The following is a 72,089-nucleotide window of genomic DNA, read 5'->3' as shown; positions in this document are numbered from 1 at the left end:
ATACTACACCACACAGGAGAGTTGAAACATCCTCTATATACTACACCACACAGGAGAGCTGACACATCCTCTATATACTACACCACACAGGAGAGCTGAAAGATCCTCTATATACTACACCACACGGGAGAGCTGACAGATCCACTATATACTACACCATACAGGAGAGCTGACACATCCTCTATATACTACACCACACAGGAGAGCTAACAGATCCTCTATATACTACACCACACAGGAGAGCTGACAGATCCTCTATATACTACACCACACAGGAGAGCTGACAGATCCTCTATATACTACACCACACAGGACAGCTGACAGATCCTCTATATACTACACCACACAGGAGAGCTGACAGATCCTCTATATACTACACCACACAGGAGAGCTGACAGACCCTCTATATACTACACCACACAGGACAGCTGACAGATCCTCTATATACTACACCACACAGGAGAGCTGACAGATCCTCTATATACTACACCACACAGGAGAGCTGACAGATCCTCTATATACTACACCACACAGGAGAGCTGACAGATCCTCTATATACTACACCACACAGGAGAGCTAACAGATCCTCTATATACTACACCACACAGGAGAGCTGACAGATCCTCTATATACTACACCACACAGGAGAGCTGACACATCCTCTATATACTACACCACACAGGAGAGCTGACAGATCCTCTATATACTACACCACACAGGAGAGCTGACAGATCCTCTATATACTACACCACACAGGACAGCTGACAGATCCTCTATATACTACACCACACAGGAGAGCTGACAGATCCTCTATATACTACACCACACAGGAGAGCTGACAGATCCTCTATATACTACACCACACAGGACAGCTGACAGATCCTCTATATACTACACCACACAGGAGAGCTGACAGATCCTCTATATACTACACCACACAGGAGAGCTGACAGATCCTCTATATACTACACCACACAGGAGAGCTGACAGATCCTCTATATACTACACCACACAGGAGAGCTAACAGATCCTCTATATACTACACCACACAGGAGAGCTGACAGATCCTCTATATACTACACCACACAGGAGAGCTGACACATCCTCTATATACTACACAATACAGGAGAGCTGACAGATCCACTATATACTACACCACACAGGAGAGCTGACACATCCTCTATATACTACACCACACAGGAGAGCCGACAGATCCTCTATATACTACACCACACAGGAGAGCTGACACATCCTCTATATACTACACAATACAGGAGAGCTGACAGATCCACTATATACTACACCACACAGGAGAGCTGACAGATCCACTATATACTACACCACACAGGAGAGCTGACACATCCTCTATATACTACACAATACAGGAGAGCTGACAGATCCTCTATATACTACACCACACAGGAGAGCTGACAGATCCTCTATATACTACACCACACAGGAGAGCTGACAGATCCTCTATATACTACACCACACAGGAGAGCTGACAGATCCTCTATATACTACACCACACAGGAGAGCCGACAGATCCTCTATATACTACACCACACAGGAGAGCTGACATATCCTCTATATAATACACCACACAGGAGAGCTGACAGATCCTCTATATACTACACCACACAGGAGAGCTGACAGATCCTCTATATACTACACCACACAAGAAAGCTGACAGATCCTCTATATGCTACATCACATAGGAGAGCTGACAGATCCTCAATATACTACATCACACAGGAGAGCTGACAGATCCTCTATATACTACACAATACAGGAGAGCTGACAGATCCACTATATACTACACCACACAGGAGAGCCGACAGATCCTCTATATACTACACCACACAGGAGAGCTGACACATCCTCTATATACTACACCACACAGGAGAGCTGACAGATCCTCTATATACTACACCACACAGGAGAGCTGACAGATCCTCTATATACTACACCACACAGGAGAGCTGACAGATCCTCTATATACTACACCACACAGGAGAGCTGACAGATCCTCTATATACTACACCACACAGGAGAGCTGACACATCCTCTATATACTACACAATACAGGAGAGCTGACAGATCCACTATATACTACACCACACAGGAGAGTCGACAGATCCTCTATATACTACACCACCCAGGAGAGCTGACAGATCCTCTATATACTACACAATACAGGAGAGCTGACACATCCTCTATATACTACACAATACAGGAGAGCTGACAGATCCTCTATATACTACACAATACAGGAGAGCTGACACATCCTCTATATACTACACCACACAGGAGAGCTGACAGATCCTCTATATACTACACCACACAGGAGAGCTGACAGATCCTCTATATACTACACCACACAGGAGAGCTGACAGATCCTCTATATACTACACCACACAGGAGAGCTGACAGATCCTCTATATACTACACCACACAGGAGAGCTGACAGATCCTCTATATACTACACCACACAGGAGAGCTGACAGATCCTCTATATACTACACCACACAGGAGAGCTGACACATCCTCTATATACTACACAATACAGGAGAGCTGACAGATCCACTATATACTACACCACACAGGAGAGCTGACACATCCTCTATATACTACACCACACAGGAGAGCCGACAGATCCTCTATATACTACACCACACAGGAGAGCTGACACATCCTCTATATACTACACAATACAGGAGAGCTGACAGATCCACTATATACTACACCACACAGGAGAGCTGACAGATCCACTATATACTACACCACACAGGAGAGCTGACACATCCTCTATATACTACACAATACAGGAGAGCTGACAGATCCTCTATATACTACACCACACAGGAGAGCTGACAGATCCTCTATATACCACACCACACAGGAGAGCTGACAGATCCTCTATATACTACACCACACAGGAGAGCTGACAGATCCTCTATATACTACACCACACAGGAGAGCCGACAGATCCTCTATATACTACACCACACAGGAGAGCTGACATATCCTCTATATACTACACCACACAGGAGAGCTGACAGATCCTCTATATACTACACCACACAGGAGAGCTAACAGATCCTCTATATACTACACCACACAGGAGAGCTGACAGATCCTCTATATACTACACCACACAGGAGAGCTGACACATCCTCTATATACTACACAATACAGGAGAGCTGACAGATCCACTATATACTACACCACACAGGAGAGCTGACACATCCTCTATATACTACACCACACAGGAGAGCCGACAGATCCTCTATATACTACACCACACAGGAGAGCTGACACATCCTCTATATACTACACAATACAGGAGAGCTGACAGATCCACTATATACTACACCACACAGGAGAGCTGACAGATCCACTATATACTACACCACACAGGAGAGCTGACACATCCTCTATATACTACACAATACAGGAGAGCTGACAGATCCTCTATATACTACACCACACAGGAGAGCTGACAGATCCTCTATATACTACACCACACAGGAGAGCTGACAGATCCTCTATATACTACACCACACAGGAGAGCTGACAGATCCTCTATATACTACACCACACAGGAGAGCTGACAGATCCTCTATATACTACACCACACAGGAGAGCTGACAGATCCTCTATATACTACACCACACAGGAGAGCTGACACATCCTCTATATACTACACAATACAGGAGAGCTGACAGATCCACTATATACTACACCACACAGGAGAGCTGACACATCCTCTATATACTACACCACACAGGAGAGCCGACAGATCCTCTATATACTACACCACACAGGAGAGCTGACACATCCTCTATATACTACACAATACAGGAGAGCTGACAGATCCACTATATACTACACCACACAGGAGAGCTGACAGATCCACTATATACTACACCACACAGGAGAGCTGACACATCCTCTATATACTACACAATACAGGAGAGCTGACAGATCCTCTATATACTACACCACACAGGAGAGCTGACAGATCCTCTATATACTACACCACACAGGAGAGCTGACAGATCCTCTATATACTACACCACACAGGAGAGCCGACAGATCCTCTATATACTACACCACACAGGAGAGCTGACATATCCTCTATATACTACACCACACAGGAGAGCTGACACATCCTCTATATACTACACAATACAGGAGAGCTGACACATCCTCTATATACTACACCACACAGGAGAGCTGACAGATCCTCTATATACTACAATACACAGGAGAGTTGACACATCCTCTATATACTACACCACACAGGAGAGCTGACAGATCCTCTATATACTACACCACACAGGAGAACTGACAGATCCTCTATATACTACACCACACAGGAGAGCTGACAAATCCACTATATACTACACCACACAGGAGAGCTGACAGATCCTCTATATACTACACCACACAGGAGAGCTGACAGATCCTCTATATACTACACCACCCAGGAGAGCTGACAGATCCTCTATACACTACACCACACAGGAGAGCTGACACATCCTCTATATACTACACAATACAGGAGAGCTGACACATCCTCTATATACTACACAATACAGGAGAGCTGACACATCCTCTATATACTACACCACACAGGAGAGCTGACAGATCCTCTATATACTACACCACACAGGAGAGCTGACAGATCCTCTATATACTACACCACACAGGAGAGCTGACACATCCTCTATATACTACACCACCCAGGAGAGCTGACAGATCCTCTATACACTACACCACACAGGAGAGCTGACACATCCTCTATATACTACACAATACAGGAGAGCTGACACATCCTCTATATACTACACCACACAGGAGAGCTGACAGATCCTCTATATACTACACCACACAGGAGAGCTGACAGATCCTCTATATACTACACCACACAGGAGAGCTGACACATCCTCTATATACTACACCACACAGGAGAGCTGACAGATCCTCTATATACTACACCACACAGGAGAGCTGACAGATCCTCTATATACTACACCACACTGGAGAGCTGACAGATCGTCTATATACTACACCACACAGGAGAGCTGACACATCTGTAGCACCCTGAGGACTCGGCTGCTACAGGGGTATTGCACCTCAAGCCAGAGGTGTGGTATTCCACTCCCGGGTAAGGATGGAGTGTGGGACTGAGCTCAGATAGCTGCATACACTACACACATCCCATTTCCGGGGGACAGACCGACGGTACTCCCACCAGTATATGTGCAGGTACGACAGTGTCTGTCCCTGGCTGGAGTGGGAGGGGGTGGAACATCCCAGTAGTGTAGGGGCAGATAGGGGGAGCAGTCTGGGTAAGGCTAGGAGCTCATTGGGTGCTGGTCACCTGAGCTCACACATAGAGGGAGTATATAAGGTGGGCACCATCTTAGATCAGGGTCAGTCTTCTGTAGAGGGTCAGTCAGTCCTGAGAGAGGTCCAGGAGCGCCTGCAGAGAGAAGAGAGAGAGGAGAATAGAAGGACCCAGAGGGGGAGAAGAAGGAACCCCAAGAACCCAGTATACAACCAGAAGGGTGAAGGGTTGGCACGCAAGGGAACCGGATCCCAAATTAGTGGAGGAGAGAAACAACCCTCAACTAAGAACCGGAGGCTGCGACATTACATGTGGAGCAGCCCCTCACCAAGTCCACTAAGAAGGCACACCGAGCATAGGGTCAGGGAAGCCAAAGAAGGTTCACCCAATAGGAGACCCGAGGGAGCCGGACATAAGTGGACCCCTGGTGGGAACGGCCAGTAGAGAGGACAGTCAGAAAGGGAGCTCAGGACCACGCTCCAGAATTGCTTGGGGGTTGGCCGAGTCCAGGACCTGGTGGACGCAGCACGGCTCGGGCGGTCACTCAAGGCCAGAGTGACCAACAGAACAGCAGTAAGTAAAAACCCTGAACTGCACAGCCCGACTCTGAGTCTTCTTACCATCCACACTGCACCACCACTACCACCATCCTCTACACCTGACCCCCTGAGGCTATACCCCTCCCGTTGGGGGTTATACTACCACAGCTGCACGTATACCACCAGCCTCAGCGGACCCTGCTGCAGCGGCGGCCTTTTGACCGCAAATCAACGGGTGGCGTAGTCGACACTAAGAACAACTAATAACATCTGTAAAGACTGCCACACACTGAGTTTGACACCCTGGGCACGGACCGGGTCGCCGCCACTCGGAGACTACAACCCCCATCAGATCCGGCTCCGGGTAATCCCCAAACAGCACTGGCCCAGGGGGCGCGTCACATCCTCTATATACTACACCACACAGGAGAGCTGACACATCCTCTATATACTACACCACACAGGAGAGCTAACAGATCCTCTATATACTACACCACACAGGAGAGCTGACAGATCCTCTATATACTACACCACACAGGAGAGCTGACAGATCCTCTATATACTACACCACACAGGAGAGCTGACAGATCCACTATATACTACACCACACAGGAGAGCTGACAGATCATCCATATACTACACCACACAGGAGAGCCGACAGATCCTCTATATACTACACCACACAGGAGAGCTGACAGATCCTCTATATACTACACCACACAGGAGAGCTGACACATCCTCTATATACTACACCACACAGGAGAGCCGAGAGATCCTCTATATACTACACCACACAGGAGAGCTGACAGATCCTCTATATACTACACCACACAGGAGAGCCGACAGATCCTCTATATACTACACCACACAGGAGAGCCGACAGATCCTCTATATACTACACCACACAGGAGAGCCGAGAGATCCTCTATATACTACACCACACAGGAGAGCTGACAGATCCTCTATATACTACACCACACAGGAGAGCTGACAGATCCTCTATATACTACACCACACAGGAGAGCTGACAGATCCTCTATATACTACACCACACAGGAGAGCTGACACATCCTCTATATACTACACCACACAGGAGAGCCGAGAGATCCTCTATATACTACACCACACAGGAGAGCCGAGAGATCCTCTATATACTACACCACACAGGAGAGCTGACACATCCTCTATATACTACACCACACAGGAGAGCTGACAGATCCTCTATATACTACACCACACAGGAGAGCTGACACATCCTCTATATACTACACCACACAGGAGAGCTGACACATCCTCTATATACTACACCACACAGGAGAGCTGACAGATCCACTATATACTACACCACACAGGAGAGCTGACAGATCCACTATATACTACACCACACAGGAGAGCTGACAGATCCTCTATATACTACACCACACAGGAGAGCTGACAGATCCTCTATATACTACACCACACAGGAGAGCTGACAGATCCACTATATACTACACCACACAGGAGAACCGACAGATCCTCTATATACTACACCACACAGGAGAGCTGACAGATCCTCTATATACTACACCACACAGGAGAGCTGACAGATCCTCTATATACTACACCACACAGGAGAGCTGACAGATCCTCTATATACTACACCACACAGGAGAGCTGACAGATCCACTATATACTACACCACACAGGAGAACCGACAGATCCTCTATATACTACACCACACAGGAGAGCTGACACATCCTCTATATACTACACCACACAGGAGAGCTGACAACTCTCTGGTATCTTCCAGTCACCTCCAGAGCTGCAGTCACTATTCTGGTGTTACATCAGGTCTTATCCTCCAGAGCTGCAGTCACTATTCTGCTGTTACATCGTGTCTTATCCTCCAGTCACCTCCAGAGCTGCAGTCACTATTCTGATGTTACATCAGCTCTTATCCTCCACTCACCTCCAGAGCTACACTCACTATTCTACTGTTACATCGTGTCTTATCCTCCAGTCACCTACAGAGCTGCACTCACCATTCTGCTGTGATATTATGTCTTATCCTCCAGTCACCTCCAGAGCTGCAGTTACTATTCTGATGTTACATCAGCTCTTATCCTCCAGTCACCTCCAGAGCTGCACTCACCATTCTGCTGTTACATCGTGTCTTATCCTCCAGTCACCCACAGAGCTGCAGTCACTATTCTGCTGTTACATCATGTCTTGTCCTCCATTCACCTCCAGAACTGCAGTCACTATTCTGCTGTTACATCATGTCTTATCCTCCAGTCATCTCCAGAGCTGCGATAACTATTCCGCTGTTATATCAGGTCTTATCCTCCAGTCACCTGCAGATCTGCACTCTCTATTCTGCTGTTACATCATGTCTTACCCTCCAGTCACCTCCAGAGCTGCAGTCTCTATTCTGCTGTTACATCATATCTTATCCTCCAGTCACCTCCAGAGCTGCAGTCACTATTCTGCTATTACATCGTGTCTTATCCTCCAGTCACCTCAAGAGCTGCAGTCAATATTCTGCTGTTACATCATGTCTTGTCCTCCAGTTACCTCCAGAGCTGCACTCACTATTATGCTGTTACTTCATGTCTTATCCTCCAGTCACCTCCAGAGCTGCACTCACTATTCTGCTGTTACATCGTGTCTTATCCTCCAGTCACCTCCAGAGCTGCAGTCACTATTCTGCTGTTACATCGTGTCTTCTCCTCCAGTCACCTCCAGAGCTGCAGTCACTATTCTGCTGTTAGTTCGTGTCTTATCCTCCAGTCACCTCAAGAGCTGTAGTCACTGTTCTGCTGTTACATAGTGTCTTAACCTCCAGACACCTCCAGAGCTGCACTCACTATTCTGCTGTTACACCATGTATTATCCTCCAGTCACCTCCACAGCTGCACTCACTATTCTGCTGTTATATCATGTTTTATCCGCCAGTCACCTCCAGAGCTGCACTCAATATTCTGCTGTTTCATCGTGTCTTATCCTCCTGTCACCTCCAGAGCTGCAATCACTATTCTGCTGTTACATCAGGTCTTATCCTCCAGTCACCTCCAGAGCTGTAGTTTCTATTCTGCTATTACATCAAGTCTTATTCTCCAGTCACCTCCAGAGCTGCACTCATTGTTCTGCTGTTACATCATGTCTTATCCTCCAGTCACCTCCAGAGCTGCAGTCGCTTTTCAGCTGTTATATCGTGTCTTATCCTCCAGTCACCTCAAGAGCTGCAGTCACTTTTCAGCTGTTACATCGTGTCTTATCCTCCAGTTACCTCCAGAGCTGCAGTCACTATTCTGCTGTTACATCGTGTCTTATCCTCCAGTCACCTCCAGAGCTACACTCACTATTCTGCTGTTACATCATGTCTTATCCTCCAGTCACCTCAAGTGCTGCACTCACTATTCTGCTGTTACATCGTGTCTTATCCTCCAGTCACCTCCAGAGCTGCTGTTACACCATGTCTTATCCTCCAGTCATCTCCAGAGCTGCAGTCACTATTCTGCTGTTACATCGTGTGTTATCCTCCAGTCACCTCCAAAGCTGCACTCAATATTCTTCTTTTACATCATGTCTTATCCTCCAGTCACCTCCAGAGCTGCAGTCACTCTTCTGCTGTTGCAACCTGTCTTATCCTCCAGCCACCTCCAGAGCTGCAGTCACTATTCTGCTGTTACATCAAGTCTTATCCTCCAGTCACCTCCAGAGCTGCAGTCACTATTCTGCTGTTACATCGTGTCTTATCCTCCAGTCACATCCAGAGCTGCACTCACTATTCTGCTATTATTTCATGTCTTATCCTCCAGTCACCTCCAGAGCTGCAGTCACTATTCTGCTGTTACAACACGTCTTATCCTCCAGTCACATCCAGAGCTGCACTCACTATTCTGCTATTATTTCATGTCTTATCCTCCAGTCACCTCCAGAGCTGCAGTCACTATTCTGCTGTTACAACACGTCTTATCCTCCAGTTTCCTCCAGAGCTGCACTCACTATTCTGCTGTTACATCGTGTCTTATCCTCCAGTCACCTCCAGAGCTGCAGTCACTATTCTGCTGTTTCATGACATCTTATCCTCCAGTCACCTCCAGACCTGAACGCACTATTCTGCTTTTACATCGTGTCTTATCCTCCAGTCACCTCCAGAGCTGCACTCACTATTCTGCTGTTACATCGTGTCTTATCCTCCAGTCACCTCCCGAGCTGCAGTCACTATTCTGCTGTTACATCGTGTCTTATCTTCCAGTCACCTCCAGAGCTGCACTCACTATTCTGCTGTAACATCGTGTCTTAACCTCCAGTCACCTCCAGAGCTGCACTTACCATACTGCTGTTACATCATGTGTTATCCCCCAGTCATCTCCAGAGCTGTAGTTACTATTCTGCTGTTACGTCATGTCTTATCCTCCAGTCACCTCAATAGCTTCGGTCAATATTCTGCTGTTACATTATGTCTTATCTTCCAGTCACCTCCAGAGCTGCACTCACTATTCTGCTGTTACATCAGGTCTTATCCGCCAGCCACCTCCAGAGCTGCACTCCCTATTCTGCTGTTACAATGTGTCTTATCCGCCAGCCACCTCCAGAGCTGCACTCCCTATTCTTCTGTTACATCGTGTCTTATCCGCCAGCCACCTCTAGAGCTGCACTCAATATTCTGCTGTTACATCATGTCTTATCCTCCAGACACCTCCAGAGCTGCACTCACTATTCTGCCGTTACATCGTGTCTTATCTTCCAGTCACCTCCAGAGCTGCAGTCACTATTCTGCTGTTACATCGTTTCTTCTCCTCCAACCACCTCCAGAGCTGCAGTCTCTACTCTGCAGTTACATCGTGTCTTATCCTCCAGTCACCTCCTGAGCTGCAGTCACTATTCTGCTGTTACATCGTGTCTTATCCTCCAGTCATCTCCAGAGCTGTAGTCACTATTCTGCTGTTACATCGTGTCTTATCCTCCAGTCACCTCCAGAGCTGCAGTCACTATTCTGATGTTACATCATGTTTTATCCTCCAGTCACCTCCAGAGCTGCACTCACTATTCTGCTGTTACATCGTGTCTTATCCTCCAGTCACCTCCAGAGTTGCAGTCACTATTCTGCTGTTACATTGTGTCTTATCCTCCAGTCACCTCCAGAGCTGCAGTGACTATTCTGCTGTTAGTTCGTGTCTTATCCTCCAGTCACCTCAAGAGCTGCAGTCACTATTCTACTATTATTTCATGTCTTATCCTCCAGTTACCTTCAGAGCTGTAGTCACTATTCTACTGTTACATCGTATCTTATCCTCCAGTCACCTCCAGAGCTGCAGTCACTATTCTGTTGTTACAACACGTCTTATGCTCCAGTCACCTCCAGAGCTGCACTCACTATTCTGCTGTTACATCATATCTTATCCTCCAGTCACCTCCAGAGCTGTAGTCACTATTCTGCTGTTACACCATGTATTATCCTCCAGTCACCTCCACAGCTGCACTCACTATTCTGCTGTTATATCATGTTTTATCCGCCAGTCACCTCCAGAGCTGCACTCAATATTCTGCTGTTTCATCGTGTCTTATCCTCCTGTCACCTCCAGAGCTGCAATCACTATTCTGCTGTTACATCAGGTCTTATCCTCCAGTCACCTCCAGAGCTGTAGTTTCTATTCTGCTATTACATCAAGTCTTATTCTCCAGTCACCTCCAGAGCTGCACTCATTGTTCTGCTGTTACATCATGTCTTATCCTCCTGTCACCTCCAGAGCTGCAGTCGCTTTTCAGCTGTTATATCGTGTCTTATCCTCCAGTCACCTCAAGAGCTGCAGTCACTTTTCAGCTGTTACATCGTGTCTTATCCTCCAGTTACCTCCAGAGCTGCAGTCACTATTCTGCTGTTACATCGTGTCTTATCCTCCAGTCACCTCCAGAGCTACACTCACTATTCTGCTGTTACATCATGTCTTATCCTCCAGTCACCTCAAGTGCTGCACTCACTATTCTGCTGTTACATCGTGTCTTATCCTCCTGTCACCTCCAGAGCTGCTGTTACACCATGTCTTATCCTCCAGTCATCTCCAGAGCTGCAGTCACTATTCTGCTGTTACATCGTGTGTTATCCTCCAGTCACCTCCAAAGCTGCACTCAATATTCTTCTTTTACATCATGTCTTATCCTCCAGTCACCTCCAGAGCTGCAGTCACTCTTCTGATGTTGCAACCTGACTTATCCTCCAGCCACCTCCAGAGCTGCAGTCACTATTCTGCTGTTACATCAAGTCTTATCCTCCAGTCACCTCCAGAGCTGCAGTCACTATTCTGCTGTTACATCGTGTCTTATCCTCCAGTCACATCCAGAGCTGCACTCACTATTCTGCTATTATTTCATGTCTTATCCTCCAGTCACCTCCAGAGCTGCAGTCACTATTCTGCTGTTACAACACGTCTTATCCTCCAGTTTCCTCCAGAGCTGCACTCACTATTCTGCTGTTACATCGTGTCTTATCCTCCAGTCACCTCCAGAGCTGCAGTCACTATTCTGCTGTTACATCGTGCCTTATCCTCCAGTCACCTCCAGATCTGCAGTCACTATTCTGCTGTTGCATCATGTCTTATCCTCCAGTCACCTCCAGAGCTGTAGTCTCTATTCTGCTGTTACATCAGGTCTTATCCTCCAGAGCTGCAGTCTCTATTCTGCTCTTACATCGTGTATTATTCTCCAGTCACCTCCAGAGCTGCACTCACCTTTCTGCTGTTACATCGTGTCTTATCCTCCTGTCACCTCCAGAGCTGCTGTTACACCATGTCTTATCCTGCAGTCATCTCCAGAGCTGCAGTCACTATTCTGCTGTTAAATCGTGTCTTTTCCTCCAGCCACCTCCAAAGCTGCACTCAGTATTCTGCTGTTACATCATGTCTTATCCTCCAGCCACCTCCACAGCTGCAGTCACTATTCTGCTGTTACATCAAGTCTTATCCTGCAGTCACCTCCAGAGCTGCAGTCACTAATCTGCTGTTAGTTCGTGTCTTATCCTCCAGTCACCTCAAGAGCTGCAGTCACTATTCTGCTGTTACATCGTGTCTTATCCTCTAGTCTCATCCAGAGCTGCACTCACTATTCTGCTATTATTTCATGTCTTATCCTCCAGTCACCTCAAGAGCTGCACTCACTATTCTGCTGTTACATCGTGTCTTATCCTCCAGTCACCTCAAGGGCTGCACTCACTATTCTGCTGTTACATCGTGTCTTATCCTCCTGTCACCTCCAGAGCTGCTGTTACACCATGTCTTATCCTCCAGTCATCTCCAGAGCTGCAGTCACTATTCTGCTGTTAAATCGTGTCTTTTCCTCCAGCCACCTCCAAAGCTGCACTCAGTATTCTGCTGTTACATCATGTCTTATCCTCCAGCCACCTCCACAGCTGCAGTCACTATTCTGCTGTTACATCAAGTCTTATCCTGCAGTCACCTCCAGAGCTGCAGTCACTAATCTGCTGTTAGTTCGTGTCTTATCCTCCAGTCACCTCAAGAGCTGCAGTCACTATTCTGCTGTTACATCGTGTCTTATCCTCTAGTCTCATCCAGAGCTGCACTCACTATTCTGCTATTATTTCATGTCTTATCCTCCAGTCACCTCAAGAGCTGCACTCACTATTCTGCTGTTACATCGTGTCTTATCCTCCAGTCACCTCCAGATCTGTAGTCACTGTTCTGCTGTTACATCTTATCTTTTCCTCCAGTCACGTCCAGAGCTGCACTCACTATTCTGCTGTTACATCATGTTTTATCCGCCTGTCTCCTCCAGAGCTGCACTCACTATTCTGCTGTTACATCGTGTCTTATACTCCACTCACCTCTAGAGTTGCAGTCACTATTCTGCTGTTACATCGTGTCTTATCCTCCTGTCACCTCCAGAGCTGCCCTCACTGTTCTGCTGTTACATCAGGTCTTATCCTCCAGTCACCTCCAGAGCTGCAGTCACTATTCTGCTGTTACATCGTGTTTTATCCTCCAGCCACCTCCAGAGCTGCAGTCACTATTCTGCTGTTACATCAGGTCTTATCCTCCAGTCACCTCCGGAGCTTCAGTCACTATTCTGATGTTACATCAGCTGTTATCCTCCACTCACCTCCAGAGCTGCACTCACTATTCTGTTACATCGTGTGTTATCCTCCAGTCACCTCCAGAGCTGCACTCAACATTCTGCTGTTACAACGTGTCTTATCCTCCAGTCACCTACAGAGCTGCTCTCACCATTCTGCTGTGATATTATGTCTTATCATCCATTCACCTCCAGAGCTGCACTCACTATTCTGCTGTTACATCGTGTCTTATCCTCCTGTCACCTCCAGAGCTGCACTCACTATTCTGCTTTTACATCCTGTCTTATCCTCCTGTCACTTCCAGAGCTGCAGTCACTATTCTGCTGTTACATCCTGTCTTAACCTCCAGTCACCTCCAGAGCTGCACTTACCATAATGCTGTTACATCGTGTCTTATCCTCCAGTCACCTCCAGAGCTGTAGTCACTATTCTGCTGTTACATCATGTCTTAGCCTCCAGACACCTCCAGAGATGCAGTCACTATTCTGCTGTTACATCGTGTCTTATCCTCCAGTCACCTCCAGAGCTGCACTCACTATTCTGCTGTAACATCGTGTCTTATCCTCCAGTCACCTCCAGAGCTGCAGTCACTACTCTGCTGTTATGTCATATCTTATCCTCCAGTCAACTCAATAGCTGCTGTCACTATTCTGCTGTTACATTATGTCTTATCCTCCAGTCACCTCCAGAGCTGCACTCACTATTCTGCTGTTACAATGTGTCTTATCCGCCAGCCACCTCCAGAGCCGCACTCCCTAATCTTCTGTTACATCGTGTCTTATCCGCCAGTCACCTCCAAAGCTGCAGTCACTATTCTGCTGTTACATCGTGTCTTATCCTCCAGTCACCTCCAGAGCTGCAGTCACTATTCTGCTGTTTCATGACATCTTATCCTCCAGTCACCTCCAGACCTGAACGCACTATTCTGCTTTTACATCGTGTCTTATCCTCCAGTCACCTCCAGAGCTGCACTCACTATTCTGCTGTTACATCGTTTCTTATCGTCCAGTCACCTCCATTGCTGCAGTCACTATTCTGCTGTTACATCGTGTCTTATCCTCCAGTCACCTCCAGAGCTGCAGTCACTATTCTGCTGTTACATCGTGTCTTATCCTCCAGTCACCTCCCGAGCTGCAGTCACTATTCTGCTGTTACATCGTGTCTTATCTTCCAGTCACCTCCAGAGCTGCACTCACTATTCTGCTGTAACATCGTGTCTTAACCTCCAGTCACCTCCAGAGCTGCACTTACCATACTGCTGTTACATCGTGTCTTATCCTCCAGCCACCTCCAGAGCTGCAGTCACTACTCTGCTGGTACATCATGTCTTATCCACCAGTCATCTCCAGAGCTGTAGTCACTATTCTGCTGTTACGTCATGTCTTATCCTCCAGTCACCTCAATAGCTGCGGTCAATATTCTGCTGTTACATTATGTCTTATCTTCCAGTCACCTCCAGAGCTGCACTCACTATTCTGCTGTTACAATGTGTCTTATCCGCCAGCCACCTCCAGAGCTGCACTCCCTATTCTGCTGTTACAATGTGTCTTATCCGCCAGCCACCTCCAGAGCTGCACTCCCTATTCTTCTGTTACATCGTGTCTTATCCGCCAGCCACCTCTAGAGCTGCACTCAATATTCTGCTGTTACATCATGTCTTATCCTCCAGACACCTCCAGAGCTGCACTCACTATTCTGCTGTTACATCGTTTCTTCTCCTCCAACCACCTCCAGAGCTGCAGTCTCTACTCTGCAGTTACATCATGTCTTATCCTCCAGTCATCTCCAGAGCTGTAGTCACTATTCTGCTGTTACATCGTGTCTTATCCTCCAGTCACCTCCAGAGCTGCAGTCACTATTCTGATGTTACATCCTGTCTTATCCTCCAGTCACCTCCAGAGCTGCAGTCCCTATTCTGATGCTACATCCTGTCTTATCCTCCAGTCACCTCCAGAGCTGCAGTCACTATTCTGCTGTTACATCATGTCTTATCCTCCAGACACCTACAGACCTGCGGTCACTATTCTGCTTTTACGTCATGTCTTATCCTTCAGTCACTATTCTGCTGTTACATCGTGTGTTATCCTCCAGTCACCTCCAGAGCTGCAGTCACTCTTCTGCTGTTACATCGTGTCTTATCCTCCAGTCACCTCCAGAGCTGCAGTCACTCTTCTGCTGTTACATCGTGTCTTATCCTCCAGTCACCTCCAGAGCTGCTGTCACTATTCTGCTGTTACATCGAGTCTTATCCTCCAGTCACCTCCAGAGCTGCAGTCACCATTCTGCTGTTACTTCCTGTCTTATCCTCCAGTCACCTCCAGAGCTGCCGTCACTATTCTGCTGTTACATCCTGTCTTATCCTCCAGTCATCTCCAGAGCTGTAGTCACTATTCTGCTGTTACGTCATGTCTTATCCTCCAGTCACCTCCAGAGCTACACTCACTATTCTGCTGTTAAAATGTGTCTTAAACGTCAGTCACCTCCAGAGCTGCACTCACTATTCTGCTGTTACATCGTGTCTTATCCGCCAGTCACCTCCAGAGCTGCAGTCACTACTCTGCTGTTACATCATGTCTTATCCTCCAGTCATCTCCAGAGCTGTAGTCACTATTCTGCTGTTACGTCATGTCTTATCCTCCAGTCACCTCCAGAGCTACACTCACTATTCTGCTGTTAAAATGTGTCTTAAACGTCAGTCACCTCCAGAGCTGCACTCACTATTCTGCTGTTACATCGTGTCTTATCCTCCAGCCACCTCCGGAGCTGCACTCACTATTCTGATCTTACATCATGTCTTATCCTCCAGTCATCTCAATAGCTGCGCTCACTATTCTGCTGTTACATTCTGTATTATCCGCCAGCCACCTCCAGAGCTGCACTCACTATTCTGCTGTTACATCTTGTCTTATCCCCCAGTCACCTCTAGAGCTGCACTCACTATTCTGCTGTTACATCATGTCTTATCTTCCAGTCACCTCCAGAGCTGCAGTCACTATTCTGCAGTTACATCGTGTCTTATTCTCCAGCCACCTCCAGAGCTGCAGTCACTATTCTGCTGTTACATCAGGTTTATCCTCCAGTCACCTCCAGAGCTGCAGTCACTATTATGCTATTACATCAGGTCTTATCCTCCAGTTACCTCCAGAGCTGCAGTCACTATTCTGCTGTTACATTCTGTATTATCCTCCAGTCACTTCCAGAGCTGCACTCACTATTCTGCTGTTACATTGTGTCTTATCCTCCAGTCACCTCCAGAGCTGTAATCACTATTCTCCTGTTAAATCGTGTTTTATCCTCCAGTCACCTCCAGAGCTGCAGACACTATACTGCTGTTACATCGTGTCTTATCCTCCAGTCACCTTCAGAACTGCACTCACTATTCTGCTGTTACATCGTGTCTTAACCTCCAGTCACCTCCAGAGCTGCACTCACCATTCTGCTGTTACATTGTGTCTTATCCTCCAGTCACCTCCAGAGCTGCAGTCACTATTCTGGTGTAACATCATGTCTTATCCTCGAGCCACCTTCCAGAGCTGCAGTCACTATTCTGCTGTTACATTATGTCTTATCCTCCAGTTACCTCCAGAGCTGTAGTCACTATTCTGCTTTTACATCATGTCTTATCCTCCAGTCACCTCCAGAGCTTCAGTCTCTATTCTGCTGTTACATCATGTCTTATCCTCCAGTCACCTCCAGAGCTGCAGTCACTTTTCTGCTGTTACATCGTATCTTATCCTCCAGTCACCTCCAGAGCTGCAGTTACTATTCTGCTGTTACATCATGTCTTATCCTCCAGTCACCTCCAGAGCTGCACTCACTATTCTGCTGCTACATCAGGTCTTATCCTCCAGTCACCTCCAGAGCTGCGGTCACTATTCTGCTGTTACATCTTGTCTTATCCTCCAGTCACCTCCAGAGCTGCAATCACTATTCTGCTTTTACATCATGTCTAATCCTCCAGTCACCTCCAGAGCTGCATTCACTCTTCTGCTGTTACATCGTGTCTTATCCTCCAGTCACCTCCAGAGCTGCAGTCACTATTCTGCTGTTACATCGAGTCTTATCCTCCAGTCACCACAAGAGCTGCACTCACTATTCTGCTGTAACATCGTGTCTTAACCTCCAATCACCTCCAGATCTGCACTTCCCATACTGCTGTTACCTTGTGTCTTATCCTCCAGAGCTGTAGTCACTATTCTGCTGTTACAATGTATCTTATCCGCCAGCCAACTCCAGAGCTGCACACACTATTCTGCTGTTACATCGTGTCTTATCCGCCAGCCACCTCTAGAGCTGCACTCACTATTCTGCTGTTACAAACGTGTCTTATCCTCCAGTCACCTCCAGAGCTGCAGTCACTATTCTGCTGTTATTTCATGTCTTATCCTCCAGTCACCTCCTGAGCTGCACCCACTATTCTGCTGTTACATCGTGTCTTATCCTCCAGTCACCTCCAGAGCTGCAGTCACTACTCTGCTGTTACATCATGTCTTATCCTCCAGTCATCTCCAGAGCTGTAGTCACTATCCTGCTGTTACATCATATCTTATCCTCCAGTCACCTCCAGAGCTGCACTCACTATTCTGCTGTTAAAATGTGTCTTAAACGTCAGTCACCTCCAGAGCTGCACTCACTATTCTGCTGTTACATTGTGTCTTATCCTCTTGCCACCTCCGGAGCTGCAGTCACTATTCTGCTGTTACATCAGGCCTTATCCTCCAGTCACCTCCAGAGCTGCACTCACTATTCTGCTCTTACATCATGTCTTATCCTCCAGTTTCCTCCAGAGCTGCAGTCACTACTCTGCTGTTACGTCATGTCTTATCCTCCAGTCACCTCAATAGCTGCTCTCACTATTCTGCTGTTACATTATGTCTTATCCTCCAGTCACCTCCAGAGCTGCATTCACTATTCTGCTGTTACATCGTGTCTTATCCGCCAGTCACCTCCAGAGCTGCAGTCACTACTCTGCTGTTACATCATGTCTTATCCTCCAGTCATCTCCAGAGCTGTAGTCACTATTCTGCTGTTACGTCATGTCTTATCCTCCAGTCACCTCCAGAGCTACACTCACTATTCTGCTGTTAAAATGTGTCTTAAACGTCAGTCACCTCCAGAGCTGCACTCACTATTCTGCTGTTACATTGTGTCTTATCCTCTTGCCACCTCCGGAGCTGCAGTCACTATTCTGCTGTTACATCAGGCCTTATCCTCCAGTCACCTCCAGAGCTGCAGTCACTATTCTGCTATTACATCAGGTCTTATCCTCCAGCCACCTCCAGAGCTGCACTCACTATTCTGCTCTTACATCATGTCTTATCCTCCAGTTACCTCCAGAGCTGCAGTCACTATTCTGCGATTACATCAGGTCTTATCCTCCAGCCACCTCCAGAGCTGCACTCACTATTCTGCTCTTACATCATGTCTTATCCTCCAGTTACCTCCAGAGCTGCAGTCACTATTCTGCTGTTACGTCATGTCTTATCCTCCAGTCACCTCAATAGCTGCTCTCACTATTCTGCTGTTACATTATGTCTTATCCTCCAGTCACCTCCAGAGCTGCATTCACTATTCTGCTGTTACATCGTGTCTTATCCGCCAGTCACCTCTAGAGCTGCACTCACTATTCTGCTGTTACATCATGTCTTATCTTCCAGTCACCTCCAGAGCTGCAGTCACTATTCTGCTGTTACATCAGGTCTTATACTCCAGTCACCTCCAGAGCTGCAGTCACTAATATGCTATTACATCAGGTCTTATCCTCCAGCCACCTCTAGAGCTGCACTCAATATTCTGATCTTACATCATGTCTTATCCTCCAGTTACCTCCAGAGCTGCAGTCACTATTCTGATCTTACATCATGTCTTATCCTCCAGTTACCTCCAGAGCTGCAGTCACTATTCTGCTGTTACATCCTGTCTTATCCTCCAGTCACTTCCGGAGCTGCACTCACTATTCTGCTGTTACATTGTGTCTTATCCTCCAGTCACCTCCAGAGCTGTAATCACTATTCTGCTGTTACATCGTGTTTTATCCTCCAGTCACCTACAGAGCTGCGGTCACTATTCTGCTGTTACATTATGTCTTATCCTCCAGTTACCTCCAGAGCTGCAGTCTCTATTCTGCTTTTATATCATGTCTAATCCTCCAGTCACCTCCAGAGCTGCATCACTGTTCTGCTGTTACATGACATCTTATCCTCCAGCCAGCTCCAGAGCTGCAGTCACTGTTCTGCTGTTACATGACATCTTATCCTCCAGCCACATCCAGAGCTGCTGTCACTATTCTGCTGTTACATTATGTCTTATCCTCCAATTACCTCCAGAGCTGCAGTTACTATTCTGCTGTTACATCATGTCTTATCCTCCAGTCACCTCCAGAGCTGCAGTCACTATTCTGCTTTTACATCGTGTCTTATCCTCCAGTCACCTCCAGAGCTGCATTCACTATTCTACTGTTACATGACATCTTATCCTCCAGTCACCTCCAGAGCTGCACTAAGTATTCTGCTGTTACTTCGTGTCTTATCCTCCTGTCACCTCCAGATCTGCACTCACTATTCTGCTGTTACATCTTGTCCTATCCTCCAGTCACCTCCATAGCTGCACTCACTATTCTGCTGTTACATCGTGTCTTATCCTCCAGTCACCTCCAGAGCTGCACTCACTGTTCTGCTGTTACATCGTGTCTTATCCTCCATTCACCTCCAGAGCTGCACTTACCATTCTGCTGTTATATTGTGTCTTATCCTCCAGTCACCTCCAGAGCTGTAGTCACTATTTTGCTGTTACATCATGTCTTATCCTCCAGACACCTCCAGAGCTGCAGTCACATTTCTGCTGTTACATCGTGTCTTATCCTCCAGTCACCTCCAGAGCTGCAGTCACTATTCTGCTGTTACATCATGTCTTATCCTCCAGTTACTTCCAGAGCTGCACTCGCTATTCTGCTGTTACATCGTGTCTTATCCTCCAGTCACCTCCAGAGCTGCAGTTACTATTCTGTTGTTAAATCATGTCTTATCCTCCAGTCAACTCCAGAGCTGTAGTCACTATTCTGCTGTTACATCGTGTCTTATCCTCCAGTCACCCCAAGAGCTGCACTCACTATTCTGCTGTTACATCTTGTCTTCTCCTCCAGTCACCTACAGAGCTGAAGTCTCTATTCTGCTGTTACATCATGTCTTATCCTGCAGTCACCTCCAGAGCTGTAGTCTCTATTCTGCTGTTACATCAGTACTTATCCTCCATTCACCTCCAGAGCTGCACTCACTATTCTGCTGTAACATCATGTTTTATCTGCCAGTCACCTCCAGAGCTGCACTCACTATTCTGCTGTTACATCGTGTCTCATCCTCCAGTCACCTCCAGAGCTGCAATAACTATTCTGTTGTTACATCATGTCTTATCCTCCAGTCACCTCCAGAGGTGCAGTCACTATTCTGCTGTTACATCAAGTCTTATCCTTCAGTCACCTCCAGAGCTGCACTCACTATTCTGTTGTTACATCATGTCTTATCCTCCTGTCACCTCTAGAGCTGCAGTCACTATTCTGCTGTTACTTCATGTCTTATCCTTCAGTCAACTCCAGAGCTGTAGTCTCTATTCTGCTGTTACATCAGGTCTTATCCTCCATTCACCTCCAGAGCTGCAGTCACTATTCTGCTGTAACATCACGCCTTATCTTCCAGTCACCTCCAGATCTGCACTCACTATTCTGCAGTTACATCGTGTCTTATCCTCCAGTCACCTCCAGATCTGCACTCACCATTCTGCTGTTACATTTTGTCTTATCCTCCAGTCACCTCCAGAGCTGCTCTCACTATTCTGCAGTAAAATCAGGTCTTATCCTCCAGCCACCTTCAGAGCTGCACTCACTATTCTGCTGTTACATCGTGTCTTTTCCTCCAGCCACTTCCAGAGCTGCTATCAAAATTCTGCTGTTACATCATGTCTTATCCTCCAGTCACCTCCAGAGCTGCAGTCACTCTTCTGCTGTTACATCGTGTCTTATCCTCCAGTCACCTCCAGAGCTGCTGTCACTATTCTGCTGTTACATCCTGTCTTATCCTCCAGTCATCTCCAGAGCTGTAGTCACTATTCTGCTGTTACGTCATGTCTTATCCTTCAGTCACCTCCAGAGCTGCACTCACTATTCTGCTGTTACATCGTGTCTTATCCTCCAGCCACCTCCGGAGCTGCACTCACTATTCTGCTCTTACATCATGTCTTATCCTCCAGTCACCTCAATAGCTGCGCTCACTATTCTGCTGTTACATTCTGTATTATCCGCCAGCCACCTCCAGAGCTGCACTCACTATTCTGCTGTTACATCTTGTTTTATCCGCCAGTCACCTCTAGAGCTGCACTCACTATTCTGCTGTTACATCATGTCTTATCTTCCAGTCACCTCCAGAGCTGCAGTCACTATTCTGCAGTTACATCGTGTCTTATTCTCCAGCCACCTCCAGAGCTGCAGTCACTATTCTGCTGTTACATCAGGTTTATCCTCCAGTCACCTCCAGAGCTGCAGTCACTATTATGCTATTACATCAGGTCTTATCCTCCAGTTACCTCCAGAGCTGCAGTCACTATTCTGCTGTTACATTCTGTATTATCCTCCAGTCACTTCCAGAGCTGCACTCACTATTCTGCTGTTACATTGTGTCTTATCCTCCAGTCACCTCCAGAGCTATAATCACTATTCTGCTGTTACATCGTGTTTTATCCTCCAGTCACCTCCAGAGCTGCAGACACTATACTGCTGTTACATCGTGTCTTATCCTCCAGTCACCTTCAGAACTGCACTCACTATTCTGCTGTTACATCGTGTCTTAACCTCCAGTCACCTCCAGAGCTGCACTCACCATTCTGCTGTTACATTGTGTCTTATCCTCCAGTCACCTCCAGAGCTGCAGTCACTATTCTGGTGTAACATCATGTCTTATCCTCGAGCCACCTTCCAGAGCTGCAGTCAATATTCTGCTGTTACATTATGTCTTATCCTCCAGTTACCTCCAGAGCTGTAGTCACTATTCTGCTGTTACATCATGTCTTATCCTCCAGTCACCTCCAGAGCTTCAGTCTCTATTCTGCTGTTACATCATGTCTTATCCTCCAGTCACCTCCAGAGCTGCAGTAACTTTTCTGCTGTTACATCGTATCTTATCCTCCAGTCACCTCCAGAGCTGCAGTTACTATTCTGCTGTTACATCATGTCTTATCCTCCAGTCACCTCCAGAGCTGCACTCACTATTCTGCTGCTACATCAGGTCTGATCCTCCAGTCACCTCCAGAGCTGCGGTCACTATTCTGCTGTTACATCTTGTCTTATCCTCCAGTCACCTCCAGAGCTGCAATCACTATTCTGCTTTTACATCATGTCTAATCCTCCAGTCACCTCCAGAGCTGCATTCACTCTTCTGCTGTTACATCGTGTCTTATCCTCCAGTCACCTCCAGAGCTGCAGTCACTCTTCTGCTGTTACATCGAGTCTTATCCTCCAGTCACCACAAGAGCTGCACTCACTATTCTGCTGTAACATCGTGTCTTAACCTCCAATCACCTCCAGATCTGCACTTACCATACTGCTGTTACCTTGTGTCTTATCCTCCAGAGCTGTAGTCACTATTCTGCTGTTACAATGTATCTTATCCGCCAGCCAACTCCAGAGCTGCACACACTATTCTGCTGTTACATCGTGTCTTATCCGCCAGCCACCTCTAGAGCTGCACTCACTATTCTGCTGTTACAAACGTGTCTTATCCTCCAGTCACCTCCAGAGCTGCAGTCACTATTCTGCTGTTACTTAATGTCTTATCCTCCAGTCACCTCCTGAGCTGCACCCACTATTCTGCTGTTACATCGTGTCTTATCCTCCAGTCACCTCCAGAGCTGCAGTCACTACTCTGCTGTTACATCATGTCTTATCCTCCAGTCATCTCCAGAGCTGTAGTCACTATCCTGCTGTTACATCATATCTTATCCTCCAGTCACCTCCAGAGCTGCACTCACTATTCTGCTGTTAAAATGTGTCTTAAACGTCAGTCACCTCCAGAGCTGCACTCACTATTCTGCTGTTACATTGTGTCTTATCCTCTTGCCACCTCCGGAGCTGCAGTCACTATTCTGCTGTTACATCAGGCCTTATCCTCCAGTCACCTCCAGAGCTGCACTCACTATTCTGCTCTTACATCATGTCTTATCCTCCAGTTACCTCCAGAGCTGCAATCACTATTCTGCTATTACATCAGGTCTTATCCTCCAGCCACCTCCAGAGCTGCACTCACTATTCTGCTCTTACATCATGTCTTATCCTCCAGTTAACTCCAGAGCTGCACTCACTATTCTGCTCTTACATCATGTCTTATCCTCCAGCCACCTCCAGAGCTGCACTCACTATTCTGCTGTTACATTATGTCTTATCCTCCAGTCACCTCCAGAGCTGCATTCACTATTCTGCTGTTACATCGTGTCTTATCCGCCAGTCACCTCCAGAGCTGCAGTCACTACTCTGCTGTTACATCATGTCTTATCCTCCAGTCATCTCCAGAGCTGTAGTCACTATTCTGCTGTTACGTCATGTCTTATCCTCCAGTCACCTCCAGAGCTACACTCACTATTCTGCTGTTAAAATGTGTCTTAAACGTCAGTCACCTCCAGAGCTGCACTCACTATTCTGCTGTTACATTGTGTCTTATCCTCTTGCCACCTCCGGAGCTGCAGTCACTATTCTGCTGTTACATCAGGCCTTATCCTCCAGTCACCTCCAGAGCTGCAGTCACTATTCTGCTATTACATCAGGTCTTATCCTCCAGCCACCTCCAGAGCTGCACTCACTATTCTGCTCTTACATCATGTCTTATCCTCCAGTTACCTCCAGAGCTGCAGTCACTATTCTGCGATTACATCAGGTCTTATCCTCCAGCCACCTCCAGAGCTGCACTCACTATTCTGCTCTTACATCATGTCTTATCCTCCAGTTACCTCCAGAGCTGCAGTCACTATTCTGCTATTACGTCATGTCTTATCCTCCAGTCACCTCAATAGCTGCTCTCACTATTCTGCTGTTACATTATGTCTTATCCTCCAGTCACCTCCAGAGCTGCATTCACTATTCTGCTGTTACATCGTGTCTTATCCGCCAGTCACCTCTAGAGCTGCACTCACTATTCTGCTGTTACATCATGTCTTATCTTCCAGTCACCTCCAGAGCTGCAGTCACTATTCTGCTGTTACATCAGGTCTTATCCTCCAGTCACCTCCAGAGCTGCAGTCACTAATATGCTATTACGTCAGGTCTTATCCTCCAGTCACCTCCAGTGCTGCACTCAATATTCTGATCTTACATTATGTCTTATCCTCCAGTTACCTCCAGAGCTGCAGTCACTATTCTGATCTTACATCATGTCTTATCCTCCAGTTACCTCCAGAGCTGCAGTCACTATTCTGCTGTTACATCAGGTCTTATCCTCCAGTCACCTCCAGAGCTGCAGTCACTAATATGCTATTACATCAGGTCTTATCCTCCAGTCACCTCCAGTGCTGCACTCAATATTCTGATCTTACATTATGTCTTATCCTCCAGTTACCTCCAGAGCTGCAGTCACTATTCTGATCTTACATCATGTCTTATCCTCCAGTTACCTCCAGAGCTGCTGTCACTATTCTGCTGTTACATCCTGTCTTATCCTCCAGTCACTTCCGGAGCTGCACTCACTATTCTGCTGTTACATTGTGTCTTATCCTCCAGTCACCTCCAGAGCTGTAATCACTATTCTGCTGTTACATCGTGTTTTATCCTCCAGTCACCTACAGAGCTGCGGTCACTATTCTGCTGTTACATTATGTCATATCCTCCAGTTACCTCCAGAGCTGCAGTCTCTATTCTGCTTTTATATCATGTCTAATCCTCCAGTCACCTCCAGAGCTGCATTCACTATTCTACTGTTACATGACATCTTATCCTCCAGTCACCTCCAGAGCTGCATCACTGTTCTGCTGTTACATGACATCTTATCCTCCAGCCACCTCCAGAGCTGCAGTCACTGTTCTGCTGTTACATGACATCTTATCCTCCAGCCACCTCCAGAGCTGCTGTCACTATTCTGCTGTTACATTATGTCTTATCCTCCAATTACCTCCAGAGCTGCAGTTACTATTCTGCTGTTACATCATGTCTTATCCTCCAGTCACCTCCAGAGCTGCAGTCACTATTCTGCTGTTACATCGTGTCTTATCCTCCAGTCACCTCCAGAGCTGCATTCACTATTCTACTGTTACATGACATCTTATCCTCCAGTCACCTCCAGAGCTGCACTAAGTATTCTGCTGTTACTTCGTGTCTTATCCTCCTGTCACCTCCAGATCTGCACTCACTATTCTGCTGCTACATCTTGTCCTATCCTCCAGTCACCTCCATAGCTGCACTCACTATTCTGCTGTTACATCGTGTCTTATCCTCCAGTCACCTCCAGAGCTGCACTCACTGTTCTGCTGTTACATCGTGTCTTATCCTCCAGTCACCTCCAGAGCTGCACTCACTATTCTGCTGTTACATCGTGTCTTATCCTCCAGTCACCTCCAGAGCTGCAGTCACATTTCTGCTGTTACATCGTGTCTTATCCTCCAGTCACCTCCAGAGCTGCAGTCACTATTCTGCTGTTACATCATGTCTTATCCTCCAGTTACTTCCAGAGCTGCACTCGCTATTCTGCTGTTACATCGTGTCTTATCCTTCAGTCACCTCAAGAGCTGCAGTTACTATTCTGTTGTTAAATCATGTCTTATCCTCCAGTCAACTCCAGAGCTGTAGTCACTATTCTGCTGTTACATCGTGTCTTATCCTCCAGTCACCCCAAGAGCTGCACTCACTATTCTGCTGTTACATCTTGTCTTCTCCTCCAGTCACCTACAGAGCTGAAGTCTCTGTTCTGCTGTTACATCATGTCTTATCCTGCAGTCACCTCCAGAGCTGTAGTCTCTATTCTGCTGTTACATCAGTACTTATCCTCCATTCACCTCCAGAGCTGCACTCACTATTCTGCTGTAACATCATGTTTTATCTGCCAGTCACCTCCAGAGCTGCACTCACTATTCTGCTGTTACATCGTGTCTCATCCTCCAGTCACCTCCAGAGCTGCAATAACTATTCTGTTGTTACATCATGTCTTATCCTCCAGTCACCTCCAGAGGTGCAGTCACTATTCTGCTGTTACATCAAGTCTTATCCTCCAGTCACTTCCAGAGCTGCACTCACTATTCTGTTGTTACATCATGTCTTATCCTCCTGTCACCTCCAGAGCTGCAGTCACTATTCTGCTGTTACTTCATGTCTTATCCTTCAGTCAACTCCAGAGCTGTAGTCTCTATTCTGCTGTTACATCAGGTCTTATCCTCCATTCACCTCCAGAGCTGCAGTCACTATTCTGCTGTAACATCACGCCTTATCTTCCAGTCACCTCCAGATCTGCACTCACTATTCTGCAGTTACATCGTGTCTTATCCTCCAGTCACCTCCAGATCTGCACTCACCATTCTGCTGTTACATTTTGTCTTATCCTCCAGTCACCTCCAGAGCTGCTCTCACTATTCTGCAGTAAAATCAGGTCTTATCCTCCAGCCACCTTCAGAGCTGTTGTCACTATTCTGCTGTTACATTATGTCTTATCCTCCAGTTACCTCCAGAGCTGCCATTACTATTCTGCTGTTACATCATGTCTTATCCTCCAGTCACCTCCAGAGCTGCACTTAATATTCTGCTGTTACATCATCTCTTATACGCCAGTCACCTCCAGAGCTGCATTCTCTATTCTGCTCTTACATCATGTCTTATCCTCCAGTCACCTCCAGAGCTGCAGTAACTATTCTGCTGTTACATCGTGTCTTATCCTCCTGTTACCTTCAGAGCTGCAGTCACTATTCTGCTGTTACATCATGGCTTATCCTCCACTCACCTCCAGAGCTGTGGTCACTATTCTGCTGTTACATCAGGTCTTATCCTCCAGTCACCTCCAGAGCTGTAGTCACTATTCTGCTGTTACATCAGGTCTTATCCTCCAGTCGCCTCTAGAGCTGCAGTCTCTATTCTGCTGTTACATCATGTCTTATCCTGTAGTCACCTCCAGAGCTGCAGTCACTTTTCTGCTGTTACATCGTGTCTTATCCTCCAGCCACCTCCAGAGCTGCACTCACTATTCTGCTGTTACATCGTGTCTAATCCTCCAGTCACCTCCAGAGCTGCAATAACTATTCTGTTGTTACATCATGTCTTATCCTCCAGTCGCCTCCAGACGTGCAGTCACTATTCTGCTGTTACATCATGTCTTATCCTCCAGTCACCTCCAGAGCTGCACTCACTATTCTGTTGTTACTTCATGTCTTATCCTCCAGTCAACTCCAGACGTGCAGTCACTATTCTGCTGTAACATCACGCCTTATCCTCCAGTCACCTCCAGAGCTGCACTCACTATTCTGCTTTTACATTGTCTTATCCTCCAGTCACCTCCAGAGCTGCAGTTACTATTCTGCTGTTACATCGTGTCTTATCCTCCAGTCACCTCCAGAGCTGCATTCACTATTCTACTGTTACATGACATCTTATCCTCCAGTCAGCTCCAGACCTGCACTCACTATTCTGCTGTTACATCGTGTCTTATCCTCCAGTCACCTCCAGAGCTGCACTCACTATTCTGCTGTTACATCGTGTCTTATACTCCAGTGCTGCAGTCACTGTTCTGCTGTTACATGACATCTTATCCTCCAGCCACCTCCAGAGCTGCAGTCACTGTTCTGCTGTTACATGACATCTTATCCTCCAGCCACCTCCAGAGCTGCTGTCACTATTCTGCTGTTACATTATGTCTTATCCTCCAATTACCTCCAGAGCTGCAGTTACTATTCTGCTGTTACATCATGTCTTATCCTCCAGTCACCTCCAGAGCTGCAGTCACTATTCTGCTGTTACATCGTGTCTTATCCTCCAGTCACCTCCAGAGCTGCATTCACTATTCTACTGTTACATGACATCTTATCCTCCAGTCACCTCCAGAGCTGCACTAAGTATTCTGCTGTTACTTCGTGTCTTATCCTCCTGTCACCTCCAGATCTGCACTCACTATTCTGCTGCTACATCTTGTCCTATACTCCAGTCACCTCCATAGCTGCACTCACTATTCTGCTGTTACATCGTGTCTTATCCTCCAGTCACCTCCAGAGCTGCACTCACTGTTCTGCTGTTACATCGTGTCTTATCCTCCAGTCACCTCCAGAGCTGCACTCACTATTCTGCTGTTACATCGTGTCTTATCCTCCAGTCACCTCCAGAGCTGCAGTCACATTTCTGCTGTTACATCGTGTCTTATCCTCCAGTCACCTCCAGAGCTGCAGTCACTATTCTGCTGTTACATCATGTCTTATCCTACAGTTACTTCCAGAGCTGCACTCGCTATTCTGCTGTTACATCGTGTCTTATCCTCCAGTCACCTCAAGAGCTGCAGTTACTATTCTGTTGTTAAATCATGTCTTATCCTCCAGTCAACTCCAGAGCTGTAGTCACTATTCTGCTGTTACATCGTGTCTTATCCTCCAGTCACCCCAAGAGCTGCACTCACTATTCTGCTGTTACATCTTGTCTTCTCCTCCAGTCACCTACAGAGCTGAAGTCTCTGTTCTGCTGTTACATCATGTCTTATCCTGCAGTCACCTCCAGAGCTGTAGTCTCTATTCTGCTGTTACATCAGTACTTATCCTCCATTCACCTCCAGAGCTGCACTCACTATTCTGCTGTAACATCATGTTTTATCTGCCAGTCACCTCCAGAGCTGCACTCACTATTCTGCTGTTACATCGTGTCTCATCCTCCAGTCACCTCCAGAGCTGCAATAACTATTCTGTTGTTACATCATGTCTTATCCTCCAGTCACCTCCAGAGGTGCAGTCACTATTCTGCTGTTACATCATGTCTTATCCTCCAGTCACCTCCAGAGCTGCACTCACTATTCTGTTGTTACATCATGTCTTATCCTCCTGTCACCTCCAGAGCTGCAGTCACTATTCTGCTGTTACTTCATGTCTTATCCTTCAGTCAACTCCAGAGCTGTAGTCTCTATTCTGCTGTTACATCAGGTCTTATCCTCCATTCACCTCCAGAGCTGCAGTCACTATTCTGCTGTAACATCACGCCTTATCTTCCAGTCACCTCCAGATCTGCACTCACTATTCTGCAGTTACATCGTGTCTTATCCTCCAGTCACCTCCAGATCTGCACTCACCATTCTGCTGTTACATTTTGTCTTATCCTCCAGTCACCTCCAGAGCTGCTCTCACTATTCTGCAGTAAAATCAGGTCTTATCCTCCAGCCACCTTCAGAGCTGTTGTCACTATTCTGCTGTTACATTATGTCTTATCCTCCAGTTACCTCCAGAGCTGCCATTACTATTCTGCTGTTACATCAAGTCTTATCCTCCAGTCACCTCCAGAGCTGCACTTAATATTCTGCTGTTACATCATCTCTTATACGCCAGTCACCTCTAGAGCTGCATTCTCTATTCTGCTCTTACATCATGTCTTATCCTCCAGTCACCTCCAGAGCTGCAGTAACTATTCTGCTGTTACATCGTGTCTTATCCTCCTGTTACCTTCAGAGCTGCAGTCACTATTCTGCTGTTACATCATGGCTTATCCTCTACTCACCTCCAGAGCTGTGGTCACTATTCTGCTGTTACATCAGGTCTTATCCTCCAGTCACCTCCAGAGCTGTAGTCACTATTCTGCTGTTACATCAGGTCTTATCCTCCAGTCGCCTCTAGAGCTGCAGTCTCTATTCTGCTGTTACATCATGTCTTATCCTGTAGTCACCTCCAGAGCTGCAGTCACTTTTCTGCTGTTACATCGTGTCTTATCCTCCAGCCACCTCCAGAGCTGCACTCACTATTCTGCTGTTACATCGTGTCTAATCCTCCAGTCACCTCCAGAGCTGCAATAACTATTCCGTTGTTACATCATGTCTTATCCTCCAGTCACCTCCAGACGTGCAGTCACTATTCTGCTGTTACATCATGTCTTATCCTCCAGTCACCTCCAGAGCTGCACTCACTATTCTGTTGTTACTTCATGTCTTATCCTCCAGTCAACTCCAGACGTGCAGTCACTATTCTGCTGTAACATCACGCCTTATCCTCCAGTCACCTCCAGAGCTGCACTCACTATTCTGCTTTTACATTGTCTTATCCTCCAGTCACCTCCAGAGCTGCAGTTACTATTCTGCTGTTACATCGTGTCTTATCCTCCAGTCACCTCCAGAGCTGCATTCACTATTCTACTGTTACATGACATCTTATCCTCCAGTCACCTCCAGACCTGCACTCACTATTCTGCTGTTACATCGTGTCTTATCCTCCAGTCACCTCCAGAGCTGCACTCACTATTCTGCTGTTACATCGTGTCTTATACTCCAGTGCTGCAGTCACTGTTCTGCTGTTACATCGTGTCTTATCCTCCAGTCACCTCCAGAGCTGCACTCACTGTTCTGCTGTTACATGACATCTTATCCTCCAGCCACCTCCAGAGCTGCTGTCACTATTCTGCTGTTACATTATGTCTTATCCTCCAATTACCTCCAGAGCTGCAGTTACTATTCTGCTGTTACATCGTGTCTTATCCTCCAGTCACCTCCAGAGCTGCATTCACTATTCTACTGTTACATGACATCTTATCCTCCAGTCAGCTCCAGAGCTGCACTAAGTATTCTGCTGTTACTTCGTATCCTATCCTCCAGTCACCTCCAGAGCTGCAGTCACTTTTCTGCTGTTACATCGTGTCTTATCCTCCAGCCTCCTACAGAGCTGCACTCACTATTCTGCTGTTACATCGTGTCTTATCCTCCAGTGCTGCAGTCACTGTTCTCCTGTTACATCGTGTCTTATCCTCCAGTCACCTCCAGAGCTGCACTCACTGTTCTGCTGTTACATCATGTCTTATCCTCCAGTCATCTGCAGAGCTGCAGTCACTATTCTGCTGTTACATTGTGTCTTATCCTCCAGTCACCTCCAGAGCTGCAGTCACTATTTTGCTGTTACATCGTGTCTTATCCTCCAGTCACCTCCAGAGCTGCAGTCACTTTTCTGCTGTTACATCGTGTCTTATCCTCCAGTCACCTCCAGAGCTGCAGTCACTATTCTGCTGTTACATCATGTCTTATCCTCCAGTTACTTCCAGAGCTGCACTTGCTATTCTGCTGTTATATCGTGTCTTATCCTCCAGTCACCTCCAGAGCTGCAGGTACTATTCTGCTGTAACATCATGTTTTATCTGCCAGTCACCTCCAGAGCTGCACTCACTATTCTGCTGTTACATCGTGTCTCATCCTCCAGTCACCTCCAGAGCTGCAATAACTATTCTGTTGTTACATCATGTCTTATCCTCCAGTCACCTCCAGAGGTGCAGTCACTGTTCTGCTGTTACATCATGTCTTATCCTACAGTCACCTCCAGAGCTGCACTCACTATTCTGTTGTTACATCATGTCTTATCCTCCTGTCACCTCCAGAGCTGCAGTCACTATTCTGCTGTTACTTCATGTCTTATACTTCAGTCAACTCCAGAGCTGTAGTCTCTATTCTGCTGTTACATCAGGTCTTATACTCCAGTCACCTCCAGAGCTGCACTCACCATTCTGCTGTTACATTTTGTCTTATCCTCCAGTCACCTCCAGAGCTGCTCTCACTATTCTGCAGTAAAATCAGGTCTTATCCTCCAGCCACCTCCTGAGCTTCAGTCACTATTCTGCTTTTACATCGTGTCTTATCCTCCAGTTACCTCCAGAGCTGCCGTTACTATTCTGATGTTACATCATGTCTTATCCTCCAGTCACCTCCAGAGCTGCACTTAATATTCTGCTGTTACATCATCTCTTATCCTCCAGTCACCTCCAGAGATGCATTCTCTATTCTGCTCTTACATCATGTCTTATCCTTTAGTCACCTCCAGAGCTGCAGTAACTATTCTGCTGTTACATCGTGTCTTATCCTCCTGTTACCTCCAGAGCTGCGGTCACTATTCTGCTGTTACATCAGGTCTTATCCTCCAGTCACCTCCAGAGCTGTAGTCACTATTCTGCTGTTACATCAGGTCTTATCCTCCAGTCGCCTCCAGAGCTGCAGTCTCTATTCTGCTGTTACATCATGTCTTATCCTGTAGTCACCTCCAGAGCTGCAGTCACTTTTCTGCTGTTACATCGTGTCTTATCCTCCAGCCACCTCCAGAGCTGCACTCACTATTCTGCTGTTACATCGTGTCTCATCCTCCAGTCACCTCCAGAGCTGCAATAACTATTCTGTTGTTACATCATGTCTTATCCTCCAGTCACCTCCAGACGTGCAGTCACTATTCTGCTGTTACATCATGTCTTATCCTCCAGTCACCTCCAGAGCTGCACTCACTATTCTGTTGTTACTTCATGTCTTATCCTCCAGTCAACTCCAGACGTGCAGTCACTATTCTGCTGTAACATCACGCCTTATCCGCCAGTCACCTCCAGAGCTGCACTCACTATTCTGCTTTTCCATTGTCTTATCCTCCAGTCACCTCCAGAGCTGCAGTTACTATTCTGCTGTTACATCGTGTCTTATCCTCCAGTCACCTCCAGAGCTGCATTCACTATTCTACTGTTACATGACATCTTATCCTCCAGTCACCTCCAGACCTGCACTCACTATTCTGCTGTTACATCGTGTCTTATCCTCCAGTCACCTCCAGAGCTGCACTCACTATTCTGCTGTTACATCGTGTCTTATACTCCAGTGCTGCAGTCACTGTTCTGCTGTTACATCGTGTCTTATCCTCCAGTCACCTCCAGAGCTGCACTCACTGTTCTGCTGTTACATGACATCTTATCCTCCAGCCACCTCCAGAGCTGCTGTCACTATTCTACTGTTACATTATGTCTTATCCTCCAATTACCTCCAGAGCTGCAGTTACTATTCTGCTGTTACATCGTGTCTTATCCTCCAGTCACCTCCAGAGCTGCATTCACTATTCTACTGTTACATGACATCTTATCCTCCAGTCACCTCCAGAGCTGCACTAAGTATTCTGCTGTTACTTCGTATCCTATCCTCCAGTCACCTGCAGAGCTGCAGTCACTTTTCTGCTGTTACATCGTGTCTTATCCTCCAGCCTCCTACAGAGCTGCACTCACTATTCTGCTGTTACATCGTGTCTTATCCTCCAGTGCTGCAGTCACTGTTCTCCTGTTACATCGTGTCTTATCCTCCAGTCACCTCCAGAGCTGCACTCACTGTTCTGCTGTTACATCATGTCTTATCCTCCAGTCATCTGCAGAGCTGCAATCACTATTCTGCTGTCACATTGTGTCTTATCTTCCAGTCACCTCCAGAGCTGCAGTCACTTTTCTGCTGTTACATCGTGTCTTATCCTCCAGTCACCTCCAGAGCTGCAGTCACTATTCTGCTGTTACATCATGTCTTATCCTCCAGTTACTTCCAGAGCTGCACTTGCTATTCTGCTGTTATATCGTGTCTTATCCTCCAGTCACCTCCTGAGCTTCAGTCACTATTCTGCTTTTACATCGTGTCTTATCCTCCAGTTACCTCCAGAGCTGCCGTTACTATTCTGCTGTTACATCATGTCTTATCCTCCAGTCACCTCCAGTGCTGCACTTAATATTCTGCTGTTACATCATCTTTTATCCTCCAGTCACCTCCCGAGCTGCATTCTCTATTCTGCTCTTACATCATGTCTTATCCTTCAGTCACCTCCAGAGCTGCAGTAACTATTCTGCTGTTACATCGTGTCTTATCCTCCTGTTACCTCCAGAGCTGCAGTCACTATTCTGCTGTTACATCATGGCTTATCCTCCACTCACCTCCAGAGCTGTGGTCACTATTCTGCTGTTACATCAGGTCTTATCCTCCACTCACCTCCAGAGCTGTGGTCACTATTCTGCTGTTACATCAGGTCTTATCCTCCAGTCGCCTCCAGAGCTGCAGTCTCTATTCTGCTGTTACATCATGTCTTATCCTGTAGTCACCTCCAGAGCTGCAGTCACTTTTCTGCTGTTACATCGTGTCTTATCCTAAAGCCACCTCCAGATCTGCACTCACTATTCTGCTGTTACATCGTGTCTCATCCTCCAGTCACCTCCAGAGCTGCAATAACTATTCTGTTGTTACATCATGTCTTATCCTCCAGTCACCTCCAGAGCTGCAGACACTATTCTGTTGTTACATCGTGTCTTATCCTCCAGTCACCTCCAGAGCTGCACTCACTATTCTGTTGTTACATCATGTCTTATCCTCCAGTCACCTCCAGACGTGCAGTCACTATTCTGCTGTTACATCATGTCTTATCCTGCAGTCACCTCCAGACCTGCGGTCACTATTCTGCTGTTACATTATGTCTTATCCTCCAGTCACCTCCAGAGCTGTAGTCACTATTCTGCTGTTACGTCATGTCTTATCCTCCAGTCAACTCCAGAGCTGTAGTCACTATTCTGCTGTTACATCAGGTCTTATCCTCCAGTCACCTCCAGAGCTGCAGTCTCTATTCTGCTGTTACATCAGGTCTTATCCTCCAGTCGCCTCCAGAGCTGCAGACTCTATTCTCCTGTTACATCCTGTCTTATCCTCCATTCACCTCCAGAGATGCAATCACTGTTCTGCTATTACATCAGGTCTTATCCTCCAGTCACCTCCAGAGCTGCACTCAGTATCTGCTGTTACTTCGTGTCTTATCTTCCAGTCACCTCCAGATCTGCACTCACTATTCTGCTGTTACATCGTGTCTTATCCTCCAGTCTCCTCCAGAGCTGCCGTCGCTGTTCTGCTGTTACATCGTGTCTTATCCTCCAGTCACCTCCAGAGCTGCACTCATTGTTCTGCTGTTACATCGTGTCTTATCCTCCAGTCACCTCCAGAGCTGCAGTCACTATTCTGTTACATCAGGTCTTATCCTCCAGTCACCTCCAGAGCTGCACTCACTATTCTGCTGTAACATCGTGTCTTATGAGCCAGTCACCTCCAGATCTGCAATTACCATTCTGCTGTTACATTGTGTCTTATCCTCCAGTCACCTCCAGAGCTGTAGTCACTATTCTGATGTTACATCGTGTCTTATCCTCCAGTCACCCCAAGAGCTGCACTCACTATTCTGCTGTTACATCATGTGTTATCCTGCAGTCACCTCCAGAGCTGCAGTCTCTTATTCTCCTGTAACATCATGCCTTATCCTCCAGCCACCTCCAGAGCTGCAGTCAGTATTCAGCTTTTACATCGTGTCTTATCCTCGTCATCTAAAGGGCTGCACTCACTATTCTGCTGTTACATCGTGTCTTATCCTCCAGTCACCTTAAGAGGTGCACTCACTATTCTGCTGTTACGTCACGTCCTATCCTCCATTCACCTCCAGAGCTGCAGTCACAATTCTGCTCTAACATCATGTGTTCTCCTCCAGTTACCTCCATAGCTGCAGTCACTATTCTGCTGTTGCATCCTGTCTTATCCTCCACTTACCTCCAGAGCTGTGGTCACTATTCTGCTGTTACATCAGGTCTTATCATCCAGTCTTCTCCAGAGCTGTAGTCACTATTCTGCTGTTACGTCATGTCTTATTTTCCACTCACCTCCAGAGCTGCAGTCACTATTCTGCTGTTACAACGTGTCTTATCCTCCAGCCACCTTCAGAGCTGCAGTCACTATTCTGCTGTTACATCAGGTCTTATACTCCAATCACCTCCAGAGCTGCAGTCACTATTCTGCTGTTACATCCTGTCTTATCCTCCATTCACCTCCAGAGATGCAATCACTGTTCTGCTATTACATCAGGTCTTATCCTCCAGTCACCTCAAAAGCTGCAGTCACTATTCTGTTGTTACATCGTGTCTCATCCTCCAGTCACCTCCAGAGCTGCACTCACTATTCTGCTGTTAATTCATTTCTTATCCTCCAGTCACCTCCAGTGCTGCAGTCACTATTCTGCTGTTACATCGTGTCTTATCCTCCAGCCACCTCCAGAGCTGTCGTCACTATTCTGCTATTACATCTTGTCTTATCCTCCAGTCACCTTCAGAGCTGCTCTCACTATTCTGCTGTTACATAATGTCTTATCCTCCAGTTACCTCCAGAGCTGTAGTCACTATTCGGCTGTACATCATGTCATATCCTTTATTCCCCTCCAGAGCTGTAGTCTCTTTTCTGCTGTTACATCGTGTCTTATCCTCCAGTCACCTCCAGAGCTGCAGTCACTATTCCGCTGTTACATCGTGTCTTATCCTCCAGCTACCTCCAGAGCTAAAGTCACTATTCTGCTGTTACATCGTGTTTTATCCTCCAGCCACCTCCAGAGCTGCACTCACTATTCTACTGTTACATCATGTCTTATCCTCCAGTCACCTCCAGAGCTGCACTCACTATTCTGCTGTTACATTATGTCTTATCCTCCAGTTACCTCCAGAGCTGCAGTCACTATTCTGATGTTACATCATGTCTTATCCTCCAGTTACCTCCAGAGCTGCAGTCACTATTCTGATGTTACATCATGTCTTATCCTCCAGTTACTTCCAGAGCTGCACTCACTATTCTGCTGTTACATCGTGTCTTATCCTCCCGTCACCTCCAGAGCTGCAGTCTCTATTCTGCTGTTACATCCTGTCTTATCCTCCATTCACCTCCAGAGATGCAATCACTGTTCTGCTGTTACATCAGGACTTATCCTCCAGTCACCTCCCGAGCTGCAGTCACTATTCTGCTGTTACATCGCGTCTTATTCTCCAGTCACCTCAAGAGCTGTGGTCACTATTCTGCTGTTACATCAAGTCTTATCGTCCAGTCACCTTCAGAGCTACACTCACTATTCTGCTGTTACATCAGGTCTTATCTTCCAGTCACCTCCAGAGCTGCAGTCACTCTTCTGCTGTTACATCGTGTCTTATCCTCCAGCCACCTCCAGATCTGCACTCACTATTCTGCTGTTACATCGTGTCTTATCCTCCAGTCACCTCCAGAGCTTCAGTCACTATTCTGCTGTTACATCGTGTCTTATCCTCCAGTCACCTCCAGAGCTGCTGTTACTATTCTGCTGTTACATCATGTCTTATCCTCCAGTCACCTCCAGAGCTGCACTCACTATTCTGCTGTTACATCATCTCTTATCCTCCAGTCACCTGCAGAGCTGCAGTCACTTTTCTGCTGTTACATCGTGTCTTATCCTCCAGTCACCTCCAGAGCTGCAGTCACTATTCTGCTGTTACATCGTGTCTTATCCTGCAGTCACCTCCAGAGCTGCAGTCTCTATTCTCCTGTAACATCATGTCTTATCCTCCAGTCACCTCCAGAGCTGCAGTCACTTTTCTGCTTTTACATCGTGTCTTATCCTCCAGCCACCTCCAGAGCTGCACTCACTATTCTGCTGTTACATCCTGTCTTATCCTCCAGTCACCTCCAGAGCTGCATTCACTATTCTTCTGTTACATGACATCTTATCCTCCAGTCACCTCCAGAGCTGCACTCAGTATTCTGCTGTTACTTCGTGTCTTATCCTCCAGTCACCTCCAGAGCTGCAGTCACTGTTCTGTTGTTACATCGTGTCTTATCCTCCAGTCACCTCCAGAGCTGCAGTCACTGTTCTGTTGTTACATCGTGTTTTATCCTCCAGTCACCTACAGAGCTGCACTCACTGTTCTGCTGTTACATCGTGTCTTATCCTCCAGTCACCTCCAGAGCTGCAGTCACTATTCTGCTGTTATATCAGGTCTTATCCTCCAGTCACCTCCAGAGCTGCACTCACTATTCTGCTGTAACATCGTGTCTTATCCTCCAGTCACCTCCAGAGCTGCACTCACTATTCTGCTGTTACATCAGGTCTTATCCTCCAGTCACCTCAAGTGCTGCACTCACTATTCTGCTGTAACATCATGTCTTATCACCAGCCACCTCCAGAGCTGCACTCACTATTCTGCTGTTACATTATGTCTTATCCTCCAGTCAACTCCAGAGCTGTAGTCACTATTCTGCTATTACATCATGTTTTATCATGCAGTTGTGGCACCCCAGGGGTCTGGTTTCCACAGTAATGTAATGTTATGTCTGAGAGCAGGTGGGAGGTCCTTTGGTCAGGGATCCTGTGCATGCCACACCTCCTGCCCAGTCTTGGGAGGGGATGAACTTCCCCTATATAAACCTGGGGCTGAGGCAGGGTTAGAGAGTTTCAGAGAGGAGAAGACAGGGAGCAGAGCTGCTCTATGGGCTCTGCTCCACAGGCAGGCCCTGTCCTGGGGCCTGAGCCTGGAGTAGAAGAAGAACAGAAGTAGAGACAGAGAAGCAGCATAGGAAGAAACAACAGGAGCTCTGTGGGAGCAGTGTTACAAAGAGTCAGGGGCTGGCAGCTGCAGAGCTCGCCCTGACTGAGAAGATTTCTTACCGGACCCGGAGTCCGAGGCTGTGGGGACTAACTCCTACCCAGCAGCAGAATCCGTCAGGCAGGGGATTTCAGGTCCTCTGGCCAAGAAGCCCGAAGGCACGGTCACACGCATGGGTCCAGCACCGCCGTCGTGGAGCGGAAGCTATTAGAAGGCCCCGAGTCACCGGCCATACGGGTGAGCACCACACGGTACACTCAGGGACGTGGGCTACTTATACCCGCCTCAAGCAAGGTAGCCAGAAGAGTACAGATAGTTTGGGAGGCCTACAACTCCGCCTGGCCAGGGGAGATCCCATCTGCTCAAGGACTGACCAGGCCCCAATCACTAGCCAGTACTCCGGGAGGGTCTATCTTTATTACCAGTAAAGACCCTGAACTGCACGGTACCGTCTCCGAGTGGTTCCTGCTACCCCCATCATCCACGTCGGCTGCCCTGAGGCCATACCCCTCCCGTTGGGGGTTATACCACCACGCTGCACAATCTCACCACCGGCCTCAGCGGTCTGCCCTGCAGCGGCGGCTCCAAAGCTGCATTCAACGGGTGGCGTAGTCGTTCTAACATCTACTGCCATAGACTGCCACTGAGTTTGACACCCTGGGCACGGACCGGGTCACCGCCACAAGGACTACTACCCCTATCCGGATCCGGCTCCGGGTATCCCCTGAACACGGCCCAGGGGGCGCGTCACAGTCACCTCCAGAGCTGCAGTCTCTATTCTCCTGTAACATCATATCTTATCCTCCAGTCACCTCCAGAGCTGCAGTCACTTTTCTGCTGTTACATCGTGTCTTTTCCTCCAGCCACCTCCAGAGCTTCACACACTATTCTGCTGTTACATCCTGTCTTAACCTCCATTCAGCTCCAGAGATGCAATCACCATTCTGCTGTTACATCGTGTCCTATCCTCCAGTCGCCTCCAGAGCTGTATTCACTATTCCGCTGTTACATCGTGTCTTATCCTCCAGTGCTAATGTAGCACCCTGAGGATTCGGCTGCTACAGGGGTATTGCACCTCAACCCAGAGGTGTGATATTCCACTCCCGGGTAAGGATGGAGTGTGGAACTGAGCTCGGTAGGCTGCATGCACTACATACATCCCATTTCCGAGGAACAGACCGACGGTACTCCCACTTAGAAATGTGCAGGTACGACCGAGTCTGTTCCTGGCTGGAGTGGGAGGGGGGTGGTACATCCCAAGTAGTGTAGGGGCAGATAGGGGGAGCAGCCTGGGTAAAGATAGGAGCTCATTGGGTGCTGGTCACCTGAGCTCACACATAGAGGGTGTATATAAGGTGGGCACCATCAGAGATCAGGGTCAGTCTGTCAGCCTTTGCAGAGGAGTCACAGGAAGAGGAGCAGAGCAGATCCAGAGAGAGAGAGGAGAGAGAGAGACCCAGAGGGGGAAACAGAAGAAAGGACTCTAAGACCCCAAATTAAATCCCCGGGTGAAGAGTCGGCGCAGGGTACCGGAACCCAAGCTGGTGGGGGCAAAAACACACCCCAGCCAGAGACCGGAGGCCGTGGGCAGCGTCTGCCACGGCCACCCACCACATCCACCACGAAGGCATACCACGTGGAGGGTCAGGGAACCCAAGGCCAAGGGTCACCCAACAGAAGGCCCGAGGGAGCTGGACCTGGGTGGATCACTAGTGGGGACGGCCAGAGAAAGGACAGAAGGAGAGCTCAGGGTCACGCTCCGGACTCGCTTGGGGGTTGGCTGGATCCCGGACCTGGTGGACGCAGCACGGCTCGGGAGGTCACTTGGAGCTGGAGTGACCGGAACATCAGCAGTGAGTAAATACCCTAAACTGCACAACCCGACTTTGTCTTCATTTTACACCTATGCTGCACCACCACAACCCCCATCCTCTGCACCTGACCCCCTGAGGCTATACCCCACCCGTTGGGGGTTATACTACCGAAAGCTGCACCAACACCATCAGCCTCAGCGGACCCTGCTGCAGCGGCGGCCATAGTGACCGCAACACAACGGGTGGCGTAGTCGACAATAAAGAACTTTATAACATCTGTAGGACTGCCACATACAACTGAGTTTGACACCCTGGGCACGGACCGGGTCACAGCCACTCGGAAGACTACAACCCCCATCTGATCCGGCTCCGGATATTCCCACTAACGAATATGGCCCAGGGGGCGCGTCACTGCAGTCACTGTTCTGCTGTTACATCGTGTCTTATCCTCCAGTCACCTCCAGAGCTGCAGTCACTATTCTGCTGTTACATCGTGTCTTATCCTGCAGTCACCTCCAGAGCTGCAGTCTCTATTCTCCTGTAACATCATGTCTTATCCTCCAGTCACCTCCAGAGCTGCAGTCACTTTTCTGCTTTTACATCGTGTCTTATCCTCCAGCCACCTCCAGAGCTGCACTCACTATTCTGCTGTTACATCGTGTCTTATCCTCCAGTCACCTCCAGAGCTGCATTCACTATTCTGCTGTTACATGACATCTTATCCTCCAGTCACCTCCAGAGCTGCACTCAGTATTCTGCTGTTACTTCGTGTCTTATCCTCCAGTCACCTCCAGAGCTGCAGTCACTGTTCTGTTGTTACATCGTGTCTTATCCTCCAGTCACCTCCAGAGCTGCAGTCACTGTTCTGTTGTTACATCGTGTTTTATCCTCCAGTCACCTACAGAGCTGCACTCACTGTTCTGCTGTTACATCGTGTCTTATCCTCCAGTCACCTCCAGAGCTGCAGTCACTATTCTGCTGTTATATCAGGTCTTATCCTCCAGTCACCTCCAGAGCTGCACTCACTATTCTGCTGTAACATCGTGTCTTATCCTCCAGTCACCTCCAGAGCTGCACTCACTATTCTGCTGTTACATCAGGTCTTATCCTCCAGTCACCTCAAGTGCTGCACTCACTATTCTGCTGTAACATCATGTCTTATCACCAGCCACCTCCAGAGCTGCACTCACTATTCTGCTGTTACATTATGTCTTATCCTCCAGTCAACTCCAGAGCTGTAGTCACTATTCTGCTATTACATCATGTTTTATCATGCAGTCACCTCCAGAGCTGCAGTCTCTATTCTCCTGTAACATCATATCTTATCCTCCAGTCACCTCCAGAGCTGCAGTCACTTTTCTGCTGTTACATCGTGTCTTTTCCTCCAGCCACCTCCAGAGCTTCACTCACTATTCTGCTGTTACATCCTGTCTTATCCTCCATTCAGCTCCAGAGATGCAATCACTGTTCTGCTGTTACATCGTGTCCTATCCTCCAGTCGCCTCCAGAGCTGTATTCACTATTCCGCTGTTACATCGTGTCTTATCCTCCAGTGCTGCAGTCACTGTTCTGCTGTTACATCGTGTCTTATCCTCCAGTCACCTCCAGAGCTGCACTCACTGTTCTGCTGTTACATCGTGTCTTATCCTCCAGTCACTTGCAGAGCTGCAGTCACTATTCTGCTGTAACATCGTGTCTTAACCTCCAGTCACCTCCAGAGCTGCACTTACCATTCTGCTGTTATATTGTGTCTTATCCTCCAGTCACCTTCAGAGCTGCAGTTACTATTCTGTTGTTACATCATGTCTTATCCTCCAGTCAACTCCAGAGCTGTAGTCACTATTTTGCTGCTACATCATGTCTTATCCTCCAGACACCTCCAGACCTGCGGTCACTATTCTGCTGTTACATTATGTCTTATCCTCCAGTCACCTCCAGAGCTGCAGTTACTATTCTGTTGTTACATCATGTCTTATCCTCCAGTCAACTCCAGAGCTGTAGTCACTATTCTGCTGTTACATCGTGTCTTATCCTCCAGTCACCCCAAGAGCTGCACTCACTATTCTGCTGTTACATCATGTCTTCTCCAGTCACCTACAGAGCTGCAGTCTCTATTCTGCTGTTACATCATGTCTTATCCTGCAGTCACCTCGAGAGCTGCAGTCTCTATTCTCCTATAACATCATGTCCTATCCTCCAGTCACCTCCAGAGCTGCAGTCACTTTTCTGCTGTTACATCGTGTCTTATCCTCCAGCCACCTCCAGAGCTGCACTCACTATTCTGCTGTTACATCGTGTCTTATCCTCCAGGCACCTCCAGAGCTGCACTCACTTTTCTGCTGTTACATCGTGTCTTATCCTCCAGTCACCTCAAGAGCTGCCCTCACTTTTCTGCTGTTACATCGTGTCTTATCCTCCAGTCACCTCAAGAGCTGCCCTCACTATTCTGCTGTTACATCGTGTCTTATCCTCCAGTCACCTCAAGAGCTGTAATCTCTATTCTGCTGTTACATCATGTTTTATCTGCCAGTCACCTCCAGAGCTGCACTCACTATTCTGCTGTTACATCGTATCTCATCCTCCAGTCACCTCCAGAGCTGCAATAACTATTCTGTTGTTACATCATGTCTTATCCTCCAGTCACCTCCAGAGGTGCACTCACTATTCTATTCTTACATCATGTCTTATCCTCCTGTCACCTCCAGAGCTGCAGTCACTATTCTGCTGTTACTTCGTGTCTTATCCTCCAGTCAACTCCAGAGCTGTAGTCTCTATTCTGCTGTTACATCAGGTCTTATCCTCCATTCACCTCCAGAGCTGCAGTCACTATTCTGCTGTTACATCACGCCTTATCCTCCAGTCACCTCCAGAGCTGCACTCACTATTCTGCTGTTACATTATGTCTTATCCTCCAGTCACCTCCAGAGCTGCACTCACTATTCTGCTGTTACATCGTGTCTTATCCTCCAGTCTCCTCCAGAGCTGCACTCACCATTCTGCTGTTTCACTGTGTCTTATTCTCCAGTCACCTCCAGAGCTGAACTCACTATTCTGCAGTTAAATCGGGTCTTATCCTCCAGCCACCTCCAGAGCTGCTGTCACTATTCTGCTGTTACATTATGTCTTATCCTCCAATTACCTCCAGAGCTGCAGTTACTATTCTGCTGTTACATCATGTCTTATCCTCCAGTTACCTCCAGAGCTGCACTCACTATTCTGCTGTTACATCGTGTCTTATCCTCCACTCACCTCCAGAGCTGTGGTCATTATTCTGCTGTTACATCAGGTCTTATCCTCCAGTCATCTCCAGAGCTGCAGTCACTATTCTGCTGTTACATCATGTCTTATCTTCCAGTCACCTCCAGAGCTGCAGTCACTATTCTGCTGTTACATCGTGTCTTATCCTCCAGCCACCTCCAGAGCTGCAGTCACTATTCTGCTGTTACATCGTGTCTTATCCTCCAGCCACCTCCAGAGCTGCATTCACTATTCTGCTGTTACATCAGGTCTTATCCTCCAGTCACCTCCAGAGCTGCAGTCTCTATTCTGCTGTTACATCAGGTCTTATCCTCCAGTCGCCTCCAGAGATGCAATCACTGTTCTGCTATTACATCAGGTCTTATCCTCCAGTCACCTCAAAAGCTGCAGTCACTATTCTGCTGTTACATCATGTCTTATCTTTCAGTCACCTCCAGAGCTGCAGTCACTATTCTGCTGTTACATCATGTTTTATCCTCCAGTCACCTCCAGAGCTGCTGTCACTATTCTGCTGTTACATTATGTTTTATTCTCCAGTTACCTCCAGAGCTGCAGTCACTATTCTGATGTTACATCATGTCTTATCCTCCAGTTACTTCCACAGCTGCACTCACTATTCTGCTCTTACATCGTGTCTTATCCTCCAGTCACCTCCACACCTGCAGTTACTATTCTGCTGTTACATCATGTCTTATCCTGCAGTCACCTCCAGAGCTGCACTCACTGTTCTGCTGTTACATCAGGTCTTATCCTCCAGCCACCTCCAGATCTGCACTCAGTATTCTGCTGTTACATGAGGTCTTATCCTCCAGTCACCTCCAGAGCTGTAATCACTATTCTGCTGTTACATCAGGTCTTATCCTCCAGCCACCTCCAGATCTGCACTCAGTATTCTGCTGTTACATCGTGTCTTATCCTCCAGTCACCTCCAGAGCTGCCGTTACTATTCTGCTGTTACGTCATGTCTTTTCCTCCAGTCACCTCCAGAGCTGCAGTCTCTATTCTGCTGTAACATCATGTCTTATCCTCAAGTCACCTCCAGAGCTGCAGTCACTATTCTGCTGTTACATCGTGTCTTATCCTCCAGCCACCTCCAGAACTGCACTCACTTTTCTGCTGTTACATCGTGTCTTATCCGCCAGTCACCTCCAGAGCTGCACTCAGTATTCTGCTTTTACTTCGTGTCTTATCCTCCAGTCACCTCCAGAGCTGCACTCACTGTTCTGCTGTTACATCGTGTCTTATCCTCCAGTCACCTCCAGAGCTGCAGTCACTATTCTGCTGTTACATCAGGTCTTATCCTCCAGTCATCTCCAGAGCTGCAGTCACTATTCTGCTATTACATCATGTCTTATCCTCCAGTCACCTCCAGAGCTGCAGTCACTATTCTGCTGTTACATCGTGTCTTATCCTCCAGCAACCTCCAGAGCTGCACTCACTGTTCTGCTATTACATCGTGTTTTATCCTCCAGTTACCTCCAGAGCTGTCGTCACTATTCTGCTGTTACATCATGTCTTATCCTCCAGTCACCTTCAGAACTGCACTCACTATTCTGCTGTTACATTATGTCTTATCCTCCAGTCACCTCCAGAGCTGCAGTCACTATTCCGCTGTTACATCGTGTCCTATCCTCCAGCCACCTCCTGAGCTGCAGTCACTATTCTGCTGTTACATCGTGTCTTATCCTCCAGCTACCTCCAGAACTGCACTCACTATTCTGCTGTTACATCATGTCTGATCCTCCAGTCACCTCCAGAGCTGCACTCACTAGTCTGTTACATTATGTCTTATCCTCCAGTCACCTCCAGAGCTGCAGTCACTATTCTGCTGTTACATCGTGTCTTATCCTCCAGTCACCTCCAGAGCTGCCGTTACTATTCTGCTGTTACATCATGTCTTTTCCTCCAGTCACCTCCAGAGCTGCACTCACTATTCTGCTGTTACATCATGTCTTATCCTGCAGTCACCTCCAGAGCTGCAGTCTCTATTCTGCTGTAACATCATGTCTTATCATCAAGTCACCTCCAGAGCTGCAGTCACTTTTCTGCTGTTACATCGTGTCTTGTCCTCCAGTCACCTCCAGAGCTGCACTCAGTATTCTGCTGTTACATTGTGTCCTATCCTCCAGTCTCCTCCAGAGCTGCACTCACTATTCTGCTGTTATAGTGTCTTATCCTCCAGTCACCTCCAGAGCTGCACTCACTATTCTGCTGTAACATCGTGTCTTATCCTCCAGTTACTTCCAGAGCTGCACTCGCTATTCTGCTGTTACATCGTGTCTTATCCTCCAGTCACCTCCAGAGCTGCAGTTACTATTCTGCTGTTACATCATGTCTTATCCTCCAGTTACTTCCAGAGCTGCACTCGCTATTCTGCTGTTACATCGTGTCTTATCCTCCAGTCACCTCCAGAGCTGCAGTTACTATTCTGCTGTTACATCATGTCTTATCCTCCAGTCAACTCCAGAGCTGTAGTCACTATTCTGCTGTTACATCGTGTCTTATCCTCCAGTCACCCCAAGAGCTGCACTCACTATTCTGCTGTTACATCATGTCTTATCCTCCAGTCACCTCCAGAGCTGTAGTCACTATTCTGCTGTTACATCGTGTCTTATCCTCCAGTCACCTCCAGAGCTGCAGTTACTATTCTGCTGTTACATCATGTCTTATCCTCCAGTCAACTCCAGAGCTGTAGTCACTATTCTGCTGTTACATCGTGTCTTATCCTCCAGTCACCCCAAGAGCTGCACTCACTATTCTGCTGTTACATCATGTCTTATCCTGCAGTCACCTCCAGAGCTACAGTCTCTATTCTCCTGTAACATCGTGTCTTATCCTCCAGTCACCTCCAGAGCTGCACTCACTATTCTGCTGTTACATCGTGTCTTATCCTCCAGACACCTCCAGAGCTGCAGTCACTATTCTGCTGTTACATCGTGTGTTATCCTCCAGCCACCTCCAGAGCTGCACTCACTATTCTGCTGTTACATCGTGTCTTATCCTCCAGACACCTCCAGAGCTGCAGTCACTATTCTGCTGTTACATCGTGTGTTATCCTCCAGCCACCTCCAGAGCTGCACTCACTATTCTGCTGTTACATCGTGTCTTATCCTCCAGACACCTCCAGAGCTGCAGTCACTATTCTGCTGTTACATCGTGTCTTATCCTCCAGTAACCTCAAGAGCTGCACTCACTATTCTTCTGTTACATTACGTCTTATCCTCCAGTCACCTCCAGAGCTGTAGTCTCTATTCTGCTGTTACATCAGGTTTTATCCTCCATTCACCTCCAGAGCTACAGTCACTATTCTGCTGTAACATCATGTTTTATCTGCCAGTCACCTCCAGAGCTGCACTCACTATTCTGCTGTTACATCGTGTCTCATCCTCCAGTCACCTCCAGAGCTGCAATCTCTATTCTGTTGTTACTTCATGTCTTATCCTCCAGTCACCTCCAGAGGTGCAGTCACTATTCTCCTGTTACTTCGTGTCTTATCCTCCAGTCACCTCCAGAGCTGTAGTCTTTATTCTGCGGTTACATCAGGTCTTATCCTCCATTCACCTCCAGAGCTGCAGTCACTATTCTTCTGTTACATCATGTCTTATCGTCCAGTCACCTCCAGAGCTGCACTCACTATTCTGCAGTTACATCAGGTCTTATCCTCCAGTCACCTCCAGATCTGCACTCACTATTCTGCTGTTACATCGTGTCTTATCCTCCAGTAACCTCCAGAGCTGCACTCACCATTCTGCTGTTACATTGTGTCTTATCCTCCAGTCACCTCCACAGCTGCACTCACTATTCTGCAGTTACTTCAGGTCTTATCCTCCAGCCACCTCCAGAGCTGCTGTCACTATTCTGCTGTTACATTATGTCTTATCCTCCTGTCACCTCCAGAGCTGCACTCACTATTCTGCTGTTACATCCAGGGCTGTGGAGTCGGAGTCGTGGAGTCGGAGTTAGTTTTGGTTGGAGTCTGAGTCGGTAGAAATGTACCGACTCCAGCTTTAAAAAAAATGTATTAATATTTCATAATTGAACTTTCATATGAATTTTATAAATGTTACTCAAATATATATGTTCTATCAAACTATGAACAACAGTGATAAGCAGTTCTGCTGGAGATAGAGACATTTCTTACTTCTTGTGTGTCACTGTTCTCCACTGCCCTTATCTAATCTTATACTTGGTTAACCTCATGCTGCCACAACCCCCCTACTTACAATGTATGAAACTGAAAGTGAAAATGTGTTGCAAATTCTTAGTAGTAAAGCTTCTCCTCTAGACTAGATGTTTACTAGGTGTGCGTCTTCCAAGCATCTCACAGCTGCTACTCAGAAGAGGAAGACTGTAAGAAGTATTATCCTTTCAACAAACTTTGCATCAGTTAACTGTGAGTACATGAGGAATAACAGTATTACTGACCACTATATCAGTTGTACGACCTGGCAATAATTTTGTACCATTGTTTTTAGGAAAAACAATTGTCATTTGGATTGTGAATGCAGAATTAAAAACCTGAGAATGTCAAAGAAGCGTCACATTAAATCAGCTGTATTTGAACATTTCACCATCACTCAAGATAGAAAACATTATGTCTGTCAGTGTATGACAAATGATCCAGACGAAAACAAAAGCTGTGAAGCCAAGATCAGTGCATATTCAGGCAAAGATTAAAATGCTCCTACCAGAGCTTCTAATCTAAAGAGACATTTACAGCGCTTTCATCCAGAAGTACTGAAAGCAGTGGATGAGAAAGACTGCATCCAAACCAATGAACCAGTGCCCAGCTCTTCCAGCCAAACAAAGGAGCAGAGAACTTTGCAGCCATCATTTGCAAGATATTTTGTCAGTGACAAAGTTACTGTGACAATGACAGTAGATACATATAAAAAACAGATCATAGAGCTTGTTGTAAAGGATAGTGTGCCTATTTCATTATTTTCACGACCAGCTTTTATGTGTCTGAATGGGGAAATGGCCCGCAAGCTTGGTGTTTCTCTGGAGAGAGAGAGTATTAGAAAATTAGTAATCGAAGAAGCTTTTAAACAAAAGGAAGAACTTAAAAAAACTCTCAAGGGACGCTTTCTGCTTCTTAAAATGGATGCCTGCACACGTCACAGAGTGAACTATTTTGCCATCAATGTCCGATTTGTTTGTGACAAAAATGAAATAGTTACCAAGACATTGGCAGTAAAAGACACCAAAGCGCATCACACCAGTGAGTTTCTCCAGGTCTTGGTGGAAAAGGTTCTGCAAGACTATGAACTTAAAAAAGAGCAAGTTCAATGCTTCAAATATGATAAGTACTATTAAGCTAATGAATGAGAGTAATGATGGTGACCAGCAGCTAGAAGAACATTCTGGGTCCACAGACACAGAAATGTTTGAAATAGAGGAACACCGTATTGTAACTGAGGAGCAAACTGAAGTTGCTTCAGATGAACAGCAACATGATAGTTTAGATGATCTTGTTGAAACTGTGTCAATCCGTTCTTTCATTCATCACATGCGCTGTGTTGTGCATACGCTACAGCTGGCTATAAGAGACAGTCTGCAAGAAGGACATGCTGCTGCACTGATTGGCAAGGAGAGAAAATTGGCTACTGTTGCCAGAACCCCTAAAGTTGACTCAATTTTGAAGAGACGTGCTGGAAAAGGGGCAATTATTGATCAAGCCACACGATGGGGCAGTACTTATGTAGCACCCTGAGGATTCGGCTGCTACAGGGGTATTGCACCTCAACCCAGAGGTGTGATATTCCACTCCCGGGTAAGGATGGAGTGTGGAGCTGAGCTCAGAAAGCTGCATGCACTACACACATCCCATTTCCGAGGAACAGACCAACGGTACTCCCACTTAGAAATGTGCAGGTACGACCGAGTCTGTTCCTGGCTGGAGTGGGAGGGGGGTGGTACATCCCAGTAGTGTAGGGGCAGATAGGGGGAGCAGCCTGGGTAAAGATAGGAGCTCATTGGGTGCTGGTCACCTGAGCTCACACATAGAGGGAGTATATAAGGTGGGCACCATCTAAGATCAGGGTCAGTCAGTCAGTCAGCCACAGTCAGTCAGTCTGTGAGTCTTTGCAGAGAAGTCAGAGGAAGAGAGCAGAAGAGCAGAGCAGCCCCAGGCCCAAAAGAGAGAGAGGAGAAAACGAAAGACCCAGAGGGGGAGAAAGAAGGAACTCTGAGAGCCCAAATATAATCACAGGGTGAAGAGTTGGCAACAGGGTACCGGATCCCAAACTGGTGGGGGCTACAGCATACCTCAGCCAGAGACCGGAAGCCGTGGGCAGCATCTGCCACGGCCACCCACCATATCCACCCAGAAGGCAGACCACGCATAGGGTCAGGGAACCCAGAGGCAAGGGTTCGCCAACAAGAGGCCCGAGGGAGCCGGACTTAGGTGGATCCCTGGTGGGGAAGGCCAGAGACGAGGACAGGACAGAACGGGAGCTCAGAACCACGCTCCAGAACTACTTGGGGGTTGGCCGAGTCCAGGACCTGGTGGACGCAGCACGGCTCGGGTGGTCACTCAAGGCCGGAGTGACCGGAACATCTGCAGTAAGTAAAGAACCCTGAACTGCACAACCCGACTCTGACTCTCATTACCATCATCCCTGCACTTCCACAACCACCATCCTCTGCACCTGACCCCCCTGAGGCTATACCCCTCCCGTTGGGGGTTATACTACCTAGCTGCACCAACACCATCAGCCTCAGCGGACCCTGCTGCAGCGGCGGCCGTAGTGACCGCAATTCAACGGGTGGCGTAGTCGACATAAAGAACTTTAGTAACATCAGTAAGGACTGCCACACACTGAGCTTGACACCCTGGGCACAGACCGGGTCACAGCCACTCGGAGACTACAACCCCCATCTGATCCGGCTCCGGGTATTCCCCTAAAGAATATGGCCCAGGGGGTGTGTCACTTACTTAATGATTCAGCGCTTGGTTGAACTGAAAACCTTTCTTGTAGACATGGCTAACCCTCAACTGACGCTAAATGAAAGTCAGTGGAATCAGGTGACTGAGCTGGAAAAATTGCTAGAGCACCCATTTACAGTGACTAAAAAATGACAAGCAGAGGACTTAACTCCAGGTATTTTCTTAAAGGAGTGGAAGAACCTGATGTTTCGCCTGTCCCAAAGAGGAGGGTTAATTGCAAGTGGCATTGCTACATCATCAATGAAAGGAGAGAGGAGCTACTATTACAAAATACCATTCTTTTGGCAGCTGTTTATGTAGACCCAATGCATCGGATTCTTCTAGATGATCAACAGCTAACTAAAGGAAAAGAAGCTCTGTTTGAAATAGCAGTAAGGATGAAAGGGTTGCAGAACAGTCAGGAGGAACAAGAAGAGTTTGGTCGTCCTGCCACATCTTCACCCTCATCATCAACTGATGAAGAATTTAATTTCGAAAAATATTTGGATCACAAGGACCGTGCAAAGCGTTCCCGCATAGAAGAAGAGTCATCCCCATCAAAGAACACAGCCAGTGCATTTCAGCAGAATTTTTCATGTGCACTAAAAGAAATTGAGAAATTTGACCGTTCATCAAAACTAACAGTGAAACAAGCGATTCCTCTGTATCCTGACATTGTCAGAGATGTTGCCCGAGTGGTTACTGCTTTGCCACCAACCCAAGTTAGTGCAGAGAGGTTGTTCTCAGCTCTCAAAATAATTAGATCAGATTTGAGGGCATCCATGAAGGAGGATCTGACAGAGGTAATACTTTTTCTGAGGACAAATTTATAGATTTCTTCTTATTAACTGCATAACAGTGTTTATTGCATATTTACTTACAAAAGTTTAGAAAAGTTTATAAAAGTTATTTGCTATATTCTAATTGTATTCTAATAAATATAGTTTTTGCTCTAAGTGGTCTGATTACTTATATGATGGTGAGAAACTGAATAAGCACGATGTTAATATTTTACAACAGTAAATTTATTGTTACGAATTGGCCATTTATGAAGGAGTCGGAACCTGATAAAATCCAGGAGTCGTAGTCGCAACTGTGGCTTACCGACTCCACAGCCCTGGTGAGCACGCAGCTTAAGTCTTCAAAGGTGTTGTCCATGATTAGAAACTTGTGTTTTTTTGTCTAAAAACAGCACCACAACCTGTCTGCAGGTTCTGTGTGGTATTGCAGCTCAGCTCCATTTATTTCAGTAGAGCTGAAGTCCAATGCCAGTCACAATCTATGGACAGATGTGATATTGCTTTTGAAAGAAAACAATAATGTTTTTCTAATCCTGTATGTGAAGATCTGAGGTTGTGGGTTGCAATAATCACCTAGACAAGTTAATGATGCAACAATAGTTTATCTCTTACATCCAAGGTTTTACTACAACTCTAGGTAAATGGCCAAAATACATTGCCCCCAGTGCACAAGATACCCTTCCTGGGGCGGTAGTTCAACTGCCTTTGTACCAGGCGATACTCACTGTTTCCCAACTTTTGGTTGGCTCACAGATTTCGTATCGCCAACCAGTATAGTTTGTATTCACATTCCTCGCTCCTCCAGACGACAAGATAAAACAATAGAGACACAGGTATCCAGTAGCAACAGTGCTTAAGAAAGTTCATCAAATCCAGACGACAGATTCCACAACTGTAGCACATTTATCCAGCCCAGTGATCAACCGATCTTCAAACTCCATAGGCCATTCATCCATGGGTCCAGGACCTCAGCCTAGATCCTTTCCCTTCAACGTCATTTCACCAACTTCCTAAACATGGGGCTTTTTTTCCTCCCTTCATGGAAGCATTTGAGGGTCATCAGAGAGGTTCACATACAGCAATTTGAATTGGTTTTAAAAATAATATTTTTCTTTCATATATTTTCACGTTTTGGGTGCAGTTTTTGTTTATGTCCTAGATCATATTTATGTCTTTTTAGCATTGTATAAATAAAGGTTACATTTTATTATTAGATCCCTTTATGATTTCTGACTTTTTGAGACCTCTATATACATTTGACCATTAACCTGCAGATTAATTGCATATCTGCAGGTTAATAGCCTTTCTTTCACGTGACTGGTTCCCTTGTAGGGTTGTCGTATGAATGCAATCCTTAATAAACCCAATCCTGTCTATGCTATATATACCCCTGTCCAGATCTATATTATAAAAGTATACAGTTGACATCTATCTGATGGACACATTTTTTTGCCAAACCTGTTTTCTAGTTCGCCCGTTATATTCATGCTGCAGCGTGGACTTACTTTACAGAGTGTTTTTTATAGCAGCGTGCTTTAGTAGAGGCATTTCCATGGGGATTTTTCACTTGATGTGATATGCATGTAACATTTTACTGTATATGCCGTGCTGCCAATGTGGTTTTCTGTAAAAATATGTAGTAAATTAATTATTAAAACACTGCGCTACGACAGCCATCAATTAGATCCCATAATGATACAATAACCAGTACAGTTCTATTATCCTCATTAGACTGCGGTGTACACAGTTTATTGTATAGACCTTTGCTGCACAATGGGACAGTGTTCATTTATGTAAAATAATCCATAGATGTGGGACAGGTCCATAGGGATATGTACAAACACCCTCCATATAAATGTGCACATATAAGCTAACACTGCCCCCTACAGCTTCAGTGGCTGATCTCAGGTGCCCACAGGGAATCAGTGCCCGTGTATTGTTAGTAGACTTCCATTGTATTCTTTATTAACACATCTACAACCCTTTGTATTATTCTGAACCTCCATAGAAGTGAATGGAGAAAGCCTATCATGCACAGCCACTTCTATGTTCATATTAACTAGAGATACAGCCTTATCTCGATAGCTGCGGGGGGCTACAGAGGTGGAGCCAACATCTATTAGCCATTTATGGCTTCTTCGGTGGATATATCTGAGAGGGAAATAACCCTTTAATTGGGTTATCCACTACTAGACACCAACTATTGATGGGCCAAGGGAGGTGAGAAAACTAAAAGAAATCGATATCTCCAGACCAGCGCTGCATACCCCACTGGTTACATGAGGTTAACAACCGGTGGGGGCAACGCATGAGTGTTGCAGCTTCTGATTGGTTGCAGCATTCATATTTCATCTAAGCCAGAAGAAGTAGTGCTCACATGACACCCCTGCCAGATGTGGATGTCAGAATAATGGCGGGATACACAACAATGAGTATAAGAGGGCACTGGTTTGGGAGGTGATTTGGGGATTTTTTAATATTTTCCCTTTCCTAGGTCCACAAATAAGACCCTACAAGTTCCAGGGAACATAGGTACACAGAACACCCTTTTTGGGCTGTGCATCTTCTCTATATACAGTGGGGGAAAAAGTAAACTGCTCAAAAAAATAAAGGGAGCACTTAAACAACTGAATATAACTCCAAGTAAATCAAACTTCTGTGAAATCAAACTGTCCACTTAGGAAGCAACACTGATTGACAATCAATTTCACATGCTGTTGTGCAAATGGAATACACAATAGATGGAAATTATTGGCAATTATCAAGACACCCTCAATAAAGGAGTGGTTCTGCAGGTGGGGACCACAGACCATATCTCAGTACCAATGCTTTCTGGCTGATGTTTTGGTCACTTTTGAATGTTGGTTGTTCTTTCACACTCGTGGTAGCATGAGACGGACTCTACAACCCACAGAAGTTGCTCAGGTAGTGCAACTCATCCAACATGGCACATCAATGCAAGCTGTGGCAAGAAGGTTTGCTGCATCTGTCAGCGTAGTGTCCAGAGGCTGGAGGCGCTGCCAGGAGACAGGCCAGTACACCAGGAGACGTGGAGGGGGCCGTAGGAGGGAAACAACCCAGCAGCAGGACCGCTACCTCTGTCATTGTGCAAGGAGGAACAGGAGGAGCACTGCCAGAGCCCTTCAAAATGACCTCCAGCAGGCCACAAATGTGCATGTGTCTGCACAAACGGTTTGAAACAGACTCCATGAGGGTGGTATGAGGGCCCGACGTCCAGAGATGGGGGTTGTGCTCACAGACCAACACCGTGCAGGACACTTGGCATTTTCCACAGAACACCAGTATTGGCAAAGTCTCCACTGGCGCCCTGTGCTCTTCATAGATGAAAGCAGGTTCACACTGAGCTCATGCGACAGACGAGACAGAGTCTGGAGACGCCGTGGAGAGCGCATAGTGGGCAAACAACCTTACGCGGTGAAATGAGCTGCATCTGGATCTCGTCCACCTAAAGGGACTGTCAGCACAGAATGACTGTTCAAACTAAGTCCCAACTCTCGGTGCTTCGGGGCCAATCATTTATATACACCTTCCCACCTGCTTGTTTTCCCTCTATCCACACCCTCCTCTTCTTTGATTGACAGCTCTGGCTTCATAGAACCAGAGAAGGAAGGAGACAGAGGTAAAACAAGCAGGTGGGAAGGTGTATATAAATGATTGGCCCACGCCGTGATCCATGGAGCGCTTGTACTTGGTTTCAACAGTCATTCTGTGCTGACAGTCCCTTTAAAATCAGTGTTTCCCAAACTCCAGTCCCCACGGCCCCCCACAGGTCATGTCTTCAGGATTTCTATAGTATTGCACAGGTGAGAGAATTCCTGATTCCTTGATGATACTTTCATCACATGTGTAATACTGAGGAAATCCTGAAAACATGACCTGTTGGGGGGAAAACCTGACCTGTTGGGGGCCATGAGGACTGGAGTTTGGGAAACACTGCCTTAAATGGAGCGGTGCTGCAGTTTTATTATTCAGCGATTAGCAGGATCCCCCAACAATTTCTTAAGCAATGAGAAAATGCAGTCCCTAATGATGTCCTCTGACAATAAGCGGATCACGGACAGCAGATGCATTGGGTTCTGCATTTCTTGGAGAATGGGATGGGGCAGCTTCTGTCTTCTCAGTGATACAATCAGGAAGGAGATGCAGCGTGAGACAATCCCTGTCTAGATCTTTGATCTGATCATCAATACAGAGGGCTGATTGGGGAAGATAGAGGGAAAGGCTAATAAGATTATTAAAAAAAACTTAGTTTTTCAGCTGGTACTTCCTCTGGGGTCAGTATGCCAACCTCATCGACTTCATAGCACTTGCCAGAGTGGGCAGACACGATTTATTGCCTTTATACACGTCACCTCCACACAGGGCGATGCTGGCTACGACGCCTCTGTAGTGATCAAACGTTGAGTCAAACAGCAGGGCTTTAAGAGGGCTGCCCTTTTCAATCTTGGGACTAAAACACAAAAATAAGACATCCTGTTAAGGGGTATAAAGGTAAGTAAACCGCGTTCAGTCCGGGGTGATGAATTCCAAAAGACAAAGTTTATTCTGCCATCACATAACTTTTCGACCTGTTATAGGTCTTTATCAAGTATATACAAAGACATACAGGGATACTGATCCCCCTGGTCAGTGGCCAGAACCCTGTAAATTCCCCTTAAATGGTCCAAAACTGAAACTGTGGGAACAATCGAATCCACTTAGGGTTCAGCAAACTTACAGTCAAGGGTTTGATAAAGTTATCTACACCCTTGTGTCTCCGGAAAGCATGGTGTACGTTCACGTGCTGAAAATGCCGACCAGTGCTGGAGTGAGCAGAGGTCCGCAGCTTGTGACAATCCTGCTGTAGTGAAACTACAGATCCCAGCAGGCTGACGGTCTCTCATCAAGTTATGCTGGGAGCTGCAGTTTCACAAATAGTGCTAGAGGATCCATGTCAGAAATATGAGGCTGCCACTAGGGTTTCTCCCACAAATATGTAATCGGACGTGGAGCAGATCCGCACGTGGATGAGCCATATTCTCTATCTGTGAACATACTACTCCTTCACTCAGATTGTAAGTGGTTCTGCAGCGCATCTGTGCAGAGCAAGCTGTCAATCAAAATCCGGGCCAGGTTTACAGCCGTCACCTCCGATATAGTGAGCGGTGCTGTGATCCAAGACTGTAGCCGCTCTGTGCACAACGATGAGTGAAGGCCGGCAGCTGCAGGGAGGAAAGAAGTTAATTTACCTGCATTATCAATAAGGCGGCCATTGTAACAATATTTATCTGCAGATTAACCCTATACCTGCAGGTACATAGCATTTTTCAAGGTGACAGGTTCCCTTTAATAAAGAGAAGATGGATAGAGCCGCATTAGTCCATACTCACGGTGGAAGCCTCCTGACAACTTCTTGAAGAACACTTTCCACATTTGTTCCAAGCTTCGCCGAGATCTAATAGAAATAAACAGAGAAATTAATTTCTTAATACAGTTTAGACCTCGGCTCCAATGAATCACAAGAAATGAAACCTGTTTGAAGCTGACAAGCAATCAAGCCCCTCCGTAAGCCACACAGAACATGGCTACTTATGTCATCTGCAGGTGATTAAAGGAACCTGTCATGTTGAAATGGTATAAGATCTGTAGGGGGAGGTTGTAGAGCAGAGAAGTTGATCAGACTGATAGACATATCTGTGGGAAGAGAGTCAGTAAGACTTGCATTTTATGCAGAGAAAGTCCTGCAGTATTTATACTAGTCCAGTGGGCGGTCCTAAGTGATTGACAGTTCCCTGTATGACCATGCAGGCAAAGATAGTTGTCAATCACTAGCATGACCGCCCACTGGACTCATCTATACAAACAGCAGGATTCCACTGAATAAATTGATACAGGAAAAATATCTATCTTTGTATTGTGTTAGCCAGTAGATAGAAGAGTATTTAGATTTGAGAGTCCTCAGTGGTTGATACTTTTTAATGGCTAACGGAAAAGATGGTAACAAATTGCAAGCTTTCCAGACTACTCAGGTCTCAGGTCTGCCTGATGAAGAGGCCTGAGCAGTTTGGAAAGCTTGCAATTTGTTACCATCTTTTCAGTTAGCCATTAAAGGTATCAACCACTGAGGACTCTCAAATCTAATGAATGAATTACAATTTATACTGAATCTTCTCCCACAAACCTATATATCGTTCTGCTCAGTTTCTCATGGATAAAACCTGTAAGTCTGAATGGGGCTGTAATGTTATTACAATCATGTAAACGCAGATCACAAAATCTTTCAGATGATCTTTTATTTTTAACACTCAAAACCCCTATGGATATTTATGTTTACTAAAGGATTCCTTACCCATTCTTCTGACAGCTCTTCTTTAGGTATGGACACAGAGCGGCATCCGGCATAAAAACATCTGGAGACTTTTCCTTTTTCTGTGATATTGGATAATCTTGTTCATTTCTAACGCTTTAAATCTTCCAAATTCTTTCCGAAAAATGTATCATAAAGGGACTTCCTCAGGTCAGTTTTGCTTGTGGTTGTGTTACCATTATTTGTGCCAAATGTATCAAAGAGTTGCACGATGTTTGATAAATGTTTATGTAGCACTTCCATCTTTATTTATTTATTTTACTCACTTACATAGCACCATCCTATTCCGCTGTGCTTTACAGACATTATCATCGCTGTCCCCATTGGGGCTCACAATCTACATTCCCTATCAGTATGTCTTTGGAGTGTGGGAGGAAACCGACGAAAACATGGGGAGAACATACAAACTTCTTGCAGATGTTATCCTTGGTGGGATTTGAACCCAGGATCCCAGTGCTGCAAAGCAACAATGCTAACCACTGAGCCACCGTGTATCTTAATCCACTGAGCCACCGTGTATCTTTATCCACTGAGCCACCGTGTATCTTAATCCACTGAGCCACCGTGTATCTTAATCCACTGAGCCACCGTGTATCATCCACTGAGCCACCGTGTATCTTAATCCACTGAGCCACCGTGTATCTTTATCCACTGAGCCACCGTGTATATTTATCCACTTTTAACGTCACCAGTCGTTCTTAGACCTGTGTAGCTTACCAAGCCCAATTTCTAAAAGTTGCAAGAGTGCTGTAAAATAGGAAGCTGCACATTTTTGCGCAAAAATGATGCGTTACAAAATAGTTTTGTGTTTTTTTAACGCCAAAAATTGTTAAAAATTCCTCGCTACATTGCCCCTTTTCCAGCCAAATTTTGTAGAAAAAAAAAATAAAAGACAAGGTACAGACAGCGAAGTTAAATTTGCCTACAGGAATGATTTAGATCTGGAGCGCATTGTACCCGGATACAGTCACTAGCGGGAATGTCAACCATCTTCTCAATTTGTTTCTCCACCCTCTCCGGATCTGCATTCTTCAAGTCTATCTAAGGCTATGTGCCCACGTTGCAGAAATGAAGCAGAAAATTTCTGCTTCATTTCTGCAAGTCCTCTCCCGGAAAAACGCATGCGGAATTCCGCACGCATTTATCGTGCGTTTTTCGTGCGTTTATCTCGCGTATTCCACATGCGGAATTGCCTTGCGTTTTTAATGCATTGCACAAGGCAATTCCGCTTGTGGAAACGCAAAATTAATTGACATGCTGCGGATTTTTGAACGCAGCATAAAAACTGCGGAAAAATCCGCAGCATGTGCATAGAACTTGCGGAATCCCCTTGGGGACCATGGGGTGCGGATTACCATGCGTTTTACAAGCATTTCCGCTGCGGAAATTCCGCATCAAAAACGCTTGTAATCCGCAACGTGGGCACGCAGCCTAAAAGCAAAAGTATAAATACTAATTATTTATCAAAGCTGGACAAAATCTAGAAACCATATAATAAAACTGGCATAAAATATAGTGCTGAACAAGAGTTTAGGGAGAGATGTACAACTGGCACTGGCCTTTAGAAGGGATTGTGTAATCGCACAAAACTAGCAAAAATGTAAAGTGCCTGTAAAACAAGGAACGTGCAATTTACCTCTTAGTAAAAATCCTATTCTTTCTCAAGAACGGGAGGAATTTTAATTTCATAATTTTTTTTAATCAAATTATTTTTATTGAAAAACTCCAAATACAAATTTTCCATCTTTCAATTAACATACATGACATAGTAATTCCATAGTATAAAACATGAACAAAGTATCTGAACTTCAATTCCCTAACCCACCCTAAACCCAAATCCCAACACTCCAGAGAGAACCATTTTCAGAGCAGTTCTAGAATAACGGACTACAGCATTCGTAGAAGGGGGAAGAAGATAAAAAAGTGACTAACAAAGGGATAGCAGCGTTTTAATGTTATCATTTACTGCTTGATGCCTGAGCCGGGAAGTGCACGCTTGAAAACTGTTGCAGGCTGCTGTAATCACAGGACACAAGCAAACAGCATGGCATTTCCTATCAGCAGGGAGGAAGTAAAGGGAACAGTAATGAAAGTCTCCTCCTACTCCGCTCCATAATGAAATGAACAGTGTGCATGCTACAAATGCGATGCATACAGCAAACAATTCATTTTCCATACACAGGTTGTGAGTTGACCACTGGATATATACATGTGTATAACTAATTACCAGAACTGGAAATCGAAAAAAAAGACGAGCAAGTTTGGGGTGAATCCTGCCTTCATTACTGCACAGCCGCTCATAGAGGGATCGGTGCTAGGAACAGCAGCAGTGCCGGCGATGTTCACAGATTTACCTGCTGCGGGACTGAAGGAGTCTGATAGTGTTCGGCTCTAAGCTTTTTACCTTGTTTACGACAGGAATAATTGAAAGCTGTGCTTCAAAGGCGAGGAAGAAGTTGGTCACCGTCTGCGCTTGAATACCCTTAAGAGGGGAAAAAATATATATATACATATATACAAATACTGAAACATCTAAATGCATTAGAACATCAAACCTGGTGAAGCGGTAAATGACTTGTCCTCCAGGGATACAGGCTACTGTCATTCAGTAATTATTTAATAGGAATTTTACATTTTATGTGATCACCACGCTAGAATGTAAATGATGGAAACACAACACAACTCCTCACCATATGAAGATATTTTGTGTTTTATAGAACAGCATTTCTGTGGAATAACACGACTGATTTACTGTGTATGCACCATAGCCTTCATTTGATGTCACTTACTGTCACCTGTCACCTTGCCCCAACTCTGCAATCCCCAATATCAGTCCATGACCTCAATGGGGTCACTATAAAATTCTAAAGAGGACTGGTCATGTCTCTATTAGAAAATAGATAAACTTAGGATAGAAACAATATGAGCATATACCCTGCTATAAGTAAGTAAAAAGCAATAGTGAATATATATAATATAGGGTACTTAGTAAACATGGTTTTTGATTTAAAAAAAGCCATCCCACCCACACCAAGGTGTACCCAGTCAGTTATGTGAAATATATAATAAAATACACTTTAGTACAATATTAGTGTTTTGTCCCTTTAAAGCTGCTGCTACTTCTGTCACCATGGTAACTGCTTTCATACTCAGCCAATAGGATTGCTCGGTTTGAATTTGGAAAAAAAAAAAAAAGTCCTATATCGTCAGTTTGTTCCTTCTCATCTGAGTGTGAAGACAGACACCTGCGATCAGCGAGAGATTATAGGTATAAGACGTGATATAATATAACGGACGGAGCCACATCCCATCACACGCACTCAGCGATCACAACTCACAGGAATCAGCACATTTACCAGACAATAAGTTATTATTCCCCAACACATAATACGCTGAGACACAAGTGGGGGGCGCCGCACTCGTTACATCTCCCATCTGGATGGATCCAGCGACGAGATCCTGATATTTACCCCCAGCTCCGCTCCTCCATAGGGAATGGCCCAGATGCACGCAGAACGGACTGAAGTGTAATACTGCTAGAACTCTGCATGATATCACATCCTCCATATATACCACATAATAAAGGGGTGCTCCCACTGGGACAGGTCATCACCTATCCAGAGATCAGTGATAACTTGTTCCAACTAGACATCCCCTTTAATGGAAGAGATCACATCTCTAACAGTCAATACGCTATTCATTCCCAATCTTCCCTGGCCCCAGTAATGCCCCTGAGTATATCGCCAATATGAGCCAATCATCAAACCCTCTGCTGACTGTTCCCGATGTCTTATAGAGTTTGGAGACGTTGCTACAAGAGAAGATATCAGCGGACACCATGGGGGTGGAGTATTCTGCCAGCGATGGAGCAGGTAGTATCCACCAGTCTGTGATATCTGACCTTCCTCCATATTCTGCTCTTACATGCGTTTCTTCAGCTTTACCCCTTCCCGACATAACCAATTTATGTTTTTTTTCTGTTTTTTCCTCCGCTTTTTCCAACTTTTCTAACTTTTTGATATCTGTCCACATAGTGTGAGGTCTTGTTATTTTGTAGGATGAGCTGTCCTTATAAATGACACCATTCATTTACCACATAGTGCTAGAAAACGGGAAAAACATTTCAAGTGCAGTAAAAGTGCGAAAAAAAAGCCTGACATTGTTTTTCTGGGAACGGTTTTAACGGCGCACATTGTGTGGTAAAAATGACCTGGTAATAGGATCCTACTCCTCAGTGTGATTACAGCAAGACCAAACTTCTCCAATAGTTTTGGCAAAAAAAAAAACACTTTTTTTTGATGCTGTCACCATTTTTTCTGAGACCCGAAACATTTTCAGTTTCCGGGTTGATGGAGCTGTGTGGGGGCTTATTTTTTGAAGGGCAAGAGGACTTTATTGATAACATTTTGGGACACATATGTCATGGTCATCGCTTCTTACAGGATTTTCTGCAGTATTGAGGCGAACGAAAAAATGCAATTTTGTCTTTTTGAATTTTTTTCTGTGTTCACTGATCGTTTTTTTTTTTTATATTTTGATAGATTGTATTTCTCTGAAAGAGACCAAACCACAAAATGTGTATATTTTTATTATCTTTATTTTTAGTGGGAGGTTAGTTGAACGTGTGGGGTTTTAATAAATATATATATACTTTTTTTCACTGTATTTGTATACATCATCTGATTGCTTGTGCTATATACAGCGATACCACAGTAATGCTCCATATAGCAAAACCACGGTCTTCTTTACAGCCCAAATGAAGCTTTATGATGACAGGCACGGAGGCTTCAGCAGACCCCCGGATGTCATAGCAGTCCATCGGCGCCCTATGATCGCGTCACAGGAGCGCCGGTGGGCGTATGGAACGACGCGTCCCAATGCTGGCGCGCTGTTAATGCTGCTGTTAGAGATTGACAGCAGCACTGAACAGGTTAACAGTGGTGGGCAGATCTTCGCTCCACTCGCAGCTGTTAGAGGCAGGTCCTGGTTGTTTGTCACAGCCATTATCTGCCATGTACGCGGCGAGCTGACCCTGCTCCATACACCCGCTACTGACTTATACCATACATGTACGGCAGATGTTGGTAAGGAGTTAAAGCGGTTGTCCAGCTTTGGGGCCATTTTTTTTACTTTAATGCAAGTATTTGGGGCTAAAATCGATTTCTGTAATTGAGTTTCATTAAAAATGTTGCCTTCTGTAGCATCTGTGCTGCACTGTCTATTGCTGGCTGCAAAATTAGCTAACTGAGAATCTATCAGTGAGCTCCTTAGTCTTAAGGGAGAGTTTGTAGATCTTTAATCTGTTTTTTTTTCCTGAGTGCCTATTAGCTGATCTATGCCCAAAGAAAACACAAAACTTGAATGTGCAGGGAAACAATAAGTCTGTAATAGTCGGTGTAAAACACTTAATGAAACCTAAATGTAAAAAATTACTTTTAGTAGTAAATACATGACATGAGAAAATATACACTGCTCAAAAAAATAAAGGGAACACTTAAACAACAGAATATAACTCCAAGTAAATCAAACTTCTGTGAAATCAAACTGTCCACTTAGGAAGTAACACTTATTGACAATCAATTTCACATGCTGTTGTGCAAATGGAAGACAATAGATGGAAATTATTGGCAATTATCAAGACACACTCAATAAAGGAGTGGTTCTGCAGGTGGAGACCACAGACCACATCTCAGTACCAATGCTTTCTGGCTGATGTTTTGGTCACTTTTGAATGTTGGTTGTGCTTTCACACTCGTGGTAGCATGAGACGGACTCTACAACCCACAGAAGTTGCTCAGGTAGTGCAGCTCATCCAGGATGGCACATCATTGCGAGCTGTGGCAAGAAGGTTTGCTGCGTCTGTCAGCGTAGTGTCCAGAGGCTGGAGGCGCTACCAGGAGACAGGCCAGTACACCAGGAGACGTGGAGGGGGCCATAGGAGGGCAACAACCCAGCAGCAGGACCCCTACCTCTGCCTTTGTGCAAGGAGGAACAGGAGGAGCACTTCCAGAGCCATGCAAAATGACCTCCAGCAGGCCACAAATGTGCATGTGTCTGCATAAACGGTTAGAAACCGACTCCATGAGAGTGGGATGAGGGCCAGACGTCCACAGATGGGGGTTGTGCCCAATGCCAGACCTCATGTGGCTGGAGTATGTCAGCAGTTCCTGCAAGATGAAGGCATTGAAGCTATGGACTAGCCCGCCCGTTCCCCAGACCTGAATCCCATTGAGCACATCTGGGACATCATGTCTCACTCCATCCACCAACGTCACGTTGCACCACAGACTGTCCAGGAGTTGGTGGATGCTTTAGTCCAGGTCTGGGAGGAGATCCCACAGGAGACCATCCGCAACCTCATCAGGAGCATGTCCAGGCATTGTAGGGAGGTTATACAGGCACGTGGAGGCCACACACAATACTGAGCCTCATTTTGACTTGTTTTAAGGACATTACATCAAAGTTGGATCAGCCTGTAGTGTGTTTTTCCACTTTAATTTTGGGGGTGACTCCGAATCCAGGCCTCCATTGGTTAATAAATTTGATTTCCATTGATGATTTTTGTGTGATTTTGTTGTCAACACATTCAACTTTGTACAGAACAAAGTATTCAATGAGAATATTTCATTCATTCAGATCTAGGATGTGTTATTTGAGTGTTCCCTTTATTTTTTTGAGCAGTGTGTATATATAATATAAATAATTACTGCAGCTTTAATGCTATTTATTACGTCTCAGGAGGAGGACGGAAGAGGAAGAGGACGGAAGAGGCAGAGGACGGAAGAGATGGAGGACGGAAGAGGCGGAGGACGGAAGAGGAGGAGGACAGAAGAGGAGGAGGATGGAAAAGGAGGAGGACGGAAGAGGAGGAGGATGGAAGAGAAGGAGGACGGAAGAGGCGGAGGACGGAAGAGGCGGAGGATGGAAGAGGCAGAGGACAGAAGAGGCGGAGGACGGAAGAGGCGGAGGATGGAAGAGAAGGAGGACGGAAGAGGAGGAGGACGGAAGATGAGGAGGACCGAAGAGGAGGAGGACGTAAGAGGAAGAGGACGGAAGAGGACGAAAGAGGCGGAGGACAGAAAAGGCGGAGGACGGAAGAGGCGGAGGACAGAAGAGGCGGAGGACGGAAGAGGCGGAGGACAGAAGAGGAGGTGGACGGAAGAGAAGGAGGACGGAAGAGGAGGAGGACGGAAGAGGAGGAGGACAGAAGAGGAGGAGGACGGAAGAGGAAGAGGACGGAAGAGGAGGAGGACGAAAGTGGAGGAGGATGGAAGAGGAGGAGGACAGAATAGGAGGAGGAGGACAGAACTGCACCTTAAGATCCCTAGGGGGAAAGGGATGGTAGTAATATAGTGGTAGTATATCCATATTAGTGTAATATGAGTAATAATACTAGTGATAATAGTAAGAAAGTAATAAAATAACAGTAGTAATAGTAGTAGGTAGAATAGCAGTGTGATCCAGGGTCCTAGGACTGATCGCCTTTTCTCGGGGTCAAGAAGGAATTTTTCCCCTGTGACACAAATTGGCTGAAGGTGTCCTGGGGTTTTTGCCTTCTTCTGGATCAACACTGTAGGTATAGGACAGTATTAGTAGTGATAGGAAAGAAGAATAATACTGTAATAAGATAGCACAATGTAATAATAACCATATCAAATAGATTCATAAAAACAAATTAAAATAACTCCAGTAGTACAATAATTAGTGTAATATTATATAACTTGTAATAACATTAATAGGTTTGATCCAGGGTCCTAGGACTGATCGCCTTTTCCCGGGGTCAAGAAGGAATTTTTCCCCTGTGACACAAATTGGCTGAAGGTGTCCTGGGGTTTTTGCCTTCTTCTGGATCAACACTGTAGGTATAGGGCAGTATTAGTAGTGAAAGGAAATAAGAATAATACTGTAATAAGATAGCACAATGTAATAATAACCATATCAAATAGGTTTATAAAAACAAATTAAAATAACTCCAGTAGTACAATAATTAGTGTAATATTATATAACTTGTAATAACATTATTAGGTTTGATCCAGGGTCCTAAGACTGATCGCCTTTTCCCGGGGTCAAGAAGGAATTTTTCCCCTGTGACACAAATTGGCTGAAGGTGTCCTGGGGTTTTTGCCTTCTTCTGGATCAACAGCTTTAGGCATAGGGATTTTAGTAATACCATTATTAGAATCACAAGATTAATAAAAAAAAATTAGAATTACATTTTTTTAATTCGTTTTATAACAGTTACAATTAATTGCATTAATGCAATAATAATAAATAGTAAAAATGGTGGTAATAATAATAATACAAAAAACTAGTCCCAGTTAGTAAGTTAGTGTAATGTTAGTGTAGGGACCCATCTGAAGAGGTCGCCTTGACGTTGGCAGATGGGCTCGCACAATTTGCTCAAAATGTGCGCTAAGAACCTCATATTTCTATGTACAGGAGATCTAGCAGTAATACCATTCAGGAGATAGATATCTGTGTACACACATTTTGTTATATACTTTTGTGCAGCACACAGGGCAGGTATACAGGTACAGGGCGAGAGTGTTACAGTGATATTATAACTTGGCCTTAAGGATAAAATGCTGATAACTACAGATCCTGGAAACACATTCGAAACTAGACCTTGTAAGTAACTGGTTCCCAGCTAGTGGTAAATATGTACAGGACAGTCCGGTACCAAGACCTGCTCTATAGGACACATTATCATCAGGCAGGTCCTTATAAGATCTGCGGCAGAAGTGTGGCTGTATAACACAGTCCTGCTCCTGCCTCAGCTGCCCACAGTGGAGCCAACCTTGATCCTGGCAGCTTAATCCATTGAATGACACAGTAGGGGGCTTCCACAGCATTTAGGCACTTTAGACAGGAGAGGGAGGCATGATCATGGTGCCAATGAGTTTCTATGGCAGCTGAGATCTAACAATGGACCCCATGATGGCCATTTTACTGCTCCTATTAGACCCCGGCTGAGGAAAGGTCTATGAGGACACCGGTCAGACTTATGTCGCCTGCTCTGCACATATTAGAAATACCTAGGGCTGATTAGTTTGCCATTTGTAAATCTGATCCAGCAGCGCTGGGCTACCACTGACGTGATCAGGGCTATTGAGCTCCTAGATTGGGCAGAGGAGCTCAGTATTCAGCAGGAGCTGGCCAAGGAGAGCAGAGCAACTTGCATGGGGCTGCTGCACAAGAAGCAACTCACAAGGTGGAGATTTACCCGGAGACGCTGTGCTCGGGCTGTGATCTGCTGTGCAGGCTGCATAGTAGATGCCTCGAAGGACCCGAACTTCACCCCTAACAGGCACAGCAGAGCTCGGACGGCTGCAAGTGAACAGAGAGCGGCTGATTAGTAACTGCTGCGTCTCCTGCAGCTCAGATAAGAGCCGCACAGAGCGGGGGTTCAGTAATGATTAATATGGGAAGTGTCCGCCCCTCACATGCCCTATATGCGGCCTCCAGAGGTAAAGTCTCCCCTGTAACCAGCGCCTCCTCCCACCTTCTCTGCTGGCATGCTCCATTACTTAAAGGGGATGTCTGAAGAAAACAAGTTATCACTTATCCACAGGCTCGGTGATCACTTACTGATCGTGGGGTCTGACCGCTGCGAGCCATCGTCTGATCGGGAAGGAGTGGAAAGTCAGGGATCAACTGCAGCTCCATTCATTCTCTATGGGGCTCCGGAAAAGCCGAGCTCAGCGCTTGAATGCCACATAGGGAATGAATGGAGCGGATCCTGGAGTAATAACATGCCCTCCTCTCCTCAGCTTTCTGTCTGTGTACGTGGCTCAGCCCTTGTCTCCCCTTCTGCTCCGGCTTCTGTGCTGGTACTTGTGAGGAAGAGGAAACCCTCTGCCCTTCTCCTCCGGCTTCTGTGCTGGTCCCTGTGAGGAAGAGGAAACCCTCTGCCCTTCTGCTCTCAGTCCTCTGCGACTTTTCACAATCGCTCAGTGCACCCATTATATGTAATAAGGATCATTCTTCATCCCTTGTCCAGCTTTCACCCCCCCCCAGTCTGACCAGCGGACAAGATAATAAACATGTGAGTGGAAGGTTCACAATTATTAGATGTGTTGTGAAAAGTCTCCACAGCATTATCCGGAGAAAACTGCAGGGTGACCGCTTGTGAAACCAGCACAAAATCCAGCGGACAGCGCTTCCCTGCCCCCCGCCGGTCTCTGTATCCTGGCATTCAGCTATTCCATTTGGTGCTTATTCTGGAAGGAAAACAAAAATGTGATGTTCTTACACAGACGCCTGAAGACGCAGCTTTTCATCATCCATGTTGGGCTGTTGTATGACGTGTGGATTACTCTGCTTGCTGGATTCTTGCATTACCACAAACACTGCCTTTATTTTGTGATTTCTGTGCCGCTTCCCACTTCTATTGGCACTGTGATATATCAGCACGTGAGGGCTGCCACAATCATGTGTCAATAGGTTATTGCTGGAGCCTGTGATATAGAGACCATCCTGGACCAGGGAAGACTTGGTACAGAAGCACCTAGAGAGGGGGGTACAGGGGCTTCATTTCAATTTTAAACTTAGCTGGATTGTGTTTAGCTACAAGAATGGAAAGTAAAATAATAAAATCTTAATTTTTTTTTCTATTTGGCAAAATCGTCCATCAGAGGTTTGGCCACTACCGAAAAGTTTTTGATGAACTTACAGTAGTAGCTGGCGAAACCCAAAAAACTTTGTAACGCCTTTAAGTCTTGAATATAATACCAATCCAGTACCGTACGGACTTTGGCCAGATCCATGCAAAAACGGTGAATGATAAGAACTAACCCTGAATGGAGAACATACATTTCTCTGGTTTGACAAATAATTTATTATCTTTGAGTATCTGTAAGACCTGCCTGATATGTACCTGATGTGACTGGAGGTAAGTAAATTAATATGTCATCAAGATTGGTTTGTTGTGATCTACCTGCCAGATGACTAAAAATGTCACTAACAGTGTTGAAAGAAAGCGGGAGCATTAGTCAACCCAAATGCCATCACAAGCTTTTCATAGTGCCCCTCAGGAGTATTGAAGGCCATCTTCCACTCATCTCCTCAATGTGAATGAGATTATAAGCCCCCCTGAGGTCTAGTTTAATCAAATCGTAGGAGCCAAATTTTTTTCTAAAGAGGTCGGGGATGAGAGGGAGAGGATATGCATCCCAGACCGTGATCCGATTAAACTCGCGAAAATCAAGGCGGGGGCGCAACCCCCAGTCTTTTTTTTTGGACAAATAAAAACCCCACTGCAACGGGAGATGAAGAACGTCTTATAGGGCCCAATGGTAGACTGACTGACCATTCTGTTCTGAACTGCCACCCTAAGATGGCTTCCCATTATATACCTACTGTATAAGTGCTCCCTCTAACGGCTTCCTCCACCCACACCCACTACTGGTTCCCCCTACCTTTGGGTTCCCCCCACTCCAGCCAGGGACAGGGCTCAGCAGCTGCACTCTGCATGTTGGATGCAGGTGTTTTGGGGGGTTCTGTGCAGCACTCCCATCTTACCTGAGTGAAGGGAGACACCACACCTCTGGGTGAGGTGCAGTACCGCTGTGGCGACTGAACACTCAGGGGCGCCACATTCCCCCCCCGGTAAAACACAGCACGTCCGCGGGCTGGAACAGAGCAAAACCAGGCATAACTGACATGCAAAATTTTTAAGATGCATCAGCATATTTGACCATAAAACAACATTTCTTCCCTTTATGGGAGGCACATTTCTTTTAACGTTACTGGTTACATTATAAAACATCATAAGAGTATTGTCATATAAAACAATTTTCAAGACAGTTCCAGCACCAGGGTGCAACAGTAGCAGCATGAGGGACCCGTCCACAAACCCTCAACGTAGGCCCTGGGCATGGCTACAGGACATAGACGATCCAATCCTGGACCTCGTCTTCCGCCACGCCAAACGGGTTTTTGTTCTGAGGTATATTTGTAATTATAAAACCAATAGGATGCACTTTAAGAAGTGCTAAACTATGTACAATGTCAACGTCCGGCTTCTCACAGTCCTCAGCCTGTCAGTCTCTGTACCCTGAAGGGTAACTGGGTAGCAAACATGAAGTCATCTGCACCCTTCCGGGCAACTTATGTACAGTCCAGTTAACTAAAACAGTTTAACAGTGGGGCCCCCTCCGGGGGAACCCCTGGTTTCTGCAGGCTGACCCAGCCTGGTCATCAGCCTCAGGCTGCAGGGGGACCAGGGATGGAGCAGCGCCAGCCGCATTTGGGACAGGGACATCACTCCGACCTGCTCCCGCGACTGCGTCAGCTCGGCCTGACACCTCCCGGTCTTTACGCAGCTTCTCTCCACCGCTTCTCCTCTTTCGGGGGCGGTCCCATGGCACTTTGCTGTCGGTCACTCCCTGTGTCGGCCTCCCCGCTTTGACGGACACATCTATGCGGACAGTCACTGTTGCAAGGGGCAGGGCCTGCTTTTGGAGCCATTCTGGGACCCGGCCCACGACGGGAGGTTCCATTCTGTTGTTCTTTAGCACGCACATAATGGTGCCCGTTCTTCTGGGGCGGGCGCCACATTCAAGGCAGAAAACACTTCTTTAGGCGCACATTACCCGCAGATGGCAGGCTGGTCACGTATCCTGTTCGTGACGCCAAGTGGTGACTCGCTGCCCCCTGGGCCGCGGGGCACACGGCAGCCGGGCCTTATGGCTGCTTTGGGGAATATCACGGTGGCTGGCCCGGGGCGGTCAGTGCAAAAGGGATTATTTATAGGATTTGTCGTGAAGCCACCTGTGGTGTCTGGTGAGGATCACCAGCGCTGCAACAGTCCTCTGAGGCAGATGTTAGGGCAGCTAGAGATGGAACGGCTCCCCACAGGTGGAGCGGGCCTCAGGGCAGTGTAAATAGATGGAGGGTGCGCTGGGCGTTGTAGTGCAGGGAGGGAAATGGCACCAGTGAAGGAATAGACGGAGGCAACTCAGTGCAGTCGTCCAAGATTTTAATTCACAGTTCTTCAGGAAACACACAAGTGCAAGTTACAGGTGAAGGCCTCCCACGTTGCGCCGTGTTCACCCTGGCAGGGGTTCAATCCTTCCTCAGGAAGTTTAGGAATGCTTGGCAGAACCCCACTTTCTCGTGTTCCTACTTTGACCGTCTTCACACTAGGTCCTTCTCCCTGCTGCCCTGCGCTGCCCACTCTCAATCCCGCTCGGGTATGCTGAAGTCCTTCCTGTACGTCGGATCCGGGACCAACCTGACCCCCTGGAGATTAGAATGGGGCAACCGATCCCTCTGTCTTCTGACAGATGCGGGGCGTACGGGTGCTGTCTTGCATGTTGCCTACTCCCTTCTCCACTCCGGGGCCTCTATCCCGGGCCCTTCTTGTGGAGCAGAGCTCCTGCTGAGCCTCTGCTCCCAGACAGTCCTCACTGACCGTCTGTACTGTACTGACTGACCATTCTGTTCTGAACTGCCACCCTAAGATTGCTTCCCATTATATACCTACTGTGTGCTCCTTCTAACTGCTTCCTCCACCCACACCCACTACTGGTTCCCCCTACCTTTGGGTTTCCCCCACTCCAGCCAGGGACAGGGCTCAGCAGC

The sequence above is a fragment of the Phyllobates terribilis genome, unplaced genomic scaffold (assembly GCF_046119375.1).
Source record: "Phyllobates terribilis strain yellow unplaced genomic scaffold, ASM4611937v1 Scaffold_329__1_contigs__length_2103183, whole genome shotgun sequence".
Classification (NCBI taxonomy): domain Eukaryota; kingdom Metazoa; phylum Chordata; class Amphibia; order Anura; family Dendrobatidae; genus Phyllobates; species Phyllobates terribilis.
Note: the sequence above shows the minus strand (reverse complement) of the source record.